This window comes from Haemaphysalis longicornis, unplaced genomic scaffold (assembly GCF_048455015.1).
Source record: "Haemaphysalis longicornis isolate Haplotype H1 unplaced genomic scaffold, Haemaphysalis longicornis Haplotype H1 scaffold_13, whole genome shotgun sequence".
Taxonomy (NCBI): domain Eukaryota; kingdom Metazoa; phylum Arthropoda; class Arachnida; order Ixodida; family Ixodidae; genus Haemaphysalis; species Haemaphysalis longicornis.
In genome coordinates, this window is record NW_027526233.1 from 7,032,928 (window position 1) to 7,105,016 (window position 72,089).

The window sequence follows — 72,089 nt, forward strand, 5'->3', positions numbered from 1 at the left end:
CAAAGGGCGAGTGAAATAATAAGTGACATCCGTATACGTCATTTCCAATTTTCCTTGTTGAGCGGCACAAGTGCAGAAAATCTAGCCTCAATTTTCCCCTACATATTCTCCCAACGTAGTCTTAAATGTAGCCCCACAATTTCAGGCCTCTAGGTCGAGCAGTGAGTCAGACAGGTAGTCGTGCGCTGCATTCTATATGTTAAAATAAATATTTGCTACGCATACCCTAGGTAGCCAACGTACACATGTGTTGTTTCTAAAGATGGCCCGCGACCTAAAGGAGTGTTCATCGCTGCAACAAGTGGTTCTGCGGTAAAGCGACGCACACAAAGCGGCGGAAAGCAACGCGCACTGTCGCAACGTAACTCTCGCAAAGCGATGGAAAGCAAAGGGACGCGTATTTCCGGCTGTCGTTTGGTGCGTCCCTTTGCTCCTAGTGAAATGGCTCCTTCTCGGCATTCTCCGCCTAATTTCCCCCTTTTCCTGGCCCTGAAAGCGACCACCCGCCCCAAGAATACCTGCATTTGTACGGGGCTACCGCGTCGCTTCAAAACGACGACCGCTTTTTGGAGAATGCGACCACTGGTTACCTGCGCAGATGAGGTTACGCGGTAGTTGGAACAAACGTGTGAACTCATTTTCTTCGCATTTATAAGGGATATGTAATACTACACATTGCGAGCTTTGTGCTCAGGAAAAAATTAAGGTGCGTTTTATTCACTTTTCCATGCAGAACTTGCGCTTGTTGTTGAAAACTTGTACCAACGGAACCCCAGATATTTATGTTTATTTTTTTATTGCAGATGAAGGTCGCAAAACGTTAAAAGAAAAGTTTATGTTGTGCCAAGATCTGAACGCCAACAATTTTGAAGATTTCAAAGAGTGGGTCCGCGACAGCTACGTCGGCCTTGCGGCGATGAATTACCCGCACGCATCCGGTCATATCCCGGCGAATCCAGTAAAAGTGAGGCCATTTCTCCTGCCTTTTCTCCGAATTTTGCTGTCGTTACACAGAGAGAGAGGGTGATTGGGTAATTTTATTGAAAGGGAAAGCACTGATAGGTCGGTCTGCTGATGGCAGCACTGGGCCGCTAATATGTCTGTAGGACTTGCAAAGGGACAAAGAGATTAGATAGAGGACGGATGGGATGAAGACGGAGAAATAAAGAGTGACTGTGTGCAAAAAAGACTGTACTAAAACAGTTCATATCAAAACTTTCATCAAGACGGGGCCCAACTAAAGTCGCTCTGCCAAGCCACTGTTTCGTAGAAATGTCAGCACTGCCTTGAATGCCTTGTGCGGACGCGGAGCGTCTGGTCGAGGACCCAGCAGTACTTCCTCAAACACAGCCCGATAGCCCAAGCGAGCCAGTGACCTAGCTAAATGCTCTCGAGGAGTATGTTAACCTTCCACCTTCCAAAATTTCAGGCACTCCATAGTAAAAGGCTAGAAACCATTTCGTTCACTCGTGGGGCCATTTCGTGCGCTAAAATTGCAACCCCAGTGGTTTTAGTGCTTGCGCTCCGGCTTTTAGACAGAGAGAGAGAAACCCTTTAATGAAAGCTGAAGAGGTCAGCCCCTCTAACGGTAGGGCTTGCTGTTCCCGATGGGGTGAATACAGTGACATGACAAGGAAAAAAAAAATAAAAATAAAAGAGGGGACGGGGGAATGCGAAAAGTACAGATTTATTCCGGTTCTAACCGGTTCAAACGTGTTCGGAGAGAAAAAACAAGCTTTTCGTGTTAATTTTTTTTACTGCTGCGCTTTTTTTGCTTTGTCAAGTCACTCTTAGACGAATTCTTAATGTAAATTGTTTGCGCAAATGTTTCGACTTGGCAAACTTGAATGTTTCTCATGTGAGGTCAACGATTACAACACTAACTGAACCGAAATAAAAGGTTCGCAGGGACACTTAAGGCTGCCTATGTCAGTTACTCTTTAGTTTGTGTGTTAAGCATTACTGGTTCCTTCTGCCGGTTTATTTTCTCATGATTTGGTTTAGTTCATTCCCTTAATTGAATTTCATTTTATTATGACTGTAAACCCGCTCTTTCATACCCCGCAATTGTCTCGTTGAGGAAACAAAAAAAAATGGCTGACGATTGGAATACTCCCAAAAGCGAAACTTGAGCGCAGCGCGAACTGCATCCTTCTCGGTGACGGCGCATAGCTGCTGCGTCTCAGGTACGGATCGCGTGATCAGTGAACGAGTGGTGGCGCGCCATTCTCCCTGCGTAACATCGTAGCGCGTTGCCACCGGAGAACATGTCTCGCACGGCTTCGGCACAAGGGCCTCCCCCTCACGCTCCATACTTTCATCCTCCGCTTTCCTGTTCACGCTGTCTTCGATGGCCTCTTCCTTCTCCCGGTTACACCAAGGCTGACGCTGAGGGGCTACTCCAGACCACAGGAGCGGCACCAAGGGGTATTCGCACGCATGTGGTTAAAAGGATCAAAATATTCCACGTTTTGATTGGCTCCTGAAACCACTGTCAGTTGGCGACAAAAGTTGGGAACATTTAGGGGATTTTTTGTTGCAGCGAGCTGGCTTGTTGTGGCATCGCGCGTCGCCTTCTAGGGAATTCCCTGTAAGAAGCTGAGTGCCGGCAGCTAGCAGCAGACGACGCAAGAAGCGGCTGGAACTTACGCTTCTCTTGTAATTATTTCAGTTTTGACGGATGTCTTGCTTGAAGATATTTTTTTATGAATGCGGAGCGTGCCTGCTTGATCGTGTCAATGTTGCCGCCCCGAGTTTGTGCTGCGCTGGTTCATTTACTCTTATTAACATCAACATTTCTTTCTCCTCTCTGTGGCCCTAATATTACGGCTGCGCCGCACCCACCTATCATCACACTTGGAGGACGTCTTCATTATTTCTCCGGCACTGAATTACCTCTGTGTTTAAGTGTCTTGTCTCTTTCAAGAACGATGAAAAAATCAAAGACAAATTCGTTGCTGAGCTCGAGATTTCCTAGAAACGCGCGTGTATACCGGCCGGGGTAATCGCGATAGCAGTTCTACTTGTGCAGTGTGCCACTTATAAACTAAAAAAAAACGTAGAATGAGATATTGCCCCTTCAAGTCAGTTTCCAGATCTGGTCATTCCAAAATGCACATTTATTGTCGATAGATGGTAGCGTAGCTTATTTAGTGGCTCTAAGTCTAAAAGATTGTGTTATTGCAAGGTGCTTGATTGCTATGACACTAGCCCTTTGTAGTAACCGTTAAAGAGCAAGCATTAGATTGCTTCCAGCTTACAGGTTTCAAGACCAGATGGGAAGGCCAGTATTAAAATACGCAAAATTTTAGAACCTGCTGTTGTAAGTGAACCGGCAGTGTAGCATCTCAATCTTTTTTCATGTGCTCTTGTGAAGACCTTTCAATTTTCCTCGGACAAATGAATTATAACTTTCTAGCTTGAGAGGTACAACTTGAAATAGTTCTGAATGTTGGCTACCTGACAGTTCGTTGTTTAGACTGCAGCATAAATACCAGATAAGAGACCAAGGGACGATGACGTGCAAGTGCTCGTGTATTGTCCTTCATAATATTTCCACGTTCCTGCAATATTTTCCACTGTTTCCACATTCCTGGACTATGTAAAAGGAATATACCAAATGAAGGAGACAGTTTTTAGTTTTATTTATTCCCAGCTCCACAGCCATACAAGACGACAGATATCAGAGGTGCCCAGCACAAACGTTATAGGTGCATCCATGCTCGTTGAGACCTCTGTCACTGAAAAGTAAAAAAGAAACACCACTTTGAAAAATGGTCAAGCAGTACATATATTTCCTTAGGAGCCTCCCATAAAAATTCAAATGACCAGATAGCTTAACCACAGTATACTATTATTGTGTTCCTTGGGTGTACGTGTTTTAGTATGCGTATGGTCACTGACGTTTCTGCTGTATTTTTTTTTCTTTGTTTTCTTACGTTCGAGGCACTGCCCCTCACACACCCAGAACTGCGCTTCTGGGAGTACACGCTACCGGTTCAATCAAACTTGAGCAATGTTATGGGCTCCTACACAAAAGGAACAACGAAACGCTTCCAGCTTCCAACCGGAGAGTGTGGGGACATAGCATCGTAATTTTAATTTAGCGTGTGCTGCATGCTTGAGAGAGAAACAGGGATTGCGAAAAGACATACCACTTGCACGTTCGCTACACGCAGCAGGTGTTGCTTTGCGCGCCAACGTATGGTTTGTCTTTTGCCACTGTCTCTGTTCCTCGTCCAAGTATGCAGCACACGGTAAATTTGAATTCAGGATTATACAAAAATTGTTAACGCCACAATACTATCGGGAACGAGAATGACAGCCAGGAGGCCGAGACGGCCACGCAAACAAGAATCCACGCAGAGTTAGGTACACAGTACAGTGGTATAAACACAAAAACTACAACAAGCATTACTGACGTTACTGACCTTGCTGGGAAAATGAGCGCATAAGTGATCTCTTTCCCCCTCTTCCGTGTGTGCGACAGCAAAAGCCGGAGACCGGCATGGCTGATCTACGCTCAGCTCATTCTGGAAGTCTCTCTTGAAACGTCGCAGTAGGTATCTAAGACACCTAATCGGATAGGGAGATCGCACCAATACTACCATTAATGGTATATTCACGCATTGGCAGCTTCACTTAGTAGCAACCAACAAAAACTGACACGGTGGGTACTGACAGCACAAATCGTTCACGGGGGCGAAGGGGGAACCAGGAAAATGCTGCGCATACGCGGTGTTGTCCCTAGGCGATCAAAAACAAGTCCAGTGACGTCATGTTTTGACCACGTGACCAACGAATTTCTTTCCTCCTAGCCGCTCCGTATTCACACGGCGGAGAAATTCGCCGTTTGTCTCCTAGGAGTGCGCGCCACGTGACCCCAACGTCAAGGTTTCTCTCCCGCGCACCGCTCCGATCGGACGTTTCTGCTCGCGAGCTACAAACGATCCTATGCTTGGCGGCGGAGGCAGCGGGATTTAGTCTGCTCGTCGGGCAGCTGGCCGCGACTCAAGTTGTAGAGCGGTTGCAGGCACTTTATTTTTATCGCTTCTTATTACATTGGACGCGAAAATGCGCCGCGAACACGACAGGCCCACTGAGGAAGCCATGTATACCACCAGCACGCCCGCTGGGCGAGCGGCGGCCGCGACCACCAAGTGGCGCAGGCCGGCGTAGGTAGCTCGAGCTATAGCTTGTTATCTCTCCCCAAGGCGCAAACAAAGCTCCATATACGAGAAAGGCGATAATGATGTGATGGAAAGTTGCATTAAAAATCATAATCTGCGCCACTTGCAAGAGCGGCAATCGAATATTCCCCGCAGTGTTAAGCCTAACATCTCTATGCGGGCCTGTAGGCAGACCAGCGGCCTTGCGCATTGCGCGCCGTTCTCTACCCGCGGCAGCCCCTGCACCGCGTCCACAGCCAATTTTTCGGTGGCTGACAAAATCAGTACGTTGGGGCTTCAGCAGAAATTGCCGTCGTCGCGGAACCGGCGGTGCTACGGCAGCTCTGCTTTAGAGATAGGCGACTGCAAACAGTGATGTCCGTCCGACCGTCGCATCCTCCGTGTGAGAGACGGAGCTTGCCGAGCGGAAGTCCACCTGCGGTGACGTCTCGACCTCCCTCGGATTTCTCCGCTGGAACGCTCCGTCGTGTGAATACTGCTTTATGAGCTGTGCTGTATATCATGACTCTACGTAGCCACCACGGTTCCGTCTTGTGAGGCTCTCCCCTCGCCAGCTAGTGACAGGCCGTACCTCGCTTCCAAACTATGCACCCGCACGGCAGTCACCTGGCAGGCAGGCATGTAGCTTCCTGGTGAGGGGCAGCGCCCCGGTGCCACCGACTCCTTCCCCCTTTCCCCCTTTCACCTCCCCATTGGCACGTCTTCACCTGAATCATCTTTCAACGGACAGCCTCCCTGCAGGCTGCCCATTTCCCGATCAATCGACCCTTTTGTCTACCGTCGTTTTTTGGTAGCATCGAGTGTCGCCGCAGTGCGGCTTTGCGAACGTACACCCCCTACCCATGGGTGGCTTGTGGCGGGCTGCCCCTCGTCTCCAAATCACGCGTTATGACCGGGAGCTTCTCCTGGCAAGCAGGCAGCAGACATGCAGTTTACTGGCAAACGGGCAGCCTCTTTGCCAGCTGCCCTCCAAAGAGCCTGCCCGGCCGCCATCTCTTTTGGTCTACGCACGCCATCCAGTGTCTACGCACGTACGGGCGCACGCACGCGTATATTCGTACAGTGATGCAAAAACTGCATTTAAAGAAACCTGGTTGGTCTGCTACGCTTTTTATGTAGCTATTGTTCCAACGACGGTTTAGCTTTAACACAACATCATTACCAGTGCCAGAAGTCGAAAACTGTCCGGCGTCGGCGTCAGCCTCCTCCTGCAATGCCACTTCTGCGAGGCTCCGGGCACCCTCTACCATATCATGTGGGGCTGTGATAAGAACCCCCAATATCTCGCATTGCCCTTCCTCTCCCATGAGCACTGCGAGGGAGTCCTGTCCACCTCAGACCCTGACGACCAGCTTTGGCTGGTGCGGAGAGCCAATGAAAACGGACAAACTTAAGGGGTCCTGAGGACTCTTCCTCAAGGCTGACTGCTGTCGAGACACGTCCATTCCTCCGCCTTCACCTGCGAAGCTTGGGAGGTGACGTTTAGAGCCGTTTCATATACTCCCCACCTTCCATGTGCTAGCAGACAGCCCAGAAGGAAGGAACGGCTACAACGGCTCACTGAATATAGGGAAACACTAATGATTGAAACTTGGTAAAGAGTCTTCAGGGACACGTGACAGCGAGTGGGTTCTAGTAAAGCTAGTGGCTTAGTGAATTCACAAGCAGTAGTGTAACACCCCGCATTTGGACAAAAATGCAGTTCTCCCGAAGTTAACACCTGTAATCGTTATAATAGCGTGCACAGAGATAGTTGGTAGGACAGCATTGGGAAGAAACAAAAATATAAACAGAAGGCAAAAATTAGAAAAATGATCGGACAAAATGCAAAATATAAGTTTACGCATTTCCCCCGAGACCGAAGAATAAATGACATATTTCCGCGAAAGAGCGTTTGAAATACCTATAAATATAGCGTAAATGGACCAGCTCTGTACTACGACTTCCATAGTCGAAAACGACCTTATTAGCCAAGTAAGCACACTTAATGGCTGTACTGGTATATATACGTTATTGGTAAAAATAAACAACCAAAACTTAATAAGAACAAAATATTTAAATATTTTTCGCTGGTTATAGTCATATTTGGCAGCAAAGGGGCAAAATGCACAAGCGGCAAAAGAATCCCATGCATTAGTAGCCCTAAATTTCTGCAGATCTCCTTCTTTCAGTTTTGTTGCTTCCTATAGAGTAACTTTTTATACGCAGTGAAACCCCGTTAATTTGGATTTCACGGGACCGAAGAGATTGTACGAATTAACCGAGCGTCCAAATTATCGTAGTATGATTATCATACCTAAAGAACTCCTTCAATATCGCCAAACCTTTATATTATTTAGGTTAGTTGCTGTGGTTTGCTGACAATACAAAAGTTTCCGACACAAAATACATAAAAAGAAGACAATGTTATGGTCGCATGGCTTTTTGGCAAGATGATGGCCACAGCGATGGGTACTCTGTATTTCACTTCGCTGCCGACCTGTGCCATGTGATTTTCGTCTGTGTCTCCGAGATGTACACAGGCTCGTTTGTGTCCCGTTCCGATAGAGATGTTTTAAATGCAGAGCATTTCTTTAACTCACGATGTCACCCGTTCTAGTTGTCCGTAGTGGTCCGCACCCCTCCCCCTACACTATATAAGAAAATAATACTTACCGGCGCCTGGTTTCGATCCCATGACCCTGCGGGCGGAACGCAAGGTACATGCTGCTCTACCCACTGCGCCACAAAGCCGACACAGAATGGAGGGCTACGAACGCGCCTTTTATCCTTGACTCATTCAAACTACGTCAAGAAGCTGCTGATACAACGCATTCACTACCTGTGGGCGGAACGCGAGGTACATGGTGCTCTTCCCACTGCGCCACAATAATCATACCCACGTGCTGAATAATGATGTCAAGTGACTACGTAATTACGTCTCCTCATTTAATTACAATACAACAACCAACAGCAACAAGTGCAACAACATTAACGTAACGCAAACTACGTAACGTCGTGCGCCCCCGGAAATGCTCTGCATTTGATCGTGCCCCTCGCGAGGGGGATGTTTAGTTTCCTGCCGCAGCAAGAACCAGGCGGCCTCCTGCGCAGACATTTCCACGCCCTTGAGCACGTTCACACTTGCAGCTTGCGGAGTTTCGCGAGACTTTGGGGGGGGGGAGGGCAGGGGAACACTGTGTACAAATGCGGAGCGGAATCAAGCAGTGAACGGTTCAGTAATCCGACACATTTTCAAGATATGTACCATTGAATTTTTTAGATGCGCCTTTGATTTCCGCTGCGAATCCGAATTGGCTGAACGCGGCCACGTAAGGATGCCTGCTGTTTCCTCCCCTCAACTACCACGTCGCAGCATGCTTCCACGACACTTACATGTCGCAGCAAGTCATCGGCGCAGCTCTAAGTGTGGTAACCACGGTGACCGGTGAATCCATCTCACAAGAAGAATATGAACACACCATGGGCTGCTTCCAATGTTACGGGCGCAAGCATGGCCGCACCTCCCCACGTCATCCCACGTATGCATCGGACCCGCCGTCCACCGATGAAAAAAGCGCACACTCCGCTACGCAACCAATCCCCGAGGCAAAGACACAGCACCAGAATCGCCCCATTCAACGCCCGCGATGCCCACGCCTACCCAAAGACGACATAAATGTCGCGATTCTGCCACGGGATGGCCTGAATGTTGCGCGCATGAGCGAAGATACCTTGATAGACAGCATCCTACGGGCTGCCGGCCTAGAGCAAGAACTGGCCTCAACGGACATTTTCCGAGTGAACCAGACTCAAAACAGTGTGGTTATCAGCACAGCGTTTCTCGAAGGAGCGGTGATACACTCGCATTGAACAAGTCAAAGCCGGCGAAACAACTTACGCGACCCGAGCCTACGTGACTCCTCCACAAGATTCCGAAAGAGGGGTCATCTACAAAATTCCCCCTTACGACTCACCCGAAGACATAGCAAGAATTGTGGTGTATTCCCGAAACCCAACAGCCCTCCACGTCAGAAGAATAAGACAGACAAATTCGGCCATTATAGCCTTCTCTGGCAGCAAGGTGCCCTACTTCGTATATTACCGCTGAGCGGAGTACCGCTGCTACATCCATAAGACAAAGCATGAGGTGCGCTATGCCTGCGGTAAGCTGGGGCATCGGAAGGACGCGTGCCCTTGGCCAGACCACAGATTTTGCAACCCCATGGAAGAAGAGCACGAATGCGTCGTAAAATGCGCCCTGTGCGGAAAGGACCACCCTAGCGTAGACAAGCAGTGCAAAAAGCGTTATCGCGCCCCGTTCGTCCTCAAGCAGCGACAGTGGTGCCGCCAACGATCCATCAGCCAGAAAGGAGACTGTTCCAGACAGCGGAGGGGCCGTTCGGTTTCATTTTCACGGCTACCTCGCGAGGGTTCGTCGTGTCAGAAGAAACACAACAAGAAGATTCAGCAAGCCTCAACGACACTCCTGCTCCAAGTCCAAGAACCAGGAGGACCCTGATCCGCCCAAGACAGCCCGACTAGGAGAGCCCTGCCGCCCCGCAACAACAGACTGCACCGCGCAGGAGAGCTGAGCAGCAAAGGCCTCTCAAAGTGCTAGAGCAGGGGCACAAACACAAGGCATCGACATGCGTGCAAAACAAGATAACGAGAGGAAGAGTTGCAGAGCATTAGGGCTATGCTGAACCAGGTTCTAGCCGAGAATAGGGAACTCAAAGCCGAGCTCCCGCATATCCCGGCAACATCGTCAGCCGGAACAGCAGCCTCACACTCTTTTGGAAAAAAACCCTCCTTGTAGGAAAAGACGGGCTGAGGAGCCGGCTCATCGCCCATCGCAAGAAAGCCATCAACTGGAACAACTGGAGCAGCGCTTCATGCAGAGATTTGAGAAGCTTCAATGCGCAGTGAATTCTCCAGCCACTGCTTTGGCGAATTTCAGGGAGACTATTGACCTCAAATTCTCCGCACTCGAATTTAAGGTAGCTCAACTCCCTTCGGCGTGTACATCGTGGCCAACACCACCCCCGCGAGTCAGACCTATTTGCCCCTCTCTTTTCCCAAGGGAACAAGATGCATCCCCCTACACCGAAGCCATACAATTGACTGCCGTTCAACCAGCCTCTGATCACCATGGCGCAAATACAACGATTGCCACTACTACTGCACCTGGTCACGGAACTGTAGACGATACAGGTCCAAACGAGGGCTCCTACAACAGCATATCAACCCCATACGGTAAAACCACCAGGCTACACCAGATATCATAGCGTTACAAGCGACAGTGGTCCCAGATAAACTCTCGAGATACACGGGTTACCACTACGTTCCGACAGATGCCGGCAAACCCTCACCAAGAGGTGTCCCCACCCTCGTGCATTGAAATATTCCACCAGAGCAAATATTGCTTGAATGTCATGGGGCCGGAATATGAATGTCTTTCTTGAAATCCTGCCCGCTACCACGAAGAAGCAAAAGTTGTACGTCTTCAAGGTATACAGCACCCCAAGACTATCCCGTAATGCCGGGTCCTTGGTCGAGATGGCTCACAAGGTGTCCCATGGCCATTCTGTTTTCGCGGCTGGGCGCGTGAATGATAATTGACTGGTGAGGTCATAAAAAAGGGTTGTCTTAACTTTTCCTCCTGATGGATCCACTAAGAGGGTGGGAAAGGGTGGTGAGAACGCACACGGCGGCGCTTGCTTGCTGGTTGTTGATTGTAAAAGCGGTACTTGAAAATGACGACGAAGTAAGAAACACAACACGAAGCGCTACTATCAACTGAATTTTATTGTGAAAAACGAACATACATATATACTAGGAAAAACGAACAAGAATCTGCGTCACCACCAACCCATTGATAGCAACAATAGATTTCAACCATTCATACATACATGACTGAGTAAAACATCGACAGCAGAGAGCAGCAAATAACCACAAGGCACGTGGAATACATACCAAGTTTAAGCACAATCAAACCCCTTACAAAAATGCCAACTCGACATCATGTAACTGCACAGATGGCTGGCTGACACAACTAGTTCCTCCCTTCCTAATTTGAAAAGCTTCTATGATCTCCCTTGTGGATTGCTTTGCATGTTTATCTGTGACGGTTGTGTCCTCTAGTTTTGGTTCACACTTTTTCGTGCACTGTTTGCAGTGCATTGCCAGATGGGAGTACGGTGCCCCTTTTAACGAACTGGGATGTTCGCGAAGGCAAACGTTGAGGCACCGGCCCGTCTGGCCAATGTACAGCCGGTAAAACGCTTGTCTATAACAGCGATTTCAACTTCAACCAGCTACACCTGAAAACTGCCGAAACATACTCGTTCCAAACATGTCGGAGGCAAAAGCGAAGGGCTAAGACTTCAGAATTCCGCAGTAGTTTTATTCAAATCCCGCTCCGGCGGGGCAGGATAGGGCTGAGAGTACGAACGCTGTGTTATAGACAAGCCTTTTAACGGCTGTACTTCTTTTCCGCTTGTGTACGGGATCCTGTAGATAGCATCTTGTAGATAACGGCTCGCCTCGTCGCCTGCGTTGCTGTCGGCGCGTTAAATCCTGCAATCAATCAATCAATCGCGTTCCGCATATTGCCAACGACGCTAACCGTACACTCGGCTTCTTGCCACGAAATTTAAAACTTGCTCTTTCTTCACTGAATATATAAGATTAGATAACACTTTTTCGGCATAAGCTAGAATATGCATGCTCAATCTAGCACCCCTTTCAATCTAGTCATACATACACACTTGTAGCCGTTCAAAACTGTGCGTTAAAGTTGATTGGATTACACTATTCCTATTACACGACCTATCCCCCCTTTCAGTAGTACTGACACGAAATTTTCGTGTTAGGTGTTTTTAACTGCTATGGGGGCCTACCAGCTCACTAATCATAGAATGTCCCATTAGTCGGTCGATCGCAGGGTAAACAATCATTTACGGCGTCGTTTATTCGTGTGAGTTTTGGTTTTGACAGAACGAACACCGTGCGGCCGCCATGACAGGAGGACGTCCTTGACGTCACCATTTTTGTCCCTCCGTGCCTCCGTGCCCATCTGGACGCGCGCGCGAGCGAGCTCATACACGCGCCCAGACCGGCCGAGGCCTTCACCATCCCCACGCGCCCAGGCAGCATGACGTCAGTTTCAGAACCATAACGTGTACACGCGGCGTAGCAACGCGCGCGAACTGCAGCCAGCGCGTCGGCCACGCCACGGGAACCCCGACGTCGGCAGTTTGAGGCAAGGAGCAGATGATGTAATGCTGGCCCGCTCTGGCCTTTCTCGTACGGGCAAAGATTAAAAGGTATTTTTAAAATACGTTATACTGAACGGTTACTGTTGAAACTTACTGGGAGATATCTATTGATAAAAAGGAAGCACTTCACACAGTTAATTCCGATATGAAATTTCGTGTCACCACTCCTTTGGATGCCGCTGGAATTTTACGCATGTCTTGCGACAAAACAAATTTCTCGCATTTGCCTTTTTCATACATTCTATTAAGCATCCCCTTCTTCATTTGGTATCGCTACCACCCAGCGGACATCATGCTGATTGAGCCATGGAAAATCATTTCATCCTCCAGCGGCCCCTAGTTCAGCCAACCTGCGTTTTTTTTCTTCTTGCGCACACCGAAGGACTGGAATAACCTGCCCACCCACGCCATGCGCCACTCCGATCCCACCAAACTGTAGGCTTTCATTGGTCCCCTTGTCAAATGACATGACAGCCTGCCACTTATGTAATACCCCCAAACGGAGAATTGAAGTAAAATAAATAAATAAATAAATAAATAAATAAATAAATAAATAAATAAATTAACTGCATGCTTGCAAAGCAGCCAGTAGCAGCTGCCTGAGAGACCGTTTCAACATCCAAAAACAACCGCCGCTTTCAAACCTGGTGATAGAGCCTTCCTGTCGGCAAATTCCAGCCTGGGACCGTCGCGTTACGAAGCCGACGTCTGTCCAAATGCGCCATTCGGACTTTTTTTTTTTTTGTAGGATGATGGTTGAAGTGGGTAATGACAACAGTGGTTGAACGCGACGTTTTCTGCGGGAGAAATAAAATCGCGAAGGGTGAAAGCCGAAATCCCTGAGGTAATAGGTCTGGACTGAATTCGAGACAAAGTCAACGCTTAACAAGTCAAAGTGCAAACTCAGCCGACGACCACGGAATTCTTCGCGATCAACCATCATCGTCGTTAGACGGGGGGATGCGGGATTTTTTCTCAGCATTTGTTTAGAAGACTGGATATTCTTGATGATAAGGGGCCGCTGAAATTGCAACGCCCATGCCGCGTTAGCTCAGATCCCGTACTAGCTTCACGTAGAACTGAGCAATGGTATTACTTTTTTTTTTCAGGAGGCATGCCAAATGCACACCAGTAACGATAAAAATGAAATGGTGGAGGCGGTTACGAAGACAGTGGGATACTATCGGAACCGCACAGGCGCCACCTCTTGCTACTCTCCAGAGTCCCAAGACCGCGCCATGGAATACCAGGTAAGCGTCAGTGGTATGATGCGTACCAAACCGTATTCTTGTTCAATTAATTCGTGTTCGTTTATGTGACAGATGAATCCCCGAAAAACTAAATAAAACGTGAAGCCACTCAAACATTACTGAACAGCGTAGCACTTCTTACGGCGCGTTAAATGCGGGAGCATTAGTAGCTATTACCGAACTGGTATACTGGTGCACCTTGGCATCCATTGCGCTCGGGACAACTGGTTCCTCATGCACCGCTGGTTGTGGCAGCACCGTAAGTTTAACATTGCCTGGTGCTTTCTGAAAAGACGTGACATCGCAGTGTTAGCTTCTTCCGTTTTCAGGTGGCTACCCAAAACCGAAAATCTCGGTCTGTATTTGTCCCCGACTTCAGTGGCCCGGCCATCTAGAGTAAAAGAATTCTGAACACCAAGCATGTACAGGGTGTCAGGATTCGCCGGGACATGCTTCCTATCCACAAAGCGGCGAATCGCGCCGGCCACAGAGACCTCTCACGGCCAGTACCCCTTCGTCCAGTATCGGCCATAGAAGAACTTCTGAAGGAAAAGGGAACCGTTTGTTTCGCCACGCGTGCTTTACTTCCACCGCGTGGAACTGATCTCCGCAGTGGGCTCGCTCATTGGGAAGAGGTCGTGCTGCGGATGCTTCGGGTTGGGGTGGCGTTAACCCCAGCAGTTACCCACGCTTGGCCTGCCCGCTACAACGCGCCGTTTGTGGACAGCTTCCCCTTTTGTGCGCTTCCTGCGTCAGAAGCTAACGTTGAACACTTGCTGTGGAGTTTCCCAGGTCTTAGAGACGCCCAAACGCAACACCTCCGTGGCACAGTTCTTCATTCTGGGAGACCCCCAGGTAACAAGCGCTGGATATGGGGGCCCCAGAACCGGCCTGTCCTTGATTTTCGCGCGTTACACGTGCAGTGTTGTACATATGAAAACTTTTTCTTATGCCGATGGGCAATCTCGCAAAAAAAACCATGATTATAAACACGAGAAATGGCGTTACTCTCTAGTAGCGGCCAGTAATTTTTCCTTAATGAAATTTGGTGAGGGGATTGTAACTAACTGTATAACTTGAGAAGTACCGCCCGAATCATTGAAGCGTCAATTACGCACTTGTGGGTATCCAAGAGGGTCATCTCACTGCGGTATTTTCAGCGGCGTACCAACCCCGTACTAATTTTTTCTGACATATAAAGCAACTATATAGATCTAATATAGTACGTAATATAGTAAGTAACAATATAGATCTAATTCAGTGATTTTGTTTTAAACTAGCGGTTCCTTGATTTGTGTAGTGAACTGTTTTTTACGTATTCTTGTTTCCATGTGTAGTTATTTTTCTTTAGCTAGAGGTTGCTTAATTTGTGTAGCGAATTGTTTTTTGTGTATTGTTGTTTCCATGTTTGATATTTTGTTTGCCATAATGTGCGGCTACATTTTTGTGCTGTTCATTTGCGTGTGTTGTATGCGCTGAACCGCCCCTCCTGCTTGGGCCCAAACTGGGCCTGCTGTATCTACTAAATAAATTGTAACGAGAAGACGAGGAAGGGGACTGTGCAGCCTAGTGTGATGGGCATCTTACACCGACGAAGACGAAGACGGTTGGCGTGGGGTTATCGCTCGTGCTGTGATGGCCGAATTGTAAATAGCCTGCATCTCTTTCTGTAAATAGATCGCTTCAGCATCGACCATGGTTCATGTCATCCGTCCTACCGCCATGTAACATGTTTTGGTGGAGGTGCGGGTCTGATCCCCTTCGTAGACCTCCAGCTACGCCCGTCTCGGTTTCTGAAGCGACCACCTCAAGGATTAAGGATCGCGTCGGTCCGCCCCAGCCCCGGTGAGCCATTGGCCTGCGCATTCCCCAGCCCGGTGTCCCCTGCCCGTGATCCGACGAGACCAGGCTTGAGCAGTAAACTGCTTTCGCGCTACCAGGGTCCCTACCGCATCGTCAAGTGGACGTCTACAGTAAATTATGTGGTTGAGCCTCTCGCTCCGTCGCCCGATCAGCGTTGCCGCGGCAAAGATATAGTCCATGTTCAGCGCCTCAAGCCTTATATTGACCCCGTCGTAGTTTCATCTCCCTGAGTCGCCAGGATGGCTCTTTCGTTCCCGGGGGCAATTGTAAGGAAGACCATCGCCAACACCATACTCGTTTAAATAATGTAGGAGCGTGGACAGCACTGGTCATTCGCAATACGTGGGTATGTGACACAGAAGCCACACATGGAAGAGGCACCAACTCGTGGATGTCCCATCGCCATCGCTGGGACGAAGAAGAAGTCTCGTCTCGTTGGCTCTCCGTCTCGACTTGCTGGTCAGCGCGACTTGGTGCTTCGGTGCTACCGCTGCTGCTGGTGCGGCTGAAGAATAAAGCCTGAAAACCCTCTTATAAAATAAATAAAATAAATAAAACTCCACGAAATAAGAAAATACCAGCTGACATCGCCCCCCCCCCCCCCCGACACACACACACACATCGCAAAGCAGCGGCCTCAAATAGGCAGACTGAAAGCAACTCCTGTGTGCCTGTGCGCGTCAACAGCCCGAAAAGGCAGCACCGTTACAAAACTTGGATGGAACAGCAACCGGAAGTTTTGCGGGGCGCATGTGGCAGGTAATGCACAAACACAGCCGAGATTTCTTCTTTCTATGTTTCGTTTATTTTGTTCTGGCTAACACAGAAGAACCTGTTCAACGGCGCTGCATTATGATGTACGGCGGTACAGCCATCACGTGGTATTTTAATATTTCGGGAGAGAGATAGAGAGAGAGAGAGAGAGAGAGAGAGAGAGAGAGAGAGAGAGAGAGAGAGAGAGAGAGAGAGAGAGAGCTCTTTAATGTGAACTGGTGAGGTCAGCCCTGCTAGGAACAAGGCTTGCTACACCAGATGCGGGGTGACTTTGTTGATGAGTGGTGAATATCAAACATTAGGGTTACAGCAGGAAGAAGAAAAACATGAACCGTTAGAAAAAGGACAAGAAAAACAAGAGAATTCTGCCAGCAGAGTCCGGACATATAGTACAATTGAAAAGAAAATCGTTACTCGAAACGCTGAAACAAAACGAAAAATAAACGACGCGACAAAAAAAAGAGTAACAAAACCAACCAAAGAAAAATATATAGATGAACGGCACAGTGACACCAACACAAGAAAAATAAGTAGATGAGCGCCACAGTGCGAAAGAATAGATATCGCGACACACTTGCTGTGTCTGTCATCTAGAAAAATTTGTCTAGTTCAGTGTTTCGTAGGAGCTCGAGTAGCACTTTTGTACCTCAGGTACTGTCAGCACTATTGACCCCGGCCCCAAGAAAATGACGAAGTTCGCGCACTAGCATTGTGTGAATTTCACCAATTTCACGTGCAAGCTGACTGGTGGTTTCTTTATAAGTCCCCCAAAAGAAGTAGGGATTTAGTACACCGCGTAAAGTGCCGCAGTTATATGTATCTCGTGGATAAATACAAGCGCCTCATTGACACTTTAAATATTGGGACAGTGCTCCTCTAGTAGCGTAATGAATTACAATTTCCCACTGCAATTGTATCGTCTATAAAATTACTGGCCGCAACTGGAAACATTATTACTGGCGTTCTCAGAGTAACCCCATTGCTCTTTTTTTTGGTGCATGATAGTAGGGACATCCTTTATAAGAAAGACCTCTCTCACCGCTGTCATGGCTGCTACAAGTTCACATTATTTAGCGTAAAGAGCACTTTACGCGTATTTGAGGTAATATGTAGAGTACCCGCGTTCTATAAATTAGGAGTGAACGTTGCATTGGTATTTACGAGAGCAAACAGAGCGAAAATCAACCCATTAAAAACTACGATGAAAATTGGCGAGAGAGAAGCCAGCTCCGAAACAAAACTCGTCAGCGAGAGCACCTTCGAGCACCTTCGGGCTGCGTACACCGAGTTCCAATGCGGAAAAATTGAACTGAATAGAAATAACGTTCACTGCATTCATCGCTGAAAGGGCGGCGGATGAGAACAGCGTGATGAGTAAGAGTCGTGAGAGGGGAAGGTGTAACGGAGAAGAAGCAGCCGAAGGATATTCGGCGAAGGCCATTCGGCGACATTTACAAGTAGGGCAACGCACACGCTTCCAAATTTTCTTTTCTCTGATACCGTAACTGACAGTCTTACCTAATTCCTGTCTTTAAACTACTGTAGTATGGAGGCTAGAGAGCCATATGTTGAAGCAGGCTGCATTCCAAGAGCGTCAAAGTCATCATAGGTTAAGCGGCTGAGTTATGTTGGAGAGGTTGATGATGCTTGTTTGCAGCTGTACAGAAAAAGACGACCTCCACACACTCCCGTGACCGAAACTGTTGATGCCAAAGCCGAAAGTTGTGGATAAGAGGAGTGGTTTTTGTTCCTAATATTCAAATGTTCATTTACAATATTGGCATTATTCCGAGATATACACCCATTCCACTCCAAACGAACCAGAGAGTTCGCTTGACAGTCTCCGATTACACCATAAAAATCCATAGTTGATCCCTTCCCTGCCCTATTCATTCCCCCAGCGGATTTTATGGTGGAAAAACGTCTTCTGCCTCTTACAGCCATTTGAAAAACACGGCAGTGACGAAAAGATACATTTCAAAAAAAAAAAATAATAACCTACACAACCCAGTGAAATATTTCTAGGTCATAAGAAAAGAAGTGCGCTTCCTTGCTACGGTGCATTGAAAGTTGCTAGTGTGCTTCAAAATTGCCTTTGAGGTGAAGCAAAGTGGCGTTTTGAAGAATTTTTACACATTTTCTACAGCTATTGAAACTTTATGGGGACAATGAACCTGCATACATTATTTATATTGTTGACGGTAGGCGCGAAAGAAAAATATGGGAGCCGGGAAGTAGGTTGTTTCAGCGCGATAAAAACATGGACTTTTAAACTTTTCCAAAATTGTCCGTGTCCATACTCTTAACGCGCTGAGTGACGTTCTACGTAAAAAATTATGCTTAGGAATATTAGAAATTGTCTACGAAGAGGGTTTATGCCAGAAAGTTTAATTGGAGTACATTTCGTTTTAAGCAAGAAACAAAATTTTATATTGACCCCTCATTGCGGCCCCTGACGGCTCAGCGTAACTCCGCTTTACTGCAACTACTTTTCCTGCGCGGCAGCAGAGAGGAGGGGCGTCAGCGAAGGTCGATCCACCGCAAGTTTCGTTAGTTTCTTACGATGCTGCCGGCTTGGTAAATGTGACTCTGCCTGAATCTACAGGCCTTCCGTGGTACCGGAAACGAAGGGTGTTGTTAATAGATTGTAGTTCCTTAAAGGAGCCATGAAGAGAAAACACAAGTTTGGTTCATTCGAAAGATTGCCTGGTTAGAACCATAACGACACCACTTATAACGCAAACTTCGCTCAAATAAGCTACATAATTAGGAAAAAAGGAAATGACCATGCGACCCACCAGCTCATTTTCCGCAACACAACCTCTGATGTCACTCGAGAATGCTCTGCGATTGGCGGAGGCCGGCAAAAGCAAGCGCATGTTAGGCAGGGCTTACAGTTTGCATAGGGAGCTAAATGAACGTGAAACATACTGCACATTCTTTTTATGACAAAGAACGGTGCAGTAAACGGTTTAAGTTCCGAACGAACACGCAAGCGTGTATGCCAATGCGTACGAAACTACCGCCAGCTGAACTCGACATCTCCCCGTCGCCACCGTCGCGCAGACGAATTTTCGGGTTCAAGGCTCTTTGGGGCCAACGAACCGTCCCAGCACGCACAGCCGCGTCCTTGCTTGGTATCGTAATCCCTTCACAGGAGGTTGGCCGTCATATCGCAAACCAGCAAAGGTAAAAATAGAAACGAGGGGAGTAAGGAACACAGAGCAGCAACGAGATAGTGCCACTCGTCGCACAGGTTTCGGTATGGAGGTCGCGTTGGTTTGCTGCTGTCGTTACGAGCTCGTTTACAGTTTATAATCACTGAAAACTTCAGTTTGTTCGAGTACTTTACAATGAAATTTCGTTGCTACGTTTTGAAATGCGCATGTAGTACGTGAAAATCGTCGAGGGAGTGCGACATCCCCGCCGGTGAGATCTTCTTTCATGTGCTGCCCAACGACGAACCTCGGCGAAGCAAGTGGCTACGTTTTGTGAACTTTGCAAACGGAGGAGAAAGAGAGCTAAAGGAAGTACGAGTGTGCTCGCTTCATTTCCGAGGAAGTGATTACGGCAGGGACCCGGACATGCTGGCGCTCGTCGCCGACTTCGTCAAATCGCCGAAGCGCTCTGACCTTGGGGAAAAAAATCGCCGTACACACCGCGCATTGACGCTCGAATCTTTCTGGTCGGAGCAGAGAGCTCGAGCGAACGGCTTTGCATACACGACACAGGCCAACTGGCATAACGATACTGCTACTGAAATTGAAAATACGGCACATACGTACCAGTCTGTATTCGTCCGTCGCCACGGGGCGGACGAAATAGCGGTGCCGACGGCTGGGCGTTCGTCTGTTGTGGCTATCGCGGAATGGTCGCTTTCCCGTCCACCGCGTATCCCACAACTCTTGCCGCTCGTGCACTTAGAAGCATTGAGCGTTCAAGTGGTGTGAGGTTGTTAAATGCAAGCCCGAGCTCCTCGGCGAGAGTTTTGTTCTCCGGATCAGGCGATTCCATGACTAGGGCTGCGGGTGCACTAGGTTTTACTAGTATTTTTAAAATGGCCGCCGTCTCGGTCGACTCCCGCGCGTGGGTGCTATATGGAGTCGACATACTAAGTATCTGTTTCATGGACCGGCTCGTATGACGCCATTGTTCACGTTACGAAATGTGCAATTTTAGCGGGAGATTTAAAATTTTGGCTTAAATTGCCTTATTTCTCAGTGAATAAAGCATCATTTGCTACCGGGAAAGCGCTTGGGGTACTGTGAAACACCTAATCTTTCGAATAAAACAAACTTTTGTTTTCTCTTCATGGCTCCTTTAACGTAGTTCCTCTAATTACGAGCGTAGCGATAACCTGCTTGGGGAAAAATTTCGTTCAAAATGGCCTACGACTTTGCTGCACGCTTCGATTAACAGGCGCGTGAAGCTATGCGGATTAGGGGCAAAGACGGGGTTATTGGCCCACATAAAATTTCAGGCTGAAACTGCCGCATAATATCCTGTTGAGGACGGAAGGTTTAGGATGAAAGCCCAGCATGATGTGGGTGAACAGCCCTCATCGTCCTATAGGCTTGTAGACGGGCCAGTTTGACGTGTTAAAGCCCAGAAAAGAGATCAGGTGTACGGGTATCAGATGGGTATGGGTATGGGCTAGAGCCAATTCATTGCCTGGTTTGTGGATTAGCGAAAACTTTGCTTTTTTCCAAAAAACAAGAAGACTACCCGACACCAGCATGTTCATGGGCTCTGTCAGCGACTGCACCGCGGTTCCAGTGAGGTTCCGGGAAAGCATGTTAGTGATCCCGTCAGGTCCTGGCCTGATCTAACCTGGAAACGAGTGAGAGCAGCCCTTACTTCAGCGACCCCGCGGGGGCCATATAACGTCTGGTTGGGGCCACTGGTATAACCTGGAGGAGGAATGGGGGATGGCACGGAATACAGAGCTCCTGAAGCTACGGGAGAAGGTCCTGCTCGAAACCCAAGGTCGTGGACGGTCATCGTCTCAGTCTTGCTGTATTGTCATTTTCTTCTTTAGATTTAGCAGGCCACGGAGAATATTCCAGATCTGTGAAAGATTCGTGTTGCCCTCCATGCGGTCACAAAGGGCATTTCAATGCCAGTTGGTCCGGTATACCGCATGCTTACTAATGTCCTCGTGAACTTCAGCCATGCGGTGACGGAGAGGACCTTTGTAGTCGGTACGCAAGGCGCTCTTTGGCTCCCCATAAGTTGAGGATACGAGGATCAAACGCATCAAGGTGAGTTCGATCAGGGACTGTTTCGTAGCACGGCGACATTGTTCGAGCAGTGTGGCAGACCAGTCATCCAAATTTTCAAAGTCGTCAGATAAATGTGCCTCATAGAGGGATGTGAAAACGTCCATTATCCACCTTGTGGGAACGGGTGCGAGGCATGAGGGGTCCCTCCTGAATGGGGGGTTTCAACCCCATAGAGGTCACTTGCCAAGTCATGACGAGTGTTGTGCCAGACAGAGCTGGCGATGTCACGTGGGATTGTCAGATAAGGAATTATTTGTCTCTTGACTCTGTTGTGTTTCTTGGCCCACGAGCAAACGCATCTAATGCGAGAAGATAGTAAAGAGCACCACACCACCTTTACGAGACACATCCGGATACCACCATTCGGGGTATGGGGCGTTGAAATCACCGACAATAAGAAGCGGCTGGCCTTGGGTGCAGGACCAGGCCTTCTGCAGAAGTAACGTGATGTTCTGCGACTGCTTGATGGCACTACAACTGCCAGTATGTAGAAGCATTGCTGTTTGTTTTTCTTGTTTGGGGAAAGCGGGATTTTGACGAAAGCGCATTCGGGGCCAAAAAGAGATGAGGTTTTCTCATCCCGCCGGAATGATACTTCGGATCAGGAAATTTTACCTCAGCGCCGGGTCTGCTGGGGCCATATCTCGTTGCAGAACGCGGAGTAAGGCACACCCAAATTACTTTTTTTGTGTATTGCGGAAGAAGACGCGTTAACAGGCCTCAGCTCTTCTGCCGCTGCCGCTTGGTGCTTTACTAGCTCTTTCTTGTGGGTTATTCTTTCATACATGCTCCCTCCTATTTTATGAACTGGTATAGTTCTAGATTGGAACTGGCTTGCGGGAACACGACTGCGGATATTTGAACATAAATTTGACGGGGCGTTAAGGGCACTTCTTAGAAGAAATAAAAGCGATAAATGAAGGGAAATCTGTTTGACTGACTTTCTTTATACCTTTTAGTTTGAAGCTCTCCAAAGTCCCTCCATCTATTAAAGATTCCCTTCTTCATTTTGGCCAAAATTTAAACGGAAAATTCCCGCCCGGAACATAACTCGCGAGACCAGCCTGCCCTAATAACTAAACGGTAGAAGGGCGAAGGCTCAGGGGTACGTCGTCTGCTTGGCACCACTTCCAGTTTGAGAGCCCTCCTGGCTTCCCGCCTGCCAGCGGTTTTCGCGGCCTTCTGTGTATACTGTTTATGTTTCCATAAAAAATGACCGCGTATCTGCTCTTTTCTTTGCAAATGTCGATGAAAGACGAGAGTCGACTGATGCCCCTGCCATGTTAATGCCTCCCTTCTTTTTCTAGCTCACCTCTCATGCTGTTCATCTCCCGTTCCGTTCCAACCAGGATAACAGGCTAGATGTTTGCTGAAGGGAATTTAAATTTTGCTCCCGAATTTAAATTACCGCGTTTCACTGCTCCAAGTCTAATCCCTCAATGCCCGCGCTGCCGTACAGCGGAGACTCGCGTGAATCGAGGCACCCTACTACAACGTTTAGCGAACCACGCTCCCTTCTTCACGACCGTTTCAAGCGGAACGTGCAACCTATCTTTTGAAACCTTTCGTTACTGTTGCCGCTTTATTTCTCAAATGCCGCCAACAGCAATAGTAGCACTGTCAACAACAAGCGACCGTTTTCTGCAGTTGATGTAGCCTTTTATTCGCTGTCGCAAAAACCAAGCACCCATGAATATTTTAATAAAAGAACAATGGAAATATAACCTATGTTTTGATTTTTTCCCGATATTTGCGTAATGTGTTGTCCTTGTTCAAACAGTGCTGACAAGTATGAACATTGCCACCGGACTTAGATGTTTACATTTGGCTGTGGGTATGTACGACTATTGCAGAGATTCTGTTTCACTTTGCTGGACAGCCTGAATCGAGTGACAGAGGAGCATACAGACCGACCAAAATTTGCCCGTTCAAGTACCCCAAGGAGGGCCTTTAAAAAAAAACTCCCACCTCCCCTCGCGGGAACCCCTGTGTAGATGCGACGCATAGGCGGAGCGGCGAAGGGACCGCGTTTTATAGCGCGCATAACGTTGAGGGGACTGAGTAAGCCGGTCCCAGTCGATGACGACGTTGGCGTACCTGTAAAGCGGCGTGGACTCTAGGTGTTTGAGCCAAGCGTGGATGTTGCTTCGCCGGAGAACGGCACACCGGTTATATGCGCAGCGCGCCCGAAGGAGAGGAAACTGCGGAAGAGAGAGTACTGCACATGCGCCTGCCCCAGCGCGTCTACCGCGGCTATGACGCAACGTGCCGCGGCTATGAAGCAACACAATCCACTTTAATCCAATCCAATCCAAATCCAATCCAATCCAAGCCAAGCCAAGCCAAGCCAAGCCAAGCCAAGCCAAGCCAAGCCAATCCAATCCAATCCAATCCAATGCCCCTCGCGAGAGAGTTCGCTATCGGAGAGGAGAGGGGGTGAGCGGCGGAGAGCAACGCCACCTAGAGGAAATTTTTTGAGCCAGTCTTGGTGGCGTTGCGGAGAGCGCAGCTGGCGCGGCGAGGAGAATGGGGGAGGGGTGGACAACGCCGACCACGACGACGACGACGACGACGCCGGAGGGACAAGGCGAGTGAATCAGATGATCTGCATCTAGAAACGCGGGAGCAGGCGGGGCGTCGATTGGCTACAGCTAACTAGAACAGGGGAAGTGTTGCGCACTGCGGAGCGCCCGAACGAGGCGCGCTGAGGCCGGCGGCGTCGACTCACGGCTGGACTATGTCTGGACTCGACTCTCTCCTCCTCCCTCGCTCCCAAGGGGAGCGCCTGAGGAGGGGAGTCGGGGCAGCCTGTGGTCGACTGTTGATAGCTTCCGCCCGCTCCGCTTGGTGCCGCTACGGTTCAAACCACGGCAGGGGAGTTAGGCGGACGTTCCTTGATCTGCGTGCGTTCCGGCGTGGTGGTTTGGTGGTTGTGGCGAGTTCAGAGCCCTTGTGCTTCTGTTCCTGTTGCGCGTTTAGTTATTTTGTGTCCATCGAACTGGGAAGTCGTCAATGCAGCGTGCGGCGCGTATTTGTTGGCCTCTGAGTCTCTTTCACAAATGAAACAAATAAGCCCGCGAGTAGGCAGAACCACTGCTACGCGCCGGGCTGCAAGACCGCTTACATTAACAAGAAAGTTGACCCTAAGGTGGCCCTTTTTCGTTTGCCAAAAGAGGCAATTTTCGAAGTGAACATTGGGAGAGGAACCTCCTACACGCAAATAAAGCAGCGGACGACAACTGCGCTGTGTGCGAGTTTACTTCGAGCGGCGCTCCGTTATACACGATTACGTCCTTGCCGTGCAGGGACAGAAGGTCCGTATTTTAAGTGCGAATGCACTTCTTAAGCGAGCCTGAATCGTCCGCCGCCGTCGTCCGCATAGCAACAGCTGCGGGTGCGCGCGCTCCTCGTCTTCCCTAGCAACGGGGGGAGATGGGCGCGCGCTACTCTCCTCCTCCTCTCTCCGCTCAGTGACTGCGGGTGTTGGGCGCCTCCTCTCCACTTCGGGCGGGAGAGCTCTCGCTCGCGTAGCGGGCACTCCGCATTCCGACGCGTGAGGGCGCTCGTGTAGCCCTCGCCGTAACGGCGGGCGCGACGCGTGAGAGCGCTCGTGTAGCGGCCGCGTGGCGCGGGAGGGTATTAGTCGAGCGCGCGCCGTCGTCGAGAGCGGTCGCTGGTCCTGCATCTCGATAACGATGATGGCGGACCGGGCAACGGTACCAGCAATAACAAGTGAAATATCTTTCTTTGTAGTTGTGTGCGTGTGTGTAATCTCTCGACTACTCATTGAGATCGCGATATCCACCGTAATCGCGCAATTAACAACCGTGCATTCGCACTTACACACTCTCCCCCTCGGGGAAGTGCGAGGGAATTTTTTTTCGCGAAAAGCCACGCTTAGCACCAGATCCGGTGCCGACCAGTCTACCTAACCTGAGCACGCATCGAAGAAAGTACGTTGGAAGAAGCCGCCGAGAAAGTGGAAACGATCACTTGGGGAAGAAGCAAAATCGCCACCCAATCAAACGCGTAAAAGGCGTTTCGAAAGTGCGGAAGATGGTAACATTGAAAACCAGGTTGCCCTAGCTGAGCCTTTACAAGAGGAGGAAATTTTTACTGGTGAAGGTGCGCGACCCGATGCCGTGTCTTTCTTCTACAGCAGAATCTCTTAAGCCAAATGACTTCTTGGAAACGCCGAGTTTCCAAAAATGTCCACAGCTCTGGACGAAGCATGCACGTCATGGAGAAAACTACACAACGTTTTGCTGCACATCTGGGTTGAACTCTAACACGGAACTAGTATCACGAAAGGTATTTACATGCATTCGCATCAGGCTGTCTATGTAGGTTGGTTGTGACTGTCATGAAAGGATATTGTGATGTTTATATTGTCGCACGGCTTCCCTTTATTGTTAAAGGCGTTATAATGCACAAGTCCGGCCCACGAGAACGAGCCAAGCACCTTAAGAGGAGGCGTACCTGAGCAAATAAGCCGGTCACTGTGCCTGTTATAATCAGCCCGGCCTCACAAAATAAATGTTTCCCTCTGCTGAATTAGGCAGAAAGGGCTTGAGCTTTTTATTTGTTCCTATTTTATTGTTATTTCAACCTAACGGTTATGTGGTCTAACAACTTATTCACCACAAATGGCCGCTTGAGCCGCCTGGCCGCTGCGAGAGAAGTAAGAAATTTTTTTCTTCTTGAAGGAAAAAAACTTATTCCATTTAAATGTACTGGGGCACTGCGTGCCGAGTAATTCTCTGTAGATTTCGCGTGCCGGGTTAGTTAGGCTAGTACAACATCAGCTAAACAAGAAATCATATTTTGTAACGCTTTCTCGTTAAATACAAAATTATTCTGCAACGTGGAACAGCCGGTTATGCCTCTTCTCTTCAGGCGGGTGAGCCTATATAAAAAAGCATTAGGCCATTGTTCTGAACCGGGAACACGCACTACAATCAACCTTTGTGAACGGCAAGAGTGCACGTTGTGTTTCTCATTACATTGGAATTCATCAAGAAGCGCGCAAGAGAGCAGCCGGACACGCGCCGAGCTTGCACATCACGCCCGGCACTTTTCAGCTCGCATTCACTTGTGCGAGGCTTCTACTGAATGCGTATCCGCGCTTTTTCTGCGCGATATCAAAGTGTACAGCATTATAAGTGAGCCCAGTCATTTGCGGTAGTACGTGCGGTGTTTCCCTGCGAGCCTACGCGACTACATACGCGAGAGCTACTTCGTGGAGCCCCTACCATGGTTACGCCGGAAGCGCCACCGTCGATGAAGTCGGCATCGGCGGCTTCATTCCGACCGCGCCTCTAAGCACACTACCCCTATTCTACAGGAGTTCCCGCTCAATATAATCCAGACGCCAGTCAATATAATCCCATCGCCAGTGAATATAAACCAAGTGCCAACCAATATAATCCAGGCGCCAACCAATATATTCCAGGGCCCACGCACTGCAGAAGACATGCCAGCGCTTTGTAATTTAGCTGGCAACCACTACAAATCTGGGCGCAGTGTATTGTCAGCCAAGTTAAATGAACTAGGTTACGTGACCAGCTTGAGCAGACGACCTAAGAACTCCGCAATAAAACAGTCACGTGACTATCTAGCACTCTCGCCTAATTACTGTACTGAATCGGAGGATGGCGTCATCGGTATGAATGATCACATTAAATTGCTCACTTATTCGAACTTTTTAGGGGAAACTGCCAGAATGCCTGACTCTCGAAACCCAATAGGGGCCCGAACGTGGGAAAGGTGGCGCTGCTGGCGCCGTTCAACCGCGCCACTAGCGGAATAAAATTGCGAAAATGGTCGGGACCTGCCCTTCCGTGTACGCGTGGAGAACGCGTGTTTCCGTGTTGTTTAAAGGAGCAACCTCTCGTTACCGTGATGATGTTAGTCATACGAAACTCACATTTTTTTTCTCAGAAATAAGGTCCGGGCGACACACGTTCGGTTTAATTGACTACCTAGTATAGAAACTTCATTTTTTGTTAGTCAATGATTTCGTTAAAAGTCAAATTGATGTAACCAGGGCTTGTGAGGTACCAAATTAAACGTATCGATACGGGAATCACGCGCCGGGAATCACGTATTTGTGAATACACGCTTTTTATATATATTCCCTAGTCATGACGGAACTGTCATGAAGAGTACTACACCTATGTGTTTTCTGCATTCACGAAATCGGGCCCTTCTTTATGCTTCCGTGCCTGCAATCACGCACCATAGAAAAAAGCGTGTATTCACAAATCACGTGAAGAAACCATTCAATAGCGTTAAAATGGATATATAGGGTGACATTACACGTGACGTAATAAGCCTCACGGTATGTCACATTACATACTTGTGATAATTAGGAGTCCTGCCATATCATACGTAATGATGGGCAGAACAAGACAAAAATTGCCATCACGTAAGCAGCAATTCAACAGCATTTATTTCATACCTACGACGTGATTACTCGTGCTTTAATAAACCTTATAAGTCGCATAAGTAATTCATGATCAATAGGTGTGATGCGAGTTCTGAGGTGACGTGTTCACAATAACAGGCATTTTCCGCACACCATGAAAACAAGCAATTCAACAGCGTTTATTTGACACTCATGTTGCCAATACTCGGGATGTAATACACATCTTAATAAGTCACGTAAATAATTCATGATCCCTCGGAGTCATGTGTCATCATAAGGAATCCTGTTCACCATGACAAGAATCTCGTACACATGGCGAATACCAGGAATTCAACAGCGTTTATTTCACACCCATGATGCCAATACTCGTCGTGTAATAAACCTCATAGTAAGTCGCGTGACTAATTCATGATCCATAGGAGTCATGCGACATCAAGGAAACATATTCACCATGACAAGATGTTTTTGCGCATCACGTAAACGAGCAATTCAACAGTGTTTTTTTCGTATCCATGATATCAATACACGTGATGTTATTAAACACATGATAATTCATGTGATGAAATCATGATGGATGGAAATCATGCGACATCTTTCGGAATAATATTTGAAATGACAAATTCTTTTGCACATGCCGTAAATAAGCAAATTAATGGCGATCATTTGATACATATGATGCTATTACTCGTGTAAAATAAACGCCATGGTCAGTCACGTTACTGATTAATCATCCGTAGGAGTCACGCGACATCATAAGAAATCCTGTTAACAATTTTTCAACACACCATCAGCCTCTTTCTCGCATGTGAACTTTTTTTTACATTCGGGCGGGTGATATCAAGCTCTAGGGCATCACTTTGACGTTTAAAGGAGCCATGAAGAGAAAACAAAAGTTTGTTTTATTCGAAAGATTAGGTGTTTCATAGTACCCCAAGCGCTTTCCCGGAAGCAAATGATGCTTTATTCACTGAGAAATAAGGCAATTTAAGCCAAAATTTTAAATCTCCCGCTAAAATTGCACATTCCGTGACGTGTACAATGGCGTCATAGCGCCGGTCCATGAAATAGATACTTAGTATGTCGACTCCATATAGCACCCACACGCGGGAGTCGATCGAGATGGCGGCCATTTTAAAAATACTAGTAAAACCTAGTGCACCCGCAGCCCTAGTCATGGAATCGCCTGATCCGGAGAACAAAACTCTCGCCGAGGAGCTCGGGCTTGCATTTAACAACCTCACACCACTAAAACGCTCAATGCTTCTAAGTGCACGAGCGACAAGAGTTGTGGGATACGCGGTGGACGGGAAAGCGACCATTCCGCGATAGCCACAACAGACGAAGGCCCAGCCGTCGGCACCGCTGCCTCGTCAGCCCCGTCGCGACGGACGGATATAGACTGGTACGTATGTGCCGTATTTTGATTACGGTTAATAATAGTTCAATTTCAGTAGCAGTATCACTTATGCCAGTTGGCCGGTGTCGTGTATGGAAAGCCGTTCGCGCGAGCTCTCTGCTTCGACCAGAAAGATACGAGCGTCAATGCGCGGTGTTTACGGCATTTTTTTCCCCAAGGTCAGAGCGATTTGACGAAGTCGGCGACGAGCGCCAGCATGTCCCAGGAGTGAGCTAACGTAAGGGTCCCTGCCGTAACTGAACAAACTGAAGTTTTCAGTGGTTGTAAACTGGAAACGAGCTCGTAACGATAGCAGCAAGCCAACACCATTCGAAACTTACGCGACGACTGGCACTATCTCGTCGCTTCTTGCTGTTCCTTACTCCCCTCGTTTCTATTTTTACCTTTGCTGGTTGGCGATATGACGGCCAACCTCCTGTGAAGGGATTACGATACGAAGCAAGGTCGCGGCTGTGCGTGCTGGAACGGTTCGTTGGCCCCGAAGAGCCTCGAACCCGAAAATTCGTCTGCGCGACGGCGAGATGTCGAGCTCGGCCGGCGCTAGTTTTGTATGCATTGGCGCACACGCTTGCGTGTTTGTTCGGACCTTCAACCGTTTACTCCACCGTTCTTTGTCATAAAAAGAATGTGCAGTATGTTTCACGGGCATTTAGCTCGCTATGCAAACTGTAAGCCCTGCCTAACATGCGTTTGCTTTTGCCGGCCTCCGCCAATCGCAGAGCATTCCCAAGTGACATCACAGGTTCTGTTGCGGAAAATGAGCTGGTGGGTCGCATGGTCATTTCCTTTTTTCCTAATTATGTAGCTTATTTGAGCGAAGTTTGCGTTATAAGTGGTGTCGTTATGGTTCTAACGAGGCAATCTTTCGAATGAACCAAACTTGTGTTTTCTCTTCATGGCTCCTTTAAGCAAATATATGACTCACGAGACTATCTCGTGTGGCGTATTCAAGCGCAGCAAAGACGAGGACAGGAACACGGACGACGACACACAGAGCGCTAACTTCCAACTTTAATGACACAAAAAACCCCAAAACCACATATATAGTGCTCATTATCAGCCAACATGCCTCATTTGAACGAACCAGGATGTAGTCAATATCACAACAACACGAATAAAACTGCGGAGAAGTTTAACATTGTCAAAAGACGATAAAAGTATACAACGCAATACTCTCCTGAACTATCTCATGCCTATAAGCAGGAAGCAATATTTATTTGGTCCCACGTGATTCTCTCATCGAGACCTTTAATTTGATACCTCACAAGCCATAGCGGCATCACGTTTACTTTTAATTAAATATCTGACTCAACTGAATATATCTCATAACTATAACTAGGAAGCAATTTTTAATTTGTACTACGTTATTACCCTCATCGAGCCCTTTAATTTGATTACTCGCAAGCCCTAGTGGCGTCACATTGACTTTTACCTTAATTTTGAATCACGTGATGGTCTCATGACTATAACCAGGAAGCTATCTTTAAATTCTCCCACGTGATTCCCCTCATCGAGACCATTAGTTTGGATACCTCACAAGCCCTAGCGGCATCACGTTGATTTTTACGTAATCTATGACTCATGTGACTATCTCATGACTATAACGAGGACGCAATTTTTAACTCTCGCACGAGATCTCTCTCATCGAGACCTTTAATTTGATACCTCACAAGCCCTAGTGCCATCACTTTGACTTTTAACCCACTGTAGGGCTCACGTGACTACCTCATGACTACAACCGGGAAGCTATTTTTTCGCCCCACGTGATTCCACTTATCGAGACCTTTAATTTGATTCCTCACAAGCCTTGGTGGCATTACTGTGACATTTAATCCAATCTATGACTCACGTGACTATCGCATGACTATAAGCAGGAAGCAATTTTTGATTTCTCCCTCATCGAGACGTTTTATTTGATACCTCGCAGGCCTTGGTTACATAAATTTGTCTTTTAACCGGATCAATGACTAACGAATAGTGAATGAAGTACCTATATTGGGTAACTAAACCGAACGCGTGTCGCACGGACCTTATTTCTGACAAAACAATTTGAGTTTCGTATGACAAGCGTCATCACGGTAACGAGAGGTTGCCCCTTTGAACAACACGGAAACGCGTTCTCCACGCGTACACAAAAGGGCATGTCCTGACCATTTTCGCGATTTCATTCCGCTAGTGGCGCTGTTGAACGGCGCCAGCAGCGCCACCTGTCCTACGTTCTGGCCTGTATTCGGTTTCGAGAGTTAGGCATTCTGGCAGTTTCCCCTATAATTTCGAATAAGTGAGCAATTTAAATGCGATCATTCTTACCCATGACACCATCCTCGGATTCAGTATAGTAATTAGGCGAGAGTGCTGGATAGTCACTTGACTGTTTTATTGCGAAGTTCTCAGGTCGTCTGCTTAAGCTGGTCACGTAACGTAGTTCATCTAACTTGGCTGAAAAAACACTCCGCCCGGATTTGTACTGGTTGCCAAATAAACTACAAAGCGCTGGCATGTGCTCTGCACTGCGTGGGTCCTGGATTATATTGGTTGGCACCTGGATTTTATGCACCAGCGCTGGAATTATATTGACTGGCGTTTGGATTATAAAGAGTAGGCAATCCTGTAGTTCACTATCTTTTGGCCGCTGGCCAATGCCGTGCGGCGAAAAAGAAAATGGCAAAACACAAAGGAGGGAAGGAGCGAAGGTGAGGGCGAAAGGCGGCGAGATCATAAGGCGGCGCTACATAGCTATTTCAGGGGTCTCAGCCTGTAGACCACTGCAGCGAAGTAAGTTCCAATCGACTTGAGCAAACCGTGCGAGGAGCGAGGAGGGAGAGGAAGGGCATAACAGGTCGACGGGAAAGAGAAGGAAGGAATTGACATGGCAGATCACTACCGCCTTAAGTCGACATTTGACCCGGAGTGATCAGATACGCAGCCAATTTTTTTGTGTGCAGTTGAGATGAAGCCTTCATGCATTGCGGTCTGGAAGTGTTCCAGCTTTCGCTGAAAAGCCGCGTGGATTCACCCGCCGTACTCCTGCGGAGCTTTCGAGCATGAATTCCTTGCGACGTTTGATTGGTTTTACTTATTTAAACAATAACTAAGACGCATATACAATGTACCTGGGACCTAACAATGTTGTAAAATGGTCCCAACATCGCAACATACCAGCGCAGCTCTTTAGGCTGGCGACTCCTCTAATTTAGTAGGGGTTTCGCTACTTACTATCGGTAAGGAGGAATTCTTTCGTAGTAATCAAAGAAACGATGAACGCGCATTTGACAGCACCTAGCGTTATTGGCAACGTTGACTGGACCTCTTTTCCACTTGCCCTTTCAAAAGGGGTGTGGCATTTGGTGGAAGGCTTTATTGTGCGCAGCCGGAATTATCGGAACTCGCTTATTGGTTCCCAGGAGGGCGTGATGCGCATGCGTAATGACTGCCAAGCAGTTCTGTCAGATGTTGCAATGACAATGCTTAAGAAAGAGCAACGGAATCATGTTTATTTGGGGCACCCGCGAGCCGAAATACGCTTTCAACTAAGCACTCGATGAACAAGTAAGGTGAACATGCGGATTTGACACAATCAACCAATTCTTCTATGTGACATCGGTCATGACGATGGTCATCGAATGGTTGAGTCTTGCCAGGTGGCGTAAAGTTCAGCGCAGTGTTTTCGGAAAATGTGCAGAAAAATGTCAATACCCATCGAAAGATGCGTCCGTGCAGTGAAGCGGGACAATATTTTGCTCTCCTGGAAGTTCCCAGACGCAAACCGTTCTGCGCTCAGCTGGGACAGACGTGCAAGGTCAACCCGACCCTGACCCTTTTGGCCCTGGTGGCCTCAATTGACGCCACCACATTGTAGTTCCTCTAGCGCGTAGATAACGGAGCCAAAACTGCTAGTTATTTGGTGAATTGTCCTTCAATGATGCCTGTTGCGATAGATATCACAGATGTCTCATTTTAGTGGAGCTACTCGCTACAAAAAAGAAAAGGCTCCGGTGAAGTCGAAATTACGACACTGAGGCGGGAAAAAAATTGCGGTGTCAGTTTTATTCCCAATATTGTAAATCTATAAATACGTGCACTACGAAGCTGAATTTTGTTTGTAGGTTCATGTATTCATAACGTTTAGTAAAATGTGCAAAAGTGATGTCATTGCTTTGCACAAAATTTTTAATCACCAGATGTCGTAATTAATTGCCTCATTATTAAATCTGTTATTACTTTTACTTCCACCTCTATTTTTCGTTTGTGGGCTTATGGGACCCTAAAATTTAGGAAAACACACAGAAAACACTGTTTTATTTGAAACAAAAAATCAGGGCCGAATGGTTAAAGCATAAAAGACCCTCAAAACGGTGCTTCCCGGTTGAATAAAAATAAAGTCAATATATTGGAGCGTATTTTAGTGTGCCCTTGCGGGAAATGGCGGTATAGCTGTCCAGTAAAGGTTATCTGGAAAAAACTCGGCTTTGCCTCCCTTTGTGCGAGTGAGTGTTGAACTCATAAGAACCTTACTAAAACTGCTGCGCAGTGCGCTATGCTTTCAGAAGTTTAGTCCGTTGCATTATGAGGTTCTTATCTGACATCGTATTTTGGCAGCGACTGTGTTTGCCAGAATTTTACCATAGTTATTTGGCATTGTTCACCCGACTCTATATACTGCGTTATGCCTCAACGCAACAAAAAAAAAAAAACGTAATCCTCAACACGCTACGATGAAAATAAACCAGCTGATTTTCCCTGTTCTTTCAGATGTGCACCGAGTACGTTCACCCGCTGTGCAGCGATGGTAAAGGTGACATGTTTTACCGGAAGGAGTGGGAATTCGACAAATTCTCCCGGAAGTGCAGCGAGAAATTTGGCGTCCAACCTCCGAAGGTTAAGATCTTCGAGAAAATGGCTGGGGACAAGCTTTGTGGCGTCATCTTCACGATTATCAGGTGGGTGCGACTTAAGATCGGCCGTAAATATTTTTACCGCGAAAATTAAACCTGAATGCAGAAAATTTTCGCTAAAAGTGCGTCAAAATAATTTCGTTTAATAATGATACGACGATTAAATGTCTACTGACAGAAAATTTTAAAGGCTAGATAAATTTTGAGATAGTTGGTGTAACGCACATACATCATCTGCAAAAATATCGGCGGCAAATACAGCCTAGAACATATTTACAATCGATTTCAAAGCGTGCGAAGAGCAACTGACAAGCCAGTTGAGTAAATAAAAATACGAACACGTCACGAGTTTGTGCTGGCCGCCTCCGCACTGCCATGCCGGGTCCCCGCTCGTATCGGAAGCAACCGAGCCACGAACGATCCGATCATTGGCGGCGGCGGCGCCGGGAATTCGTTGACTCATCGGGCAGCTCTGGCCGCGACCTACGTTCTACAGGAATCCCAGCACTCTGCTTTTGTTGCTTTTAATTACACTGGCCGCGAAAACACGCCGGGGGCACGAAAAACTCACTGAGCGAGCCGCACGATCGCTGCCACGGCCGTGAAGTGGCGCAGGCCGGCGCGCATAGCTCGACCGATAGCTTGGTACCGCATCGCGAAATGGGACTCAAGGCCCAAAGCAAGCAGCACATACGACAAAGGAGTTAATGATGCGATGGCGGACTGCATAAAAATCGTCATCTGCAGCGCTTACGAGAGCGCAAATGGAATATTCGGCGCAGTGTTACGCGTAAATCTGTGCGGGGACCTGTGGGCAGACCCGTCGGCTGCATCCAGCGCGTCTCCTCACCCCGCTGTCTCGAGCGTCGCGCACCGTTCTGTAGACGCGGCTGTAATATGCACCCGCAGCGCTTGCGTCACGTCCACGGTCGCTTTTAAATAAAGCGGCTGACGAGATCAGTACTTAGAGGCATTCGCAAAAAACTCCCCCCACCTCCCCGAAGGGGATCGTGCGGAAATGCGAATGCATTGGGTGCACCGGTATATTTTTCCGAGCAGAGCGAGCGGAGAGAGGGTACGCGGAGAGGAGAGAGAGACCCACGCAACACGCTTGCCCCGCGCGCGAGCTCTCTCCGCCGAGCTCCGCGATGCGAGCGCCCTCAGACGCCCGAGTGCGCTCCTCCTCTCCATTCACTCTCCGCTACTCCGCCCGAGCTCCGCGATGCGAGCGTCCTCACACACCCGCGCGCGCTCCTCCTCTCCCCTTGCCCTCCGCTGCTCCCGCCCGAGCTACCACCTGCTGCGGTTGCTAGGCGCGCCACAGCTGTTGCTAGGGGCGAGGAAGAGCGCGGAGAGATAACACCTGTGCACGCACGCCGGCCACCGCACGACAACCCCCGACTAAGAAATGCATTCGCATTTAAAACTGCAAGAGACGCGAAATCGAGAGTGCTACGGCAGCTGCTCTGTGATATCCGTGCGACAGCCACCTGGACAGCTTTATTTATAGGGCTCCTGCGCTGCCCAGGGGGCGCTGCGAAACCCACTTCCAGGCAGTACTTCCGGGTAGTACAAAGCTGCGGGGGTCACGTAGGATCCCGTTGACAGAAGCAAAATGAGCTCGATACTCCCGATTGTTTTCCGACATGGTCTCCAACCCAATCCCGACGTGTCCAATCTCTTCTGGCGATCAACTTGGCTTGAGAAAAAAAAAGCTTTGCAGTGTTAAGTACGTTTACACCGTCGACAAAAGTGCTGGGATGGTGACGGCGCTCTGCCACTTGCAGGCTCACCGATCGATGGTCGCATAAAGTGAAATTTGAAATGAAAGCTCCTTGTTTAAACTAATACACTTGGTGACAAGGACGTTTGAACAGCAGACGATGAAACATAAAAGAAGTAACGCAATCAGCGTAAGCGTTTGCGACTCCGGCAGACTGCAGGCTCGTCTACAGCGGTGCCCCGCGCTTTTGCGTACGTGCATGCGCACTAGGGGTGTACTTTCATTCAACACTGCTGGTTTGCGTCGCCGTTACGACTACATGGTGCAGCGCTAGCTTGCCGTTTCATTGCGTGGCTCAGTGACAAAATGCAGCGAGCGTCAGAAACGTGAAATCTGTTTTCTGATTCCGAAAGTAGTGGCCGTAAAACAAACGGGTCGGACGAACTGAGTGGCCGTTCTGTTTCCTTTTTTTGCTCTCACTTTTTTTAAATCACGCTCTTGCATTATATATCCACAGTTCGTACTTAATAGACTAGAACTAGAATAGACCAGACTATGTCGGCAAAGTACTCAGGTGTAGTGCTGAGTTGCATGAAGTCGACACGGCGGACGGCTGGATGGTAAATCAGGTGGGAGGCGGAAGAGGAGCTTTGAAGGCAAAGAGAAAAAATTCAGCGGATTGCCAATAATATTTGTCAATAATCTGGCAAGGTATGAATATGGTGAACAATGCAGCTGGAAGCAATCAATTTTCTGTCCTTGTCACTCCGTCAAAAACTATTTAAGTTCAAAATTGGCGTGTCGGCGTTCAGATTGTTAGTGACAGGTGCAGGGGTCGGGGTTCTGACGGCGCCGCATAATACAGCCCCGCGGGCCACATTCGGCCTGCGGGCTGCAATAGGTATAACCAACATAGTCAGTTACGATCGCATGTAGATATTCGGGCGGCGCACCGTATATGTGGCTGTGTTATGTAAATGTAGAATTACACATCCCTGCAATAGCAGACATGCTATTTGGTGCTTGTTTTTTGTCCTTTATTGCGCTTAATTTGTTTATTTGACGCCATTGCCTCATCTACTCGCTAGTATACATGTACCCTACCGTTCGTAAATAGTATGGCGTAAAATGTCAAGCAAGAATCTTTATTTTGCGAAAATACAAAATCAAATTTCCACTCGTTTTCAAGGCGGTGCCAGGCCAGCAGTTTCAGCTGAGTCGGCTGCGCTTCTCGCGTCGTCTTGCGTATGCTCCCGTTGATGCAAGCATATACTGTACCGCCATAATCTGTTAATAGTACACTTGCGAACCTTTGTCAACGGTATGCAATAATAAAGAACGATAGGGATCGTCAGGAAGTTAGAGAGAGAGAGAGAGAAAGGACTTTATTGAGATTCCTGCAGTCGGGGACGGATCAGGCCGCGCAGGGCTTCACCGTCCCGTAGTCTTCTCCGCTCACCGCGGCGTCGGGCCGACCCCGAGGACTGCGTCCGGTCGGCGCGGGCTACTCGGAGTGCCACCGCGATCGCCCCTAGTCCTCGCTCCCGCGGGAGGAGGCCGAGAGGAGTGCGGGTTCCCCTTTCGCCGTTGCTTGCCCAGGGCAGCCTCGAGCCGCTGGATGGCCCTCAGCTGGCTTTCGCGCTCCGAGGAGCGGATCGAGTTCGTAACGTCCGGAGGGAGGATCGGCCTCCCGTCACTCGGGTCGTGCTCGTCGCATCCCCACATCAAGTGGGCCAAGTCCGCATTCACACGCGCACAAACACTGCATACCGCGTCTTCGTACATGTCCGGGCACACGTGGCGCGCGAGCGCCGGCGTTAGCACCGTCCCGGTTTGCAACTGTCGTAGAAGCACTGCCTCCCTCCTCACGAGCCCCGGGTTGGGCGGAGGGTAGGCCTGCCTCTCTGTCCTGTACCAGCACAGCGTCGCACCGTACGTAGTCAGGGGTTCTGCGTCGTTGTCCTCTTCGTCGTTGCTCGAGTCTTCGTCGTCGTCGGCGTCCGTCGCTGGCGCGGCCCGGCACGCGGCGAGATCACGGGCCGCAGCGTCGGCTGCCTCGTTGACGTTTCGGTGGCCGTTGCGGAGCTCCCGTCCCATGTGGGCCGGGAACCACCGTACGGTCGTTGCGATGTTCGTGCGAGCTCCCTCCCCGATGCCGGAAAGGATGCGCATCGTCGTCCTGCACACCGTGCCCCTGGCGAAGTTGGCGATGGCCGACTTGGAGTCGCTGAACACCGTCCTCGTCCCGGGGTGGAGCAGGGCCAGCGCGATCGCCGCCTCCTCCGCCTGTCTGGCGGACTTGGCGCGCACGCTGCCCGAGCTCAGCAGTTCTCCCGTGGCGGCACGCACCGCCACCACCGCGTAGACGTCTTCCTTGTCGCGACGTTTGGAAGCGTCCACGTACACGGCGTCGCTCCTCTCGTTGTACTCTTTGGCGAGCGCGCACGCCCGCGCCATTCTCCGTTCCGGGTTCCGTCCCGGCGCGACGTTCTTCGGGAGCGGCGGCACCACCAAGCTGTTGGCGATATCGTCGCGCAGCGGGACCAGCTCGTCCTCCTCGTCGAAGGGGCAGCTCAGTCCCACGCGCTGCAGCAGCCTTCTGCCCGTCCGGGTCGACCCCAGGCGTTCCAGTTGCGACGTTCTCTGCGCCTCGCTGATCTCCGAGAGCGTGTTGTGCACTCCCAGAGACGCGAGGGCCGCGTTGCTCGTGCTGTTGAGTAGGCCCAGGGCCGCCCGGTACGACTTGCGGATCGCCGCGTCGATCTTGGCTCGCTCCGGGGTCCGCCAGTCGTGGAATGCTCCCACGTAGGCCACCTGGCTTACCACGAACGCCTGCAGCAGGCGCAGCAGGCTCGCCTCTCTCATGCCGCGCGCGCGCGTTGCGAGTCGCTTGACGAGGCGCGTGGCGATGCCCATCTTCGTTACCAGTCGTTCTACCGTGGTGTTGTTGAAGCGGCGGCTCGCATCGACGTGCATGCCGAGGACGCGGATGCTCGTCGCTTCGGGAATCGCCGTGCCGTCGCTCCCGCGCACCACGATGCCGCGCTCCGCTTCGGCCGACGTCTTCTTGCGGTAACGTCCCGTTGGGGGCAGGATCAGGAGCTGCGACTTTTGCGGGGCGCACCGGAGACCCGTGCCGCGCAGGCTCTCCTCAATGCCGTCCACCGCCTCCTGCAGCGCCGACTCGATGTGGCCGTCGCTGCCGCCCGGCACCCACAGCGTGATGTCGTCGGCGTAGACGGTGTAGCGCACATCGGGCAGCTCGTCCAGGCGACGGGTCACGCCGATCATTACCAAGTTGAATAGCAGCGGCGAGATCACCGAGCCCTGCGGCGTGCCGACGCTGCCCAGCTCTCGCTCCTCGAGTTGAGTTTGGCCCACCTCCAGCCGGGCCGTGCGACCGGTCAGGAAGGTCCGGATGTAATTGTAGGAACGCTGTCCCAGGCCGAGCCGGGACACTTGGGCCAGGATCGCCGAGTGCTTCACCTTGTCGAAGGCGCTCTGCAGGTCCAGGCCCAGGATGGCGCGGTTGTCCGAGGTCGGTCTCGTCGGCGGAGCCAGCACCTCGCGCTGCAGCAGCAACATCGCGTCCTGCGTTCCCAGCCGCGAGCGGAAGCCCAGCATCGGGTCGGGGTACAGGCCGTTGGTCTCGAGATACCGCTGCCACCGGTCGTTGAGGACGTGCTCCAGCACCTTCCCCACGCACGACGTGAGGGAGATGGGGCGCAGGCTCTCTATGCCCGGCGGCTTGTTGGGTTTGGGTATGAGTATTGTCTTGGCCGCCTTCCACTGCCGCCGGAGGCTGCCGGCTCGCCAGTGCTCGTTGAAGTACTTCGTGAGCGATGTTATGGCCGCGTCGCTCAGGTTGCGCAGCGCCTTGTTCGTGACGCGGTCCGGGCCCGCCGCCGACTGGCAGTTGAGGGCCTGGGTGGCGCGCCGGACCTCCCACTCCTCGATGTCGCGGTCGAGCGAGGGGTTGGGCGGGCCGGCGTACTCTCCGTGCTGTTCTCTCGCGGTCTCGGGAAGGTAGCGCTCGTTGAGGCGTTTGTGCACTTCCCGCTCCCCGAGCTCTTTCGTCGCCGCGTACATGATCTGCGCGAGCCGGTGTCATTGGTATTCCTTGCTTTGGCTTTCGTCCATCAGGTGGCGGAGGAGTTTCCACGTGCCCCCTCGGTGGAGCTGGCCGTCGGCCTCGTTGCACAGCTCGAACCACTGCTGCGCGCACAGCTGGCGGCTGTACTTCTCGATCTCTCGGCCGAGCGTAGCGATTCGCTTGCGGAGGGCGCGGTTGTGCCGCTGCCGCTTCCACCGTCGCTGTAGCGAGCTTCGAGCCTCCAGCATGTGCGCGAGCCGGGGGTCCATGCGCGTGGTCTCCTCGGACGTCTCCGTAACGGACGTCGCCTTCTCCGCGGCCGCGACGATATTGCGCGACCACTCCTCGATGTCCTTAATCTCGCCCAGGTCTTCGGTGCGAAACTCGTGCCAATTCGTGAGTCGGTGCTTGATGCGCCCGTCTCCGGCGTCGCCGCCGTTTCTGCCGTTGGGTCGGAGCGGGACGACGACTTCGACGATGTAGTGGTCGCTACCCAGGTTCACTCCCGTGTTCCTCCAGCTCGCCGACCGGTCGTCGGGCAGGTGAAGAAACGCGAGGTCCGGAGTGGTGTCTTTGACGACGGACGTGCCGATGCGCGTGGGATGTGCCGGGTCCGTTAGGAGAACGTAGTCCGCCTCGGCGGCGTCCTCCAGCAGTTCTCGGCCCTTGACCGTCGTGGCGGCGTGGCCGAGTTCCTTGTGTCGTGCGTTGAAGTCCCCGCACGCGACTACGATGGCGCCGTCGCATGCGGAGACCGCCCCGCGTGCTCTGTGCAGTAACGTCTTGAACCTTTGTTGGTTGTGCTGCGGATTACTGTACACGTTGACCACCATCACGGTCGTGCTCGTGCTCTTGTCCTTGTGCTTGCCCGTGGCCACGGTCAGCTCGGTCGCGCACAGTTCGATCGCGCTGCCGCGGCTGCCCATGAGCGAGTCGTGTTTGATGAACGCGATGCCCTTCCGGACGAAGGTGCACACGCCCTGCGCCGCTCCGCGCCCGCAGGTGCGAGCGCTCGGCGGGCTGGCGTGCGACCTGTAGCCCGGCAGGGACACCGCGCCGGCGTCTTCGGCGTGGGTCTCCTGCACCATGATGACGTCGGGTTGTTCCGCCGGCGTCAGGGTGCGAAGGTGTTGCTGCAGGACCGCCCTCCGGCACCGAAAGCCGTTGGCGTTCCAGTGCCAGATGCGTAGCGAAGTGCGGTGGCGGGTCGTCATCATCATGGTGGCGATACAGTGACGGTGACTTGGCTGCCGTGCTCTTGTACGACTCCTCTCGCGGGCGCCGTCAGTTGACTGAGTTGTTGTATGGCTTGTTGGAAGACTTGCTGCTGCTGCTGCTGGAAGGCTTGCACCTGCCGCTGCATGACTTGCATCAGCCTGTTAGTGAGTCGTTTCTCCAGGACCTCGAGGTCTCTCCCCCAACGGTTCATCTGGCTTTCGAGTTTGCGGTAGCGGTTGTTCAGGCCGGCGTAGCCCACCGACTTGCTGCGGTCGCCGTCGATGTCCTCGTCGCACTCGTCTTCGGCGTCGTGTTCGTGTGCCGGGGATTCCCGGCGCTCCGCCACCTGCTTCGGCGGCGGTGCTGGGCGTTCCGTCGGCTTGACGGTGGCAGTCTCTGCGGGCGCAGGCTTGGACCACGTGGTCGCTCTCGGTCCCCACAGTTCTTCGAGCTTTAGGGTTAGCTGTTCGATGGTTACTCGCTGAGCCTGCACGGTGGCCTGCAGCTCTTTCACCATTTTCCTCAGTTCCAAGGTCTCCGGGGAGGCACTCGCTTGCTTCGTGTCGTTGTTGCTGCGTCGCGGCGGCGGGCGGCTCGCGCTTCTCCGTCTGGATTCCGAGCGCTCGCGGCGAGCGGACTTTGAGCGCCGGCGACTCGGCGCGACTACCCGACTTGGAGATTTTGTCCCACGTTGTTAAGATCGCGACAGCTCGCTCAAAAGAAAGACGATAAATCGGCTTTGGTAGCGGATATGATTTTGTTTACCCTCTGCAACTACCTTAAGGTCATTTTATTCAGTATGCAGTCACTTAAACGCACCACAATGTGAATAAATTAAGTACAACCAACTTTCGCTCTGGCTTGTAATTGAAAACAGGGGGGGGGGTGAGGGCCGTCTCCTTGTGTGTTTCCGTCTCCAAAACGCTGTACCGCAAAAACTTCCGGTGACGTCACAAAAAACTAAAAAAACAAATACGCAGAAGCCGCCTATGCATTAAGTAGTAATAAGGATAATCATAAAAAGTAAAAATATTGCTGCGGGTGTAAGCATTTGCATCGGACCGTTTCACGCATTAACGAAAGTGGGGCGGATGCGCCACGAGCGCCTACTAGTGGTAGAAAGCACCATTAAAAAAAAGAAACAATGGCGTCTTTTGATGTGTGCGATTTTTCCTAGAGTTGAATACTACAAGAAACTCTATGCGATTTGTCCAAGAAGTTTGTGTAAGAACTGTTACGAATGTAGTGCATCATAAGGCTCTAAAGTCGTCTGCGCAGCGCGATCATCGTACAGAAGGCGATGGCGCGCTGCTTGTGTTTACATTCTCGAGTGACAATGGTTGTGATGGTTTTGATCGCATTGTTTTTCAGCAGTATGCCAAGCTTTTCACATGGACCATTTCAGTGCGGTTGCTTGCCCCGAGGCCCGTCGCCGAAGCTGTAATTATCGAAGTAATTATTAAGGGTATTTACTAATTAATAGTGAGCGGTAGCGGTATGGTAAAAATGCACACAGACTGCCTTCACTGCGAGTTGTGAGCCGGGAACGCTGTTTGGCGTTCCGCCTGGACGGAACGATATAAGCAAGGCTTTCTCGAAATCGAAGTTCACGAACAAAAACACAGCCTCCGAAAAAGTTGTAGTTCTGGGTATTGTATTTCTGAAATGCAAGGGCGGAAAGTACATTGCACGATTTCTTTCTCAGCCCGCTAACAAACGATGATATAATCGCAGGAATAATACTGCAGCATCTGAGTTGGGACCATTTTTGCAGGGGCCGTGCTCACATTTCTCGAAATTTCTATTTCCCCAGAACGCGTATGTGCCAAAATTGGAAGGTTAGCAGCAAAGGTAAATAAAGAGAGCGTTAAAATTAAACTGCAGCTGTTGACTGTCATTTGCGAACGGTTTTGTTTATTGTCCGTACCATCTAACAGTGGTTCAGAGATCAGAGTCACGTCACTTTGTTGGTAGTGTAGGATATGGGGCATCTCATAGCACCATTCCCTAGTAGGCTGCATTGCAGGTGCTTAAAATATAAATTATAGCCTACATCTGAGAATGTAATTTCCAAAACCTGTGTCATCGAAATCATGCAGGTTCCATTGACAAATTTTTTTTTTCACTTATTCTCTACAACTCCAATGCCACTATCTACCACCAGCTCAGCTCCAATTTCTAAAATTTCTGTAACTGGCGACAGTGCCAGTGTTTCAGTAAACTACTTATGTACTTTATTGCCGCTTTCCAGTTTTCGCTAGAATTGGCGTAGACTTTTTGTCCCATTAATTGCAATTTTTGAGGTGAAGATGTGTGCTAGCAGTCACTTTTTCTTATATTGATTTGATCAATCGTGTGGTCACACAAACCAAAAAAAAAATTGCACTTTCCAACCACCTCATTGCATAGAGGTGACTTCCTGTACAAGCTGGGTCAACTTTTCAAGAGTAGTCACACGCCACGAGCATCTTCTAGTGGTAACAAGGGCCGAGCACCAGGCTTGTACCTATTTTCTCAATAGGTGCCCGGCACCACCAAGGCACACGAATGCACATGGTGACTTCCACAGCAACGTTGCACACTCTACTCAGTAACCGCCTGTGGTAGGACATGCCGCCAGACTCTTCCTCCCTTCGGCAATGCGGTGTTGTAGAAGGCCGGGGCCCCACCAGATTGACAAAGGTGGGAAGCCCCTCGCAAGGGTAAAGGCAGCTTTCCAGGCGTGAGTTATCCTTTCAAAGGTCCGCACTCGACCAGGGACACCTGTACCCATTAAAGAAACCAGTGGGTGCCCGGTGGTGCGCAGATTCTAACCCAGTACTTCCCCCATATGAGCCGAGTGCAGTACCTCTGAGCCATCGCTGATGAGGCATAGCCACATTACGTTTCTGCAGTTCACTGCAGAAAAGTTGTGTCCATGTAATCCAGGAACACATTGACCGCCAGACTCATAGGGTTTTCTGCAGAGGGTTTTCTGACACCAGTGCTTAAGGCGGTTGCAGACTATCTCCGTATCAAGTTTAAAAGGCAAAACGAAAGTGCGGAGGCCCGATGAAAACAAGGTGAAAGTGATGCCGTATCTTCATAAGCCGTCGCACAACATAAAGAAAATTATTTCATGGCGCAGTGTTCGAGTAGTGTTTTCCGCACCATAAAAGCTGTCCAGGCTGTGCACGCACATTGAAAACGCCAATACTGGGAGAGCTGGCAAAGGTGATGGCGGAGGTGTGGGTCCTATACAAAAATTACACTGTTGTCTTCATGACAAGCACCAACTAAACAGTCTCAAGGCCTGGCATGTTCTCTCACCGCGGCTTCATGGCTGTAAACAAGAGGTGTGCTTGAGAAGCAGCGGCTTTACAGCCCGAAGGCTTCACATGAATCCATTCCAGCGTACTACATAAGTCTGCAATTCTTGCCGTAGCCTTCTAGTCAGAAGCAACAGCACACCTCGGCAAAGGAGCAACATTAGCACCTCGAAGGACTGACATCAAACCATTTTAACCTGCTGGGCAACTGGTTCCTATTCTTACTGCAGCTGTACAGCCAGAATATTCTTGAAATGCAGCAACATGAAGCGCTAAGGTCCTGAACTATATGCCGCATCATTTTCTATTCTTACCGCAGCTGCAAAATCAGTGACACAGCACTCTGAATCCCCTCCAACTCGTCATAGTTGCTGAACAATAATAACTTCAAAGTCTATGGAAGAGGTGTTGAATCTAAACAAACTAAAGATTTATGGGAAGTCTAAAAAAATTGTCCCACTTGGTAGAATAATGGCTCTATCGTTGTAAGGGGACGCTGGACACCTCACTGTTTGCCAATACACTTTGTAAACTCCTTTGGAAAAATTTATCCTCTACTGTTGAACTGCACAAGCACCAAAATGTAATCATGAAACTCCAGCCATCACTATGAAGCACAATTTCAAAAGCACATTTTTACTGCTCACGAAGGTCATTCTCCAAACTCTGAAGAAAAATAAAGGAAAGATAAATTGCTGGGTTCATTGCTCAGAAATGCACTGCACAATTCCAAAATAACTGTAATAGGTGATGACACTTCAGACAGAATCCAACACTGCCAACAAAATAACGGCAATTTGAGATCAGTACACCCTTATTCGGCCCCTTTGATGCCACCTTCATTTGCAACGGGAACAACGAAACAGCAGCGTAGCAGGCATAATAAAACACTGCGTGTATGTGGATTTTGAAAATCAATTTATCAAAAACACCAAGTAATGCCGCGGGGCCACATACTTTCAGATTTCTGCAATGACGGGGTCCAAATCCAGCATGTCTTTGGTTCCTTTTTCATAACTTGTAAAGAATACTACTGTAGTAGCCTATGTAGTGGCTGTCATCCCGTACTCGGGAAACACAGCCGCGTGTTGAAATTGCGGCACACAAAACTGACAACTGTCTATCTCCGTAGCCCGCGGTTGAACCTGCTTCACGTGTGGCCACCTCGAGGTCACTTTCAACAGTACTGTCTAAGTTTGCTTCACGGGCGTGACAGAGGCCGCCCGCCGAATTGTTCCAGAGGAATACGCTGAAAGTGTCATGAACATTCTTACTGTTCATACTGATAATTAAGCGTACGGGTGTCTACTTTGATGTCCTGTTTCTCTGGCATCACACCGGCGCATCATAAAATTTTTAGTGGACACTGGCTCAGCTGTATCGATAATGGGAGAACAAAGCTTTCAAAACCTATTCAGAGACCAAGTTGAGCTGAAGAAATCGCAACCAACATTACTGGACTTTTCGTCGAAAAATTCCTGTGCGTGGACAGCTCCCTGCCCTCACTGTGCACAAATCGGAAACAGCTGTAGTGACCTTCCACATTACCCAAGGTGGAACATCACTTCTGGGTATTGATGCCGTACAAGCTTTTGGTCTCCAGATTGTGGGCACAGAATTACACTGACTTACTATGGCCAAACAGTGACACAAACCAAGTAAAACGTTGACACAAGGCCCCAAAATCCATCCACAGCCCTCAAACAAGTTGTCACCGCCCACCACGAAACCACGCGAGTCTGAAGAAATAGTGTCTCTGGTGACGCCTGTACATCAAGATGAACTGAGACAAGCGACAGTGGAGGATAACACTCTCCGAGAAGTTTCCTGTTACGTGCAGACATCGTGGCCGCCCCGCAAGAATCAGTCACCTAAGCTGACTCCATACTATGAAGTCCGAAAGGAGTTGACAGCAGTTGATGGCATGCTCTTCCGTACTAAGCGCATCGTAGTTCCTGTCAAGCTCACAGCGACTTTTGTCCTGCTGGGTCACAAATCCCACCCTCGTATCGTGAAAACCAAACAATGCCTACGAGAGAAGTATGATAGCCAGGGTTAGGCAAACATGATGAAACAGCTATCCGAAGTTCCATTTGTCAGCACGCGGAAAAAAGTGCCAAGATCTCACCCACACCACTTCAGCCAATTCCTCTTCCTGACAAAGCTTGGGGCAAGATAGCTATTGACGTTGTTGCTCCTTTTCAGCGTGCACCTGGAGACTAGCGATTTGCCAGTTCAGTAGTTGATTATTTTTCAAAATGGCCAGAAGTGGCTTTTTGCACTGACGTTACCACTCACACGGTGACGAAGTTGCTTCTAGCACTCTTCGTACGTGAGGGTTCACGGTCGACTTCACATCAAGGGAGTTTGAGTCCTTCCTTGAAGACCGAGGAATCAACCACGTCTTTTCTGCCGTGTACAACCCACAGGCAAGTGGTCTCGTTGAGATTTGATCGTGTACTGAAGTCATACATTCAACTGGCTCTGCTAAAGCAGCGTCCAGTGAAGGAAACTGTGACTGAGTACTTGGGAGTATACAGAGCCACCCCACGCAGCACCACCGATCTCTCCCCGGTCGTTCTTCTATATGGCCGACACATAAGAACTTCTTTGGACGTTATTGGTCAGCTGACAGCTGACTTCAACACAAATCTTTCACGGGAGATGAGTCCGCTCGGAAAAAGTCGCAGAGTGTGAACGAAAAAGTAAGGCATACGCTGAACAACAGCGAGCTGCAAGAGTCCCCAAGTTCCAAGTTGGCACCTACATAAGAGTGAAGAAACCAGCTCCTGGAGCAGTTCCTGGCTCCAAGTTATGGACCACTATTAAAAATCCTCAAAACAATTGGCCGCTGGTCCTTCTATCTGGAAGACGGTCGAACTTGAAACGCTTCACAGCTATCAGCGGTACCAAAAGAGGCATCACCAGGGCAACAAACTAAGGACAACTCTTGCACGTACAACATGCCCCCGTTGACGGACTACCAAAGTAGAGCTGCACCATCGAAGACTTGGGTCACTGCACCTGGGGGTCCGCCACAAACACAATCTGCGAGTTCATCCGCAGATCAACTTGAGTCGTCACGCGCTGTACCACCACATGTGCCACCGAGCCCACCACAGCCGCAAGGTTTGCAGCCACAAAGTCTGGCTCCAGGCTCTGGCACTGAGTAGTGCAGTGTACCGGTAGAGGGAAACGGACTCAATGCCAGGGCCACCACCTGACCGGCCCAGGAGAAATCGCAGACCTCCAGTGCACGCCCAAGATTACGTGCAATGATTCGACAGCTGTCAGGGCTCATACAGACAGTGACTGTATTGGTGATTTCTGCACACAAACGGTGACCGTACTGGTGATTTCTGCAGACAGGACTGTCTAGTCTAATGATTGCTTGTTCCCCGGGAGGGAAAGATGTAGTGGCTCGCAGAAGCACCAGGTGCCGCCATATTATCCGTAGATGCCCACATGGGGCACCACTTCTGTAATACGCGTACGCACGCACGCACGCACACGCGCACACGCACACACACGCACACACACACACACACACACACACACACACACACACGCGATGTGCAGTCCAGTGTATCTGTACAGCCGACATAACTACTTATGCTTACGAACAACCATAGTCCATAGCAGTCATGAAACACTCTATATAACGCCAGATTACCTGAACAATATTCGCGCTCATTCATACTGCTTTGTTTGTAAGATACGCAGTCTCAGACAATTGTGTACAGGATAAAAACGGATCGTTGTTCTGATTGTACTACCGCCCAGAGCAACCTGCGAAACCACTCCGTAAAGGATACCTTCCGTCGTCAGTAGAGTGAACTAGAATGTGAGTTGTAACACCAGCTACGTAGGCCTCACGTTTAACGTCGGGTGAGCCCATGTTCACAGCCAGAAAAAGAACCCTTGTAGCTTGTCACCACTGCTGTCGTAGAACAAAGCCACTCAAATTCCATCAGGGAGATTTTACACAGACACACAACACACCAGCAACAAATAAAGCCAGGACATTCTCGGCAGGAGATGGGTGACGACGCTACGAGTAAAAACAGCCCACCACGACTTCTTCACGTACAAATGACGACTTGGCAAGACACACACGGCGCAGACGACTTTAGAGCCTTATGATGCACTACATTCGTAACAGTTCCTACACAAACTTCGTGGACAAATCGCACACATCAGAAGACGCCATTGTTTCTTTTTTTTTACGGGTGCTTTCTACCACTAGTAGGCGCTCGTGGCGCATCCGCCCCACTTTCGTTAATGCGTGAAACGTTTCGATGCAAATGCTTACACCAGCAGCAATATTTTTACTTTTTATGACTATCCTTATTACTACTTAATGCATAGACGGCTTCTACGTATTTGTTTTTTGTTTTTTATTTTTGTGTGACGTCACCGGAAGTTTTTGCGGTACAGCGTTTTGGAGACGGAAACACGCGTCTCCTTTTGCACAACCCAGACGCGTCGGCCACGCGTCGGCCGGTGCATGTCGCGGCGCATGCACCGGTGTTTCGCGGCGCATGCTCTGCGCTTGCGCATATCACCTCCTCTCGTCTCCTATCCTTCAACCTTGAATGTAAATCGGGCAGCGGGCTGCGTGCGTTCAGTACAGCGCTTGCTGCGGTTGACTCCACTCCGTTCTTCCGATGAAGTGTGATGGAAGCAACAGTCCCGTCAGTTAGTGGGTCCCCAAGATTCGACTACGAACACAACGGAAACACAACGGAACCCGCAGATGCTCCGCATCTACTCAGCGTTCCCTTCGGGAAGATGGGGTTAGTTTTTTTGGCCTGTTTTGGCGTGCTTCGCGTCCATGGCGCGCTTCCTTCGCATGGCTTGATTACTTGCTCGACATTCCCTGATGGGTAACCTGGATCGGACGGAATTAGGTGGTCGTACGGCAAATATACCTTAAGCATTTGTTTGCAGTGCGGGAAAACAAAACGTAGAGACCACATACACACATCTGGCGCCTAGAGAAACGCTACCTTTTGCGCACTGCTTTCCGCACTGCACTCCGTTTTATAAATTAGTGAAAACCAATTACGTTGTGTTACAAAAGGCGAAAGGAGCAACTAGATTTGATAAGTAGCGATTATAAAAGTTCCCTCAGTTTTCTCGCAAATCTCAAGCTTACTAAGTAACTAGTTTCCATCGGTATAAATGGAAATCACTAAGCTCACTTGCCGAATTGTTTCGCTGTCTGCACTTGCGTCGCGCAGTGGTGTAGCCCCAAGTTAGTACATCAGGTAGGCTAGGTTCACGTCTCTTACCATTCGAAAGAGGCACCTCTGTTTTCTGCAGACGCTGTTGCGTCTTGTAGCGAGTTGTAGCGACCGCAGTCTGCTGGTAGCAGGGCCGGTCGCCGTCGCTCCGTCGAGCCAGGACTAGGGGAGAGCTTAGAGCAAACTCAACGGGTTTATTTACATTTTTACAGTGAGTTGTCGAGATGAAGACAAAAGACAGATCTTGGCGCGCCTCAGCACGCCCTTTTTGTTGACCCCCGATCCCTAGTTCCCTAGGTTAGGGATCCCCATACAAAACAATGTGGACCAATGGTGATGTGCACGTTCCTCGTTGTGAAGCACTGCCCTCGGGTAGGGACACGCCTTTCCGGTATGTCGGCAGATGCACAGCACACGCACACACACACCCTTGCCACTCGTCAGGAGCCTGTAGTAGAGGGGAAGAACGGAAGACGCGCGGGCACCGCGTATCCTTTTGATGTCTGCCGCGCGCTGCGTTCCCAGGGGGCCTAACAGCACAGATTAACAAGGTTCGTGGAATCACTCCGGGAAGGGTTAATGGCTTGACCATTGCCACTGCCTTCTTCGCTGTGCTGCCGCCGCCACTGGGTCCCATTGTCCGGTCGTCGCCGTCTGGGCTTTCACGCGCACACGCGTTCAGTTGCTCAGGCCGGGGGAAGACCAGCGGCTCCTTAATCCCTTTTGGGGCAACAACACTCAACGCCGCTCAAAAGCCGCTGTCAATCAGTGGCCGCCGCGGCACGTGTCGGCCTCCTTTCGTTTCCGTCGACAAGCGGTGGGGTGGTCGACCGGCGGGCGACTGACCCGCGCAAACATGGCGCCAGTGAGTCATAACAGCTCCTCCGCCGACGGGAAGATCTCGGACGTCGTGTAGTATCAGCTGCTCGACGGGAGAGATCACAGTAGCAGCATTCTCCCAGCACCATTGAAACCACAAAGACCAACCTCCCCGAACCAGCAAGCGCCGGCAATGAGTTTTCGGCAACCAGGCTGCTCTTTCAAAGGTGCTACAGTGCACCTACGCTTTTTTTTACATATGGCAACCACACTAATACTCTTGCTCACAGCTAAGAACCTAGACTGAATTACTTAAAACACTACTCAAAATCACTACAGAAAAACGTTCCTCAACTGAAAACAAAAGAAAGCAAAAGCGAAAAAGCTAAAAGGCTCTGCTTAATGTGCCAACGTTGGCGTTGGCGGAACCCTTCTTATACTTCACAGTGAAGTTAAGCTCCTGAAGCGCAAGGCTCCAGCGTAGTAGTCGCGGATTCTTTCCCGACATTTGCGACAGCCACGTCAGTGGGCAGTGGTCAGTGACGAAGACAAAAGAAGTTCCGTAAAGGTAGCAGGCCAATTTTTGGGTGGCCCACACAATGCAGGCACTTTCTTTTTCTGACGCACTGTAGGCCTCCTTGCGAACTGAGAGTTTCCTGCTGGCGTACAGCACTGGGTGCTCGTTCCCGTTCTTATCCTCCTGGCAGAGTATTACTCCTAAGCCTCTGTTGCGGGCATCGCATTGCACAGTAAAGGGACGATCATAGTTCGGTGCATGCCGTACGGGCGAGTTTACAAGAGCCGTTTTGAGGCCTTGGAAAGCACCCTCCATTTCTGGTTGCGGGAATTCGCTAACCGCCTCTACTTTCAACTCGTCAGGTCGCCTCCTGCCCTGCCCTACCACGTGCCCTAGGTACCGTACTTCGGCGTGAGTTAACTGGCAGTTAGCCGGCTTCGCTGTCAGTCCAGCGTGTGCCAAACGTCTAAGGACATCGCTAAGATGGTACAGGTGGTCTTCCCATGTATTGTAGTACATACAAAGGTCAACTAAGTAGGGAACAGCGTATTCTTCAGCCCCCTGCAGAACTCGGTTCATCAGCCTTATCCCGCACTTCTCCAGGAAGCCCGCAGTCAGAACGCTGCTGAACACTGAACCCTGGTAGCACTGGATCTCCTTAGGTAAGGCCACTCTATAAAAAATAGACAGTAGTGCGTTGACTACTTCTACCGAGCTCTGCTCCTTCATTGGGATCGCCTCTGGAAATTTGGCTGGTGGACAAACAGCGGTAAGCAAATACCGGTAGCCTGATTTTGTCGCTGGGAGTGGTCCCACAACGTCTATTACCATATCAGGGTGGCGAGTTTGGCGAGTTGGTGTACTTGCATCTTGGGGAACAGCGCGAACTAACAGGGACATCAGAAAGTGGGGGAGAGGGGAGGGAGAGGGGGGGGGAGAGGTTGTATCAGTGAAACATCAGTTGTCCTGCACGAAAAAGAATTTGATTATTTGGAGCGGTCGTCGCGATAAGGTGTTCCTGTGTTAAGAAATCTGCGTTGTCAACAGTGGAGTGTTTTGGTCTTGATAGTATGTCATTGGCTGGTGTGGGCACGTGGCGTGGTGGGGGAGGAGGATTCTGTGTATGTATAAGTAGTTACGTCTTTTCCAATAAATCGAGTTGAAAGTCAGCGCTAGTCCTGTCCACTTCTTTCTTTTTGTGTCCCTGTTAGTTCGCGCTGTTCCCCAAGATGCAAGTACACCAACTCGCCCAACTTGCCACCCTGCTACAGTTTATTCCTTCTACAATGGGCCCTTTTCAGTGTTTTAACTTTACTTCGTCTGACCCTGCAATGCTATGTGCCCTCATAGCAGTCTGTGTCTGCCGCGCGAGAACAGCTTCATGGTACGCCAAACTGGGAACTTGTCCACCCGATGCCCGTGGGTTGTTTGGTGCCCTTGACCCATCGTCTGGTCATTCCAGAAGGGTCTGCAAGATTGTATCGGCGGAATGGCATCGACAAGCAAGGTACTACAAAGACTGCCTCCGTGTGCCCTGCTCACAAAATGACTTCACTTCGCAGCAGCGGGACTTCAACGCGTGGAGCCGGTCGTCAGTGCGTGTGATGGAAGTGCTTTGGTCCTCTACATTTACCCAGCTTCCGCGCAAGAAAAAGAAGCACCACACGCAAGTAGGAGAGGTGCTAGTGCTTGGGGAAGTGTCACTTGCGGAGTCCTCGAGAGATCTGTTGTCCCTTGGGCCCAAATTCGGGTTCGAACCTCGGTTGTCTCCCATCGAAAAATTGGCTGCAGCGAGACGCATCTCCGCACAGGCACCTGAAGAGGAGCGACCTCGGTGCACAACTGAGTGTGTGGACACGCTGGTCAGGACTATAGGTACGCATTGTAGGCTTTCAAGTTTGCGTGGCGGGATTGACGAACTTGTGGCTGAGAACTTAAGGGTTGTTGTCTCTGACAAAGAAGGCTGTTTCGTCGTGATGCCTCACGAAATGTTTGCACATAAGGCTAGTGAAGCTCTAGATAAGAATTTTGTTCCAGTATCAGAGAGTGCGGTAAAAGTAAAGCAGAAGGCCTTGGCCCTGCTTGACAGCCTGAATTTAGTGTCGCTAGCTGGTCAAGTGAAGAAAGAAAAAAAGGTTGCAACTTGAAGCCTTTTTCTCCGCAAAAACCCACAAAATAGGAATACCGTTCCGCACTATTGTCTCCGAGGCTGGGGCGTGGCAGGGGGCTGTTTCCTTGTTCCTTCAAAAGCACTTGTCGTCGCTGTGTTTCCACGACCCCTTTTTGGTGCGCAACTTTGAGGCAATTGCCCGGTTCCTGAAGGAACGAAGGATGGAAGGTTTCAAGGCTATTAGCCTCGACGTGGTCGATCTTTATTACTCCATACCGCAGGCTAAGTTGCTTAAAGCAGTTAGTCATGCATACTGGATGATAATGATGAAATTCGGTTTAGAAATGACTGCAGGGTTTCTGTGGAATCCTTTTTAGAACTCCTGTCGATGTACTTGAAGGCCACTGTTGTAGCCTGGGGAGATAAACAACTAATCCAGCGTAACGGTGTTTGTATTGGTTCCAAGATAGCTCCTGTCTTAAGTAACATTTTTCTTGCCGCTGTAGACAGAGAGGTGCAAAGTGCCTTGCGGGGGGTGGTTGAAGTGGTCTTTCGTTTTGTTGATGACTATTTGGTGTTTCTGCCGGGGACCATGGTTAGCCAACGTGGTATGGATGTGTTAAAGGTTTTCAGTGAAAACGGAGAAGGTCTACAGTTCACCCTGGAATTACCTAGCAATGATGAACTCCAGTTTCTTGACTTACGGCTTCGCTTTAAGTCAGATCATGTGTGTTTCTTGTATAAGCCACGGTCAAAGAAACCACTGTTGAATTACAATTCAGGACACTCGAAGCTCATAAAGAACGGAATAGCCTTATCCTGCTTACGGGCGTCATTGACACGTTCCTGTTCTGATTCGGTCTGTGAGGCTTTTCATGGTCAGGTTTCTAGGCTTAAAGAGGCAGGTTTTCCTGGTACCACACTCAGGATGACGGCAGATAAACTGGTAAGGCTGCTAAAAAAGCAGGGAGGTGCTGGAGAGGCTGGGTCCTCAAGGGAAAGGAGCAAAAAGTTTGCGGTTTTGCCCTACGTACATAGGATGTCACACGGGCTGAAAAAGGTAGCAGCACGGTTTGGGGTGGACGTAGTGTTTTCTTCCCCTGTTAAATTAAATAGCGTTTGTCCGGCCGTTCAGCGGCGTGCTGAAGATGAGTTGGGAAAGAGGAAAAGTGCGTGTGTAGTAAATCATGTATCACCCTTTGTACCGTGCTCTGTGGCTGTTGTTTACAAGATTCCTTTATCTTGCGGAAAAGTGTATGTTGGTCAAACAGGTCGCTGCTTGAACGTTCGATTATTGGAGCATCGCAACAAGCTTAAAAAAGATGATTACGCACGTCTGGCCGAACATTGCCGCACGTGTGAGCACCGATGCTATCCGCTTTTCCGCGAGACAGATATCTTGTTTAAGCATAAAGACAGACGTACTAGAGAGTTGATGGAATCATACTACATCAGAAAGTGGGGGAGAGGTTGTATCAGTGAAACATCAGTTGTCCTGCACGAAAAAGAATTTGATTATTTGGAGCGGTCGTCGCGATAAGGTGTTCCTGTGTTAAGACATGTGCGTTGTCAACAGTGGAGTGTTTTCGTCTTGATAGTATGTCATTGGCTGGTGTGGGCACGTGGCGTGGTGGGGGAGGAGGATTCTGTGTATGTATAAGTAGTTACGTCTTTTCCAATAAATCGAATTGAAAGTCAGCGCTAGTCCTGTCCACTTCTTTCTTTTTGTGTCCCTGTTAGTTCGCGCTGTTCCCCAAGATGTCTATTACCAGCCGGCGAGAAGGCTCCGAAATGAGCTGAACAAGCTTAAATGGTGCCTTTCCCTTCTCGTGCGGTTTTCCCACTCTCTGACAGGTGTCACACGCTCTTACGTGGTTCTCAACGTCTTTGAAGCATCCTGGCCAGTAAAACTCCGTTAGGAGCCTATCTTTGGTCTTCCGAGTTCCTAAATGCCCCGACCGACCAACTCCGTGACAGAGATCAACAATGTCATGCCGATACTTAGTCGGGACCACAATCTGGTCAAACGTGCGACCTTTTGCATCCCGGTAGTGGCGGTGCAAGATGCCATCTTTGACGGGAAAACTGACATTCTTCCTCGCCACCCCTTCTCTGACTGTGTTCCAAACCTCCTTAAGGCTAGGATCGCTTTTCTGCTGCTCGAGGAGCTCGTCTCTTGTCACTTTCTCCCGTACAATGTCTAGTGATTTTGATACAGGCAACACGAGCAGCCCCTCTTCCGTTTCTCCTTCAGCTATATCAGCGCTAGTCTCCTCCTCTGACCCCTCTCTCTTTTTTTCAGCAGGTGACGGGATAGTAGGCTCCGCTGTGCTGACTCCAGCTGGTGTTGCTGTACGTCCAGTGAGACTCGGTTCTTGCCGCTCTAGTTGCGCTGCTAATGCGCGTGCTTTAGCTCTAGTCAAGGCTCGGACTGTTCCCTCGTGAAAACTTTTCCCTTGCTCTCTAAGCAGACGGTCGGTCCGATTCGAGAACAAGTAGGGGTATTGCGAGGGCAGCTTGTCTGACACCGCCGCTTCCGTCTCTACTTCTCCGAACGGCCCAGTGATGACTACTCGAGCTACCGGGAGACAAATGCTTCCATCTTCCAAAACCGGCTTAATCCATGCGCACTTGCCGTTGTAGTCTGCTTGTGCCACGTAGTCAGGGTGCACCAGATCAATGGTTGCCCCACTGTCTCGTAAGACGCGGCATGGCTTTCCGTTCACTGTTAGGTTAAAAAGGTACGGACTAAGAAGCTCCTCGCTAGTGGCAGAGTCACAAGTATACGAAAGGGCTGGTCTGGGTCTACGACAGCCTACGGCAATATGACCGACCTCCTTGCATTTGTAGCAGGTAGGTGGTTGCCTAGCGTCAAAAGGACTCTTTTTGGAAGAACTCTCCGAAGCCTTTCCCTCCTGTTTGTTTTGTGATCCTTGACTACTTGCAGCGAAGTCCGCCTTTTTCTGTGCCGTCATACCTGCGCCAGCCCCCTGCTTTCCCGTCCAAGGTTTTCCTCTATCTCCCGCTTTTGCTGGAGGAACCTCGTCCCTTTCTCCCCGGCGTGACGCGTACTCACCAGCCAAGTCGGCAGCTGCCTGCACTGTTACTACTCCAGCCCTGTCTTGGACCCAGAGCTTCATTGGCTCGGAAAGCTTAGAAAAGAACTGTTCGAGAGCCACTACTTCAAGAGCCTTTTCGAAGTTCCCAAAAGCGCTGGCTCCCTTCATTCATTCTACCAAGTTTACCTTCAACTCATAGGCAAAATCAGAATACGTGCTGCCCTGCTTCTTTGTCAGATTGCGAAACCGCTGCCGGAACCCATCTGACGAAAGTCGGAACCTCTTTAGAAGGCTATCCTTCACTTTGTCGTAATTATCCGCATCCTCCACCGGAAGCCGCGCGATCACATCCGCTGCTTCACATGGCAGCAAACTTAACAAATTTCGAGCCCATGTGCTACGGTCAAGCTTCGCTTTTTCACAGGTTCTCTCGAAGTTCACAAGAAAGAGACCCACATCTTGCCCTACTTTGAAGGGTTGCATTAGCTTAGATAAATCACAAAGATTTTGTCTTCCTGCTACCTCTACTCCTTGAACCTCACTTCCACCTCCAGGCGTAGCTGTTCTACTTCCAGTTCTTTTTGCTTTAGCTGGTACTCCTGTTGCTCCCGCTTTTGCTCGCGCTCCTGTTCCTGTTGCTTTTGAATCTCATTCCACGTTTCTGTAATATCTTCACTGGTGAGATTCAAGCCCTCGATAGCGCGAACAATTTCGTCCTTCTTCATCCCCGAATCTACTTCTGCTCCCAGCTCCTCCCCCAGAATCAGCAGCTGATTCTTCAACAAACGCTTCCAATCCATGACAGAGAACTAGTGTGGTGCGGCTTACTCTCTACCCAGAAGTTCCGGAAACAACTGCTTCTGTGGTAGCCTCTACCAGCGAAAAGATTGCACTTCTATCTTATCAGCCTGGCAACCAAAAAAACCAAAGCCAGCACTCACCAGTTCACAGCTTTCAGTCTCCGTGATCTCGGCGTGTTGATCATTCTCCGTCCTCCAGGCTCAGATCCAACCGCTTGCCATCCAGTTGTTGCGTCTCGTTGCGAGTTGTAGCGACCGCAGTCTGCTGGTAGCGGGGCCGGTCGCCGTCGCTTCGTCGAGCCAGGACTAGGGGAGAGCTTAGAGCAAACTCAACGGGTTTATTTACATTTTTACAGTGAGTTGTCGAGATGAAGACAGAAGACAGATCTTGGCGGGCCGCAGCACGCCCTTTTTGTTGACCCCCGATCCCTAGTTCCCTAGGTTAGGGATCCCCATACAAAACAATGCGGACCAATGGTGATGTGCACGTGCCTCGCTGTGAAGCACCGCCCTCGGGTAGGGACACGCCTTTCAGGTATGTCGGCAGATGCACAGCAGACGCACACACACACACACCCTTGCCACTCGTCAGGAGCCTGTAGTAGAGGGGAAGAACAGAAGACGCGCGGGCGCCGTGTATCCTTTTGGTGTCTGCCGCGCGCTGCGTTCCCAGGGAGCCTAACAGCACAGATTAACAAGGTTCGTGGAATCACTCCGGGAAGGGTTAATGGCTTGACCATTGCCACTGCCTTCTTCGCTGTACTGCCGCCGCCACTGGGTCCCATTGTCCGGTCGTCGCCGTCTGGGCTTTCACGCGCACACGCGTTCAGTTGCTCAGGCCGGGGGAAGACCGGCGGCTCCTTAATCCCTTTTGGGGCAACAACACTCAACGCCGCTCAAAAGCCGCTGTCAATCAGTGGCCGCCGCGGCGCGTGTCGGCCTCCTTTCGTTTCCGTCGACAAGCGGTGGGGTGGTCGACCGGCGGGCGACTGACCCGCGCAAACATGGCGGCAGTGAGTCATAACAACGCACGGCGGGGCTACAGCGGCGGCGCCCGAGACCGGTATTGTGCCAGCGCGCCCGGCCTAAATTTGTTCCTTGGGGCGACTCGCCGAAAGCGGGGCCGATTCACCCCTCGACCAAACCCGACCAAACCGCCCGCGGCCGACATTCCCAACTTGCATCGCTGCAGAGTCGCCTCATCTTTTCCGTCGTTGCGGCTCGGCCGAATCATGGATCTGGAGAAGGACCGTCAACCGCCATGCCGCTACTTGCTTGGAGGCGGCTCCGCTGAGACGGCGACGGCGTCGCCTTTCCTTTCCCCGTCGGGGCGGCTCGGCCGACGCAAGCGCTTCACCTACATTCGTCGGAATTCATACTCCCGGCAGCGAGAGTCCTGATTGTAGCGATTCAAACCGCTCGCCGCTACAGCGGGCTCCGGGGGTATAAAAACCCGCCCGGAGGCAGAGAGAGCGCGGCACTTATCGGCAGCACTTTCGGAGGCACCGAGTGGACAGGTGCTGTCGCCTTTGTGCCAGCCATTTAACCCCTTTGTTATCCTTGCACTTATTGTGTATAAATGTTGCTTCAACTTTTCGTCGGACCGCTCTGCTCTACGTCGCGTCGATAGCGGCCGGAGCAAGGAAACGTTGCTACACTGGTGACCGAGCTGGGATGCGGATCACAACATCGGTGGCAGCGCTGGGAAGGTGATCCGCAACAGTGGTGACTGCGCTCGGACGGGCCGTCGCAACACCGGCCGCGCCGACGCTCTAGACTGCGCGTGGCCGACGCCCCTGGGTTGCAGACGCCGCCCCCGCGATTTCCTGGTAACGTCTGGCAGAATCTCTGGTTTCGCTCTTTGTAGAATCAGTTGGGTGAATTCAAGTGACGCCGCATGGGCAATTGTTGTGGGTGTCGTTTAAAGCTTTGCTTTCCAACCACCTTGACCGCGTGGATTGGAGCCAGTTTTTTGTGTCGTTCCCCTTTTATATCATGCTTTCGTGTTTTCGAACGGTTAATACAAGTTGAGCTAAATTTATGGGCATTGCTAAGAAGTCCACAAAGGTTGCTCAGATACAGACGTGTTTTCGCGAGTCACTGCACCCATCGGGGCTTTGTTTCTTGCACTTCGCAAGCACATTCCTGCAAGCCAAAAGGGAGTCGGAAACTCTTCGTCAAATCGACCTCTCACTGCCTTCTTTATGTTATGGGAAGTATTGTGGGCATTTGCCACAACCAGGCGTGATATATGTTATTACAGAAATAAGATTATGCGGAGCAACAGACACGGGTGGTGAAAAGGACGCAGTGAAACGGGGCGGGACGACCATGTCTTTCGCTGCGGTAAATCTTATTTCTGGTATATGAACCAACTCGCCGAACAAAAGGTCTTACTGATATGTTAGCACTGGATCAAAATCGGTGTTCAGTTTTACGAGTTGATCCCTTTCTGCTCAGCGCTCTGGCAGTGACGCTTCATATGATGGACTGCGGAAATAATTCTTCTTTCATCGTTACAATATCCGCATTGGAGCTTTCCGGTATTCCGAGTGGATATGACTCGTCTAATTCCGACTAGAGGGTGTCTGGAGAAAGTCACGGGTACCGAGAAAGCGGGAAAGCGAGAAAGTCACCATTTCTCTGCGTGTTGGATTGTCGTCCAACAGATCTTTTAGGGTGTAGTTTGCAATTTCGGGAATGCATAGTTGTCCCAGAATGTCACGGCGATGTTTAAAGCCAATTTTATTTTCGTTGGTCGTGGGTTGAATGTTTTGCAGCCATTTTTCACGAGCGGAAAGGCAGTCTATATATATCAGATGACGTCTGTGAAGCGGATTGTTTGTGAAAAAAAAATCTAGAAAATCCCCAACGCTGCAGAATGCTGCGATAACCTTTCCGCCAGCCGCTGGTCCACAGCTGGGGCTATCCCGAGTACCCTTACAAAAATGATTATTGAGATTGAATTGAAAGTCAATTGACTTTACTCAGTACATTGTGTTGACAGTCAATTGACTTTGAATAGAAATTTTGTATTGAGTTCTCGTTGAAAATTGGCCGCCGCGTTTCAATTGAAACTCAACGCTGAGTTTCAATTGAAAGTCTATTGACTATAGTCAACATGTCTGTTGATTTTCAATTGACTTTCTGTTGAGTCTCAATACACTTTCCCTGTTGAGTTCCTGTTGTGACGTGTCAATTGAAAGTCTATTGAGAAAAGTCTGTTGAGTTCCAGTTGAGTCTGTGTTGACTCTCTATTCATTCTCCTGTTGAGTTCCTGTTGAGAAATGTCAAATGAAAACCTACTGAGCATATTCAAGACAGCCCGTTTGATTTCCTGTTAGTTTTTGTCAAGTTATTTCAACAATTGCATAGTAAAGTTCAGTTAACTGTACTAAATATATACTAAGTCTGCTTCAATATTGCAAAAACATTCTAAAAACTGTCGTCAAGGTGTCCAATGAGCAGGCGAAATAGTGAGGTGTTGCATGGCAAAGCTTGCTTTATTGCTCACGAAAGCATCACGGGAGGGCTGGAGCCTCTTAGGGTCCACTTGCCTACTTGACTGTGTAGCCTGCAAAATACAAGAAACAGACTTGTTTGTTTGCACCAGTCAAGTACGAAATGATGATTGCATCCCTTCTCATTAAGCATGCTGGTTTAAGTACCTGGCTATTTTAAAAGTTACCTGGCTTGTATGTTTGGAAAGCAGGGAGATAGCAGTTCAACAAAGGTATAAGCTTTCCTCAGATTTTAATGCCGTAAGCCAAGCTAGCCGCATCAATTAATTCTACAATTGGTAGGGAGTGGAATGCCTTTAGTTGAATGCCTTCCGCATTAAGGCGCCTGAAATCTACAGGAACGACTATGTTTCAAGGCAGCAGGGAGCCAAAAAATCACCCGCATGGGTCCGTAATCGTGTCTTCCACATCTTTCAGGCCCAAAAGAAATCCAAATAGGCCTATAAAGACTGTTAGAGCCACTACCTGACAGGAGAAACCCCAAACCTGTGCAAAAGCATACCTGTCAACCTGTGAATTTTGTTTTTTGAAATTTTAATGCTTGAAATCTCGTAAAACAATATTAGAAAATTGTCAACTTGCATGAACTTGTTTACAAAACAAGCCTTGATTAAAAAAAACTAGGATCAGATGGTACTGTAATCTAAAGTTACTACATCAGGCAATCATCGCAAATGGCTTTATGAATGGATGAGCACATAATACTTTGTGCTTACCGAGTAGTGGAAAAAAATACATGAACCGTGATGGAAAAAAAACGTGGCAAAAAGAACGTGACAGGAAAAATACATAACTTGAATTTCGCGTCTTTTACACTCTTGTAACGCTGAAGTATGGTGTGTGCCTTGCAGTACGTTTACCAAACAAGTAGCACTAAGCAGCAGCTTAAAGGGATCATATGAGACATGGGTATATCCACATTTTTGCCTTCATCATAACAATGCCAGAGGGGTATACCAGTATAACAAGGCCGTCTAATGCCAGTTTACACACAAGGAGAACACGAAACAGTTTTGTTTGGTGAGGGGAAAAACATCAGTTTCTGTAAATGAGAAATAATTTAAAAGCTTGTATCCCTTTGCTTGGCGAGATTTTCTATACACTAGCAGCACTAAAACAGTATAGTGATACCATGCCGACCAATCATTTGGGTAATTCCTAGAGGCAGAACATCTGTCAAAACAGATTGACTAAGCCCTCGCGCAATGCCGGTGTAGCATCAGTCAGTGGCACGTCTGATGCCACATTCAGCCAAAATGTTATTCAGTGATTTTGCTATTACACCACATTCAGCCCAACTTATTCAAAACTGCTCCGAGAAAGGCAGTCAGCAGGTTGTGATTAGAAGCAATGGCAAATTTCAATTTACGCTAGCAAGTCGAGCAAGTGCTTAAGTCAAAACTGGTATTCATCAGTTTGAAAGTTTGACGCCTGTGCATGTTCTAGCGCAAGCTGCCTAGCACCTGTGACAAAAATTGGCAAATGAGAAATTCCCGGAAAGATACATGGAGAGAATTGGCACTTAGTGGTAAAAGACTAATATATGACAACAGTGTGCAGTCTGTTTCCAACTACTAGTAACGCAGCAGGTTTTTTTCTGCATTGGTTTTAAAGCCAAAGTGTCTGCTTGCCTTTAGGGTGCCGAGGTAACACATCAGACTTGTGTAAAGATGTTTTGGGTTTAAACCCTACCTTCTGCGGATACATAGTCTCTATTTTCCAAAAGCAATCAATGAATTTGTTATATTCTTGGGCATTATTTTTTTAGCTGGGATGAAGTACGGTTTAGGCCACATTTGTCACTGCTCTGCGCTCAGGGAACGCTCTTTCTCCAAGCAATCGTTCAAATTAATACGCAAATATATTGCTGGCTGCCAGCCCTTTAGCTTGCAAGTATATTTTACCGCCATGTCTCCTAACTGGTTGAACACACTATCCTGTTTGTGACTGGTAGATCTGCCTCTCAGCCTAGCGCTGTCAGGTGTGCTTGCATGGCACAGTATTCGTGCGTTTGTTATTGATCCGACAGGCACTTGTTCGATTCAACCTCTTTCATTTTTTTTTCATTTTCGTTAACTTCGTTCGTCAAACATTTTATTTATCTTCATCATGGTGTTCTTTCTTTTTTTATGACACTTCGTACTAGGTAATTCATGGCTGCTGCTCCGTTCTGTAGCGGCACTGCATCTGGGATTTTATTAATTCGTCATTTGCCTTCAAAGGTTTTGTTAGATTTTTAGCTTAAGATACATACAAATATAGAACACGCGAAAGCAATACAGCAGCGCGGAAGACAATAAAACACTGATTGATGTCAAAATGTTGTGTGCCGGTACAATAGCCTCCCCCTTCAATTTGTTACACTTACGTACAGTATTTTTGCAAGGCTGAAGTGAAATCATACCCTTTAGGTCGATCTGGAGACGGCGGGAATAAAAACACTGTTCATATACCGACAAATAACCAAGTCGTGAGTATCGCCATTCAGGAAGGTCTGCACAACATTTGTCATGATGAAATGTACAGTGTGCGTCAGGTTTGTCTAGGGCAAGCGAGCGCACGGCTCCGGAGCGTGCTGGCGACATCTGCTGATAACTGCTGGGTTAGAGATAGCTTGCCATTGCGCGTGCGCGGATCTCGGACAGGGTCGGGCCGGTCGTCATTTCGCAGGGCCACTGTTATTTGCAGACGCCACCACCCACGAGGGGCACTGGTCTTCCCCAGTGCCAGCCATGAGCGGTGACAGGCCAGATAGACGCGCCGTTTGACGCGTTTATCGCAGGCAGTTACGTAATCGCATACAGCAACCAGCGCCAATCTTCTGCATCTCAAGCGCACCAAACGGAAAGCACGCAACAAGAATTCACTGCAGGGATTTCGGTCGAACCTGTTGTGCGATTACGTAAGTCCCTGGGGTGATAATGCACCGCGTCAAATTACGCACTGATCTCCGGCGTCACCGCTCACGGCTGGCACGAAGAAAAGAAGCACCCGTTGCGGGTGGTGGTGTCTCCAAATTTTAGAGGCCAAAGCTGAACGACGACCGGCCAGGGCCTGTCCGAGATCCACGCACGCGCAAAGGCAAGCTATCTCTAACCCAGCAGCTATCAGCAGATGTCGCCAGCATGCTCCGAAGCCGCGTGCTCGCTTGCCCTTGACAAGCCTGACGCGCACTGCACAGGAGCGCTCGGAAAGAATGAACTTACCTTATAACAACGTCGCTCCCAGCGGGGCTCCCAGCGTGGTGAAATTGACGGATTCCAAAGCGTGGCTAACAGGGATGGTAACACCTCACTTCGCAAGCTTCTTCACCGTACGATCACAGCGCACAAACACAACACGACACACAAAGGATGTTCACCGGCGGTAGAAGAGCGCATACGATGGCTTTTCCTTCCATAAATTCGATGTATCGCCAGCTGCACTGCAATGTCTGACCTTCGATGCTGGTTGAAAAGATTCGCACACGGCACATAAATCGCCAACAACACGAGGAAAGCTATAAATTTGCACAGAACAGCGAGAACGTCCGCACGACCGCACCACGCCGGACCCCGCACATCCGGGATTGCGACCAAGCGACATTGGCTTGGTTTCAAGTCGGTTTGCGATGGCTATGCCACAGCTACGCATTCTTGTGAAAACTGAGCGTGAAAACATTGACACGAGATATAAAAAAAAACTACGGCGGCTCGTGAGTCCTATGTTAATATTTACAATAATCTTTTATAGAATTATTACCAACTCTTCTAGCAGCAGTAATAATATTATATTGCAGATAACCGAACTCCGCCGAGGTCGCAATGTTGGCTGTCAGCGCCACTGGCGGCAGTGGCAACGCCGCGTACTAGACATTCGTGACAGCGCGGTCACTTCAGCTTAGCGTGGGAGGGTGCCAGAGGAACCAAAAGAACTGGTTATCGCCGGGTGTGGAGGTGGATGGCACGTCTTTTGTGACCGGGCGCCCGCTTCGGCGAACTGCAGCAGGAGAGAGGACGGAAGAATTCTGGAAAGTCCAATCTTTGAAAACAGCTTCAAAGTTCTTGATCTGCTTGCGGGCGCAAGATATTTGCTAGGCGCTTGTGTTTGAGAAACGTAGTCCGCGGACGTGTTGACATCGTTAGCGAGAGAGCGGTTCGGAGTGTAACAAGCGGCACGCCAGCCCACTAATTTGTTCGGTTTCTCTTTTTTTTTTTGTAGTGGCGTGAAGCAGTGTCAGGCTCGTTCTTTCTTTTTGTGACCCTGTGCAGTAAAGATGAGTTGTTAATCAGCGCTTCAGTTTGTCTTTCTTCATTGTTTTCTTCGTTTGTTCGTTCGTTAGTTCGTGTGAGCGGCGGCGCCTTGGACTGGCGTACGGAGTTCTTTTGCAGTGAAAGAACTGTTTTCACCTGTTTTAATAGAGCGTAGATGCGCGTTTGCTCCTTGTGGAATTCTCTGCATTCCACATTGCTGTTCTACTGTTGTTATCATAGACAGTTCACGATATCCTCAAGGAAAGTTATGTATGACGGGGAATAGAACTCGCGTCCTTGGGCTCAGACCACAGCGGGGTGCGCGAGTGATAACTGGAGTAATGAAGTTCACGAGTGAACGACGATGAGGCCAAGCCTGCGTTCGCTTGTTTTAAAAGTTCGCTTTGTACAAAAATTTAATTGTTCTTTTTTCGAAGTTTAGGGATTAACACCAAAGTTTTGCTGTTTTTTTTCTGAGTATTTATAGGCACAATTTCGTCACTGGAATATTCTTGTGCGTTTGGGTTTGTGAGATAAGTATTCATTTCTGCAAAACAGCGCTGTTAGTATCGTGCCTCCACAGAAAAACACTGAATCATCGCACTAGGATGCGATGTCACATATGCCTTTTGTAGATGTAGCAGATTGAATTGCGTTTTAAATGTACCTCCTCCCCACCTACCTTCCTGGAACACAAGGTATCACAGCATTGTATGTGTGAAAAGAGGTAGGGGGAGTGACGACTTTTTTTTGTCCCCAGAACTGGGACCCGAGATGTGTAGCCTCCCCCCCCCGCCACCTTTCCGTTTTTTCCCGGCGAGATATGCATGCTTCATGATTCCGCTCCAACTTTCCCGGAAGACTGACTTCGAATATGTCCACTGCCGCTAAAGCGGAAGCTTAGCAGCAGTAGTGGAGATTGCTCACTTATTATGTCAATGCGTGCTAAGGTATAAAGAAGAAAATGCGCTGCTATAGCAAGGAAACGATTCCGCGGGAGTCACGTGCCAGAAGAGATGAGTCACTAGAGTTTTGTCAATGTTTATTTCCATTGTTTTGTGCAAAGCATGTTGCGGCAGTATTTGAGGAAATGCAGTCAAAAATTGTCCAATATAATTGATTTCCCCACTTAGCAGGTATAATTATTATTTGGGCGAAGATGCTGCCAGGCGTTGCGCTGCTGAGCACGAGGTCGCGGGTTCTATTCCCGGCCGCGGCGGCCGCTTTTCTGATGGAGGCGAAAAGCAAAAACGCCCGTGTGTGCGAGATTTCGGCGCACGTTAAAGATCCGCAGGTGGTCAAAATTAATCCGGAGCCCTCCACTACGGCGCGCCTCATCGTCTGCGTTGCGTCGGCGCGTTAAACCCTACAATCAATCAATCAATCGAAGATGCTGCTGGTAAAGGCTACTGGCCTAAGGAGTTTTATCAGCTTTGAAAATTAAGCTCGAACCATAAAACATGGACAAAAAAGAAGGACACTGGTATATATTTAAACAACGTAGCACCAACTAGCTCGACTCTCAATTTTACTTGTTTTTTGTCAGTAGAAACTCTATTGAGTTTCAATTAAACGAAGTCATTTGATATTCTGTTGAGTTTTGTCCATTGAAACCTTGTTGACTTTTTATTGACTGCACTCAATAGAAATGTCAATGTATAATAAAAAAACATAAAAGTAACCTAGTAGTCTTAATTCAGCAGACACAGTGGGCAGCGCTGAAAAAAATAGCCCTTCAAAGTGTATGTTTCAGCCTGATGAGTTTTGTCAATTGGTTCTCCAAAGAGTTTCAATAGACTGGTGTCAATTGCTTTTGTATTGCGTTTTCTCAATACAAATCCTTTTGAGTTTCTACTGACACATCTCAATAGCCAATTGAGTTTGAATTAAGTTTCTGTTGATTCAATTAAAACTCAACAGGAAAAGAATTGAAACTCAAAATCCATTTTTGTAAGGGTAAAAAAATATTGCGCAAGGAAGGACAGCTGTTTAACCCATTCATATGCCTTCTTGCCTGTAAGAACAATCTTCTAGTCAAACAGAACGGCAGTTGAGGTAAAAGAAGCAATGTTAGAGAATATGTAACCACTACAGGAGCTGAATCGGAGATGAGTAATCAATAGATATAAAAAAAACTTGGAAACGGCTTTAAAATGCGGGTGGGGAAAATAAACAATTTATCTATGTTGAAGAAAGCTTGATAGATTGATGGTGAGGTTTAACGCGCCGACACATCACAGGCGTTGAGGCGTGCCGTAGCGGAGGGCTGCGGATTAATTTTGACCATCTAGGGATCTTCAACGTGCGCCGAAATCTGAAATAAACAGGTGTTTCTGCTTTTTGCCTGCGTCAGAAAACCGGCTACCGTGGCGGGCCCCGCGGCGGGTACATTAAAGAAAGAGGCGCAGCCAATGAAAGCCCCCAAGTCTATGACGTTCGTGCTAGCCGTTGAGTGTTTTCAAAAGCCGGGAGCCCTTTTCATAGTGGCGACTCAGATACGGTGTAGTTATTAGATTAACTACTTTTAGACTTGTAGATATCCTCTAATATTGTTACGTAATACTCATCTGCAACCCCATTCTGCAATGCCTGGATGACTGCACAGGTTTCGACCGAGTCGAATGCTTTACCATATTCAATGAAGGCTATATACGGGGGTAGAGTATACTTTGTGCATTTCTTTATCAACCGATTTATCGTGTTAATATGGTGTATTGTTGAATAGCCTTTACGAAACCCTGCTTGTTCATTAGGTTGACGGAGATCTAAGGAGCAGAAATAGCGTTAGCGATACCTTGGTAAGTGCCTCCTAGAAGACTACAGTAAGCTGGTCGGCTTGTATATATTTTCAAGACCTTCATGTAACTTTTCTTATGGGTTAGGATGGTGTTCGTGTTCTTCAAAGATTCCGGTACACTCGCGGTCATTAGGCGTTGCGTATACAGCTTTGCCGGTTTTCTTGTACAATTTGCCCGCATCCTTCAAAAGGTCTGCTTGTATCTGATCCTCACCAGGTGCTTTGCACCCTTGCAGTTCTTTCACAGCCTTCCTTACTTCTTCTGTCGTTACTGGTGGGATGTCTATTTCCTCTCAATTGCGTCCTCGTTCGGTTCTATACTGGATGTCCCTGCTACCGTACATATGTCTATAGAACTTCTGGGGTACCATAACTATTCTATCCCTATTTGTGATGACATTGCCTAGCTTGTCTGAACGTGCGTACATCTGATTATAGGTGCGACTGCATCCCATTCACTCACCTTATCCCTCCATACGGCGTTGTTGTTGTCCGTCCACACCCCTCTCCCATTCTCCTCGCTCTCCGCCGCTCACCCCCTCTCCTCTCCGATAGCGAACACTCTCTCGCGAGGGGCATTGGATTGGATTCGATTGGGTTGGCTTTGCTTGGATTAAAGTGGATTGTGTTGGATTGTGTTGCGTCATAGCCGCTCCACGTTGCGTCATAGCCGCGGTCGTTCCAGCACCGGCGTTCCGATTTCGGGCACGTGCATAGACTTGATCTTCGCTGCAAATTGCACGGTGGTCTCGTTACTTCCCCATCCACTACCCGTACACTTCAGCGACCACGAGGCCGTCATCGTTAATGTTACGCCGCGTGTTAAAGAAAGAATACATCATACGCGTTCCTCACACGTTTGACGCAATTAGAGAATCAACCCAACGGAAACACCAAGTGAACCCCCAAGATGCGTCGCCTCTCCACAGGGTTCCCCTCGCGGTAAGGTGGGGTAATTTTTTGCGCCATGCCTAGGCACCTCTTGACTGCTTTAACGCTGCCTCCGTTCTTTACAACATGCTCAATCCTCTCCATATTATACTTCCCTGTGTCATCTGTCCTACTTTTACGCTTATTGATAAACTTCGGAAGCTCCGATAGTTCTATTCTGTCAGCTGGGTTGAACACTGTTATGCCTCTCCGTTTCCTAATCTTTTGTCTCCTCGGGAAGTTTAGCAGTACCCTGTCTAGAAATCGTGCACCCGACTTCTACAGCACACTCAGTGATCATGCGGGTAAGATTGTCACTGGCTGTGTCGTAAACTCTGCTTCCTCGGTAAGAGCTGAATATCGGTTCTGCAGCGCGATCCTGAATTCTTCAACTTTACGTCTTTCTGTTAGCTCATTTATCAGCTTATTTTGTAATAGCTTGCTACGGTTCCTCCTGAAATCTAGCCTAAATATAGATCTTACCATCCTGTGGTCACCACACTTCACCCCTCCGAGCACTTCCATTTCTTGCATGACGCCAGGTTCATCGCACAGTATGAAGTCTATTTCATTTTTTGCTCGCCACTCGCGCTCCTCCACGTCCACTTCCGGCCCTCACGTTTGCGGAAGAAGGTATTCTTGATGCGCAGATTATTTCGTTCTGCCAATTCTGCTAGTAAGTCAGACGGAAAACAAGCGCTAAATAAAAACACAGGACGAGGAGTGGACGGGACAAGCGCTAAAAATCTGGACGGGACTCCTCTGTCCTGCGTTTTTATTTAGCGCTTGTTTTCCGTCTGATGATGAACCAACACGCCCAAACCTTTTCCCTTCTGCTAGTAAGTGTTTTCTGTTATTCTCAGAACACTGATCATAGCTCCCAACTGCCGTGCCTCCCGCATGATTCTTGCCTACAATACCATTGAAGTCTCCCGTAATTACGGTACTTGTATTCACTTTCGCCATTGCAGATTCCACATCTTCATAGAAGTTTTGAACTAGCTGGTCGCCATGCCTCGATGTGGGCGCGTAGCCCTGTACCACATTGAATTTGACCTAGAGCGCTGCCTGTAGGGACCTCAGTGAAATCTCTCCAGGGGCTCGTTTCGAAAGCTCGTTGCGATAGCACCGCTGTCGCCTTTACTATTGGGACATGTTCGCAACCGATATTTTGTGTTTGCGTGCGCTGGAAATACATAATTATGTAGAGCAGCCACTCTGTTCGCTAAATGTGGTGTATTTACGAGAGTATAAATGCTTCTGACGCGATCTTAGTGTGGTACATTCGGTCCGCCAGGTGTGTGTCACAGGCCGGCGCTGCGAAACCGGCATATGCATGGAGATGATTGTAATTCCACTGCCTTAAAATTTACTAAGAATAGCTCCGTAAGCAGCGTTCGTTCAGATGCTCATGCTACGGCTATAGACTGCGATGTAACTGTTTTTTGTGTGCTTGCATAGTCTAGCGGAGCATCAATACATGATAGCACGACAGTTACGCTTCGTGCCGCAAATATTCATCACTACCCCGAACAAGCCGATTTGGCATAAATTTCACCGACTTTCTACACAATAACTACAATCGTTTAGTGCAAACTTATATGCGGGAGTCATCACAGCACAAAGAATGCGCTTCTGGGTGGTCTTGTCGAGAGGTCAGTTCTTGCAAACATTCGTCATCTGCTACAAATATCATCCAGTCTTACCCGTGTCAGCGACTAATCGCTTCTTCGAGACATCGTCATATGACACAGGAAGCCGGAAGAATCTAGCACCAAAGAGAATTCATGGGGCCTTATCAGATACCACACTCTTTTCCAACACCTTTTATCGCTTGTCAACTGAACTGTATACTTAAAAAATGTGTCCTCCGAGTGATCCGGTGATCGTTACAGTCGAAAAACCAAATAAAACTGGACGCGTAGCTTGCGTAAGTGACTATTAAAATGGTTTTTCCTTAATTTCGCTCCGCATTTCTGTATAGTACTAGTGGAGTGACCCCACCCCCCTGTATTACCAAATATCAGTTCATTTCGCATCTAGTTGCTCTAGTGATTCCTACCTTGCTTAAGTTACGACAAACATCTTTATCATTTCCAAAGCTGCGCTGCGGTTTTTCCTTCGCGTACGAGCTGTTCTATTCCTTCCGGACCAGGCAGATCATTTATTTATTTGTGGTTTCAATAACTCTCCTTGGTGTTTGCTATCAGGCGAGAGTGGGCACATATTTAACGAACTGGAGCTTTGGAATGTACCTAACATTTTCGCGTGGCCTCTATTCCCATGAAAGGCATAAGTTATTGTGAAGTATTGGGTACTCACATCCTCGAAACATATTTTTTTAATGTATATACTCGAAACAAAGCCGCATTCGTTGAAGGAGTAGGAAAATGAAACCAACCTCTCACTGTGCCAGTGTCAGGTCTAAACGAGGCGACAATGGAATTCGAGGCGACGTATTAGGAGGTGACAGTGGTGATATGCTTCTTCGTCGCCGACGCCAGCGAGAGCGGTAAAGGAGGGTGTAGTACCGCGTCCCCGAATAGCTCTTATCGGTGTTCGAGCACTATGTCAGGACGCAGATGTTTTTTGAACTGCCCTGAACGTACTATTTGACTACATACATTACCATTACAAGTTGTTTAAGGCACGAAAAGCCAAAAAGAAACGAAAGAGAACCAAAACAGCGCGTGAAAGGCTATGAGCTGCGCAGCGTTCATCCCGTAAGCGCCGCACCGAAGCGGCGCCAGGCGCCGCAGCGATCGCAAAGCACGAGACGTATATTATCGTCTTTGTTGCCAGGTGTGTTTGCATTGACTCAAAATCCCAATCCCAGTTCCCTTCAGGGTCCACATGGGTCCACAGCTACCATTGTTCTCTATAAAAAGATCAGTGGCATACCTATAAGGAAGGGCGTAAGACAAGTAAACAAAATCTCTCCAACGCTATTCATAGCACGTTCACAAAAGGTATTCAGATGTTTGGATTGGGTAATGGTAATCTCCTAAATCTCAGATTTGCTGATGACATTGCCTTGCTAGGTAGCTCGGGGTACGAATTGAAAAGCATGATTCATCCACTGGACAAGCAGAGTATGATCGTGGGCTTGAAAATTTATATGCAGATAACTAATGTAATGCTTAATAGCCTCGGGAGACCACATCGGTTTAAGAAAGCTGGCGAGGCAGTGGTAGTGGTAAGCGAATATATCTACATAGGCCAAGGTGTTACCCCAGATCCCAACCATGAGGCCGATATATTTAGAAGGATAAGAACGGTGTGGAGTGCATTCGGCAGCATTCTCAGATAATGAATGGCAGTTTACCATTGTCACCCTGGAGAAGAAAGTGTATGACAGCT

General features: G+C 49.2%; 1 protein-coding gene across 1 annotated transcript; it reads left to right on the forward strand.

The window, feature by feature from the left end:
- Nucleotides 1-855: 855 nt before the first annotated feature.
- LOC144164298 (lysosomal Pro-X carboxypeptidase-like) lies at nucleotides 856-35,961 on the forward strand. The gene is made up of 4 exons (XM_077694800.1): nucleotides 856-964; nucleotides 13,558-13,698; nucleotides 34,214-34,401; nucleotides 35,910-35,961. The coding sequence occupies exons 1-4, from the start codon at nucleotides 917-919 to the stop codon at nucleotides 35,959-35,961; spliced, it is 429 nt and encodes a 142-aa protein (XP_077550926.1). The 5' UTR covers nucleotides 856-916.
- Nucleotides 35,962-72,089: the final 36,128 nt, after the last annotated feature.

Bases quoted from the DNA above. Each gene is read 5' to 3' on its own strand.
- LOC144164298 (XM_077694800.1), top strand. From the start codon at position 917: ATGAATTACCCGCACGCATCCGGTCATATCCCGGCGAATCCAGTAAAA. The intron at 965-13,557 runs GTGAGGCCATTT...TTTTTTTTTCAG, and splicing joins TCCCGGCGAATCCAGTAAAA to GAGGCATGCCAAATGCACAC. The intron at 13,699-34,213 runs GTAAGCGTCAGT...CTGTTCTTTCAG, and splicing joins ACCGCGCCATGGAATACCAG to ATGTGCACCGAGTACGTTCA.